The sequence below is a fragment of the Gossypium arboreum genome, chromosome 13 (genome assembly GCF_025698485.1).
Source record: "Gossypium arboreum isolate Shixiya-1 chromosome 13, ASM2569848v2, whole genome shotgun sequence".
NCBI lineage: Eukaryota > Viridiplantae > Streptophyta > Magnoliopsida > Malvales > Malvaceae > Gossypium > Gossypium arboreum.
The window spans coordinates 27,884,973-27,957,061 of NC_069082.1; the positions used below are offsets into that span (position 1 = coordinate 27,884,973).

General features: G+C 36.9%; 1 non-coding gene across 1 annotated transcript; it reads right to left on the reverse strand.

The window, feature by feature from the left end:
- Positions 1–19,918: 19,918 nt before the first annotated feature.
- On the reverse strand, positions 19,919–20,025 carry LOC128287301 (small nucleolar RNA R71). Its single transcript, XR_008278000.1, has one exon. It is a non-coding gene; the product is annotated as a small nucleolar RNA R71 (small nucleolar RNA).
- Positions 20,026–72,089: the final 52,064 nt, after the last annotated feature.

Below are 72,089 nucleotides of genomic sequence, written 5' to 3' on the forward strand. Positions count from 1 at the left end.
TCACGGAATCTCTGACTTCAAAATGCCATTTGCCACAATATCGGCACTCGTCCTCTCTCGTCGATCATTCCCTCTTGGCGATCGAAGTGATTCGATGTGTAGTCACGAAGTCGATCGCGATCTCGTCTAGAAAAGCCCGAAGTGTCTCTAGATCGGCCTAAGCCATCTCTAAGTTTCTTTGATGACTGTTGGAAGGGCTTCCCGAATACCTCTTCTGAAACTCCCTTGCTCCGCTTCGCTTTCCTTTTCTCCATACTAAACTCCTCGGCTTTGCATCGCGCTCGACGAGAGTCACAAACTCTCGGATTTCCAAAATGCCAACATACAGCTTTATCTCATCATTGGTCCATCTTGAGCGTTTACATCACGACCACGAAGAAATGCATTCTCGCAGCGTCTGGCTAAGCCTCACGAATTTTCGTTCATAGTCGAGAACCGACATGGAACCTTGTTTAAGTTAGAAATTCCTTTCGTTTTGGTCCATAAATCTCGGTGATATACTTTTTCCGAAACTTCGGTTTGGAAGAACTCCCAAGTTACTTGTTGGCGGGGCACAACAAGTCGAGTACTCCACCAATAGTAAGCGAATCACGTAGCAAGGAGATGGTACACTTTAGGCATTCATCGGTGTACAAGATAGCTCATCGAGTACGGATCGTGTTGTCCAACCAAAATTGACTTGCTCGGCATCATCACTATCCGTAGCTTTAAATTCAGTAGCCCCATGTTTTGGATTCTATCAAGCTGGGGCTTATTCGACCTTATTTGGTCAATTACCGGAGGCATTGTAGGTCTGGGTGTGTTTGTTGGGAATGGAGGTTGTGGAACAGTAGTATTAGTTCGAATGTATTGGTTGAACCAATCATTCATCACGCTATAAAAGGCTTGTCTAGCCTCGTCATTCGGATTACTAGCAACAGGTTGAGAGTCCATGGCGCTGTCCCTTGTCGGGAGCAGGCGCCACACTCTCCACATCATCAGCTATCTTTCGGTTGGGATCGGGATCCATTACTATAAATAAACACAAGTTCAAGCGTCAAATCACCACACTATCATATAATCACATAAAATGGCATGTATAGCTAGACCCCAAACGCATTACGGTAGTCCTAGAATCGACTAAACCGTAGCTCTGATACCAATAAAATTGTAACACCCCGAACCCGAGACCGTCAGCGGGAGTCGACGCGAGGTGTGAACTTCAACCCACTTATTGACAATTTTCAGACAAGCTGCCAATCTGAGTACTAGTCGCTCCAAAATTCATAACTTGAGTTTTACAACTCGAAAATCAGTTCCGTAAATTTTTCCTGAAACTAGACTCATATGTCCATCTACATATTTTTTCTAGAATTTTGGTCGAGCCAATTAGTACAGTTTATTAGTTAAAGTCTCGCCTGTTGTAGGGATCGACTACACTGACCTTTGTGCGTTACGAATTGGATATCTCCTGTACAGGGCTTCAATACTAATGCCGTTTGTTTCTATAGAAACTAGACTCAGAGAGGAATCTACACATATATGGAATGACTCCTAATTATCTCTGGTTAATTTACAATGATTTTCCAAAGTTGGAACAGGGGATCCAGAAACCGTTCTGGCCCTATTTCACAAGAACTTTAAAATCTGTTAACTTATAACTCATATGACCATTTCGTTTCTTCCATATGAAAGTAGATTCATCAAGGTACACTTACATAATTTATTTGCTATTTAATACCATTCCTACTATTTTTAGTGATTTTTCACATCCACGTCACTGCTGCTGTCAGCATCTGCCTTTAGTAGGCTTTACCTATTTCATACTTTCCATGATTCAATTGGCCTTTTTACATACATAGCACAAAGCGTGATCATGATTAACCATTCCAATGGCTAATCGTTTCAAAATAATTCCATACCTCATAAGGGTCAACATACAAGCGATTATAGTTCTATGCTAAAAGCGTATATAAGCCATTTTAGCATGGCTATCCAAGTTTACACAAACGGAAGGTACATGACCTTCAACAAAGGATGGTCCTATACATGCCATTTCAAAGTTCAACCAAAATTTGTACCAAAATGGGGCTTCGATAGTGTGGATGACTTGACTTCTTTGATCCCGAATCCGATAGCTAACGGCGAAACCTATAAACAGAGAGCCAAAGCAACGGGGTAAGCATTTTAATGCTTAGTAAGTCTCAAGCAATGAAATCAGCTTTGACTAAGGTATTTTATTCACATGGCTAATTAAACCACTTTACTAATTCACATTCCCATACTCATACTTATTTCACATCACCGACCCTTATGTTCATACACAAAAGAACAACTTAGCCCAAGGCCGGTAGCTCGTTTATCAACTTAGCGATACTTACTTGTAAGAATTCAATTAGTACAAGCACATACAAACATACCTCATTGCTGGAATTTTCACAAGTGTATAAGCTGAAATTTTCACAGCAAGATTGCTCACTTCGAATCACATACTTTGGATTTAACGGATATAGCGACTTCATACGATTGCCTTGGTCATAACCCGGTTGGTGACTTGCACAAAGGCCTTGGTCTTAGCCCGGATATATCAACTCGCACGAATGCCTTGGTCTTAGCCGGATATATCAACTCGCATACGAATGCCTTGGTCTTAGCCGGATATATCAACTTCGCACGAATGCCTTGGTCTTAGCCGGATATATTTCAATGTTCACTTACATATATATCAATATTCAAGACACGTCCATAGTTCATTTTAGTTACTAAAGCTCTAACACAAAATATCTATCAACCTTTACTATTTGGCTCAATGGCCACACAAACAAGGAGCATAATTTTGATATAATTCAAGTAGGGTCATCACTCGAAGACTTACCTTGGATGTTGTCGAAGCGATTTCGATGGCTATTCAACTACTTTTTCCTTCCCTTTATCGGATTTAGCTCCCTTTGCTCTTGAGCTAATTTACACAAATTTAACTTATTAAAATCTCATCATGATAGCTTATGGCGAATATGACAAGGAGTGTAAATGGTCATATGGCCATCCTTTAGCTCAAATACACAATGGTCATGCACATTTTACATCACAACAAGCAATTCAATACATTCAAACATCAACGTGAAGTTCAAAGTACTTGGCCCTTATATACATTAGGCATCAAAGTTGTATATGTACGAAATCATAAATCGAACTCAACACATTAGTTAATATTCCTCTTAGCGAATTTTCTAAGCCAAGAATAGGCATCAATATGCTTGCCTCAAACCGAATGCATGCACACTAATTACCCCTCATGTGGCGAATATACACTTAATACCACACAAAAAAAAAAAACAGCATACATTTTACTACTAACACATTACATATCGTAATTCATTGCACATCTCTTATTTACTTCATAATCAACACATCATCACAAGCAAATATACACTTTGAATTAGTATATATGTCATACCAATCCATCATGTGCAAACATATATTCATGTAGGTGCAAGGGCGAATTCTCAAGTGGCTTATATCCAAATATATACACATTTCCAAAGCTTAAATCTTACTTACCATGCAACATGCATGAATTATACTTATGGATATATCATGGCGAATACCACAACACCACACCATTTCAATTTGGTCATGGTGAAACAAAGAACTTAGTATCTCATTCAAAAAATGCTAAAAGAAAATCTAAGAATCTTCAATCCTCCATCACATGTATCACTTTCAAGCTTGTTATTTAACATGCAATGGCATTAACACCACATTCACTTTGGCGAATTTCATTCCCATGACATAACAAGGATTTGAACCATGGGCTAACAAGAACATTAAGCTAGCAACTAAAACATGCATGAACCTCAAACATACCTTAATCTTGATGCAAGTTTAGCCAACCTCTTCCTAATCCTCTTCCAAACCAAGTATGAAGCAAAACTCCTTCCTTAACCTTAGTATTTTGACCAACAAGAGAGTGAAAAGAGATGAACAAAATTTTTCTTTCTTCCTTTAGGACATTCGCCAAGCTATGGAGGAAGATGGACACTTTTTTTTTTTTTGTTTCTCATCTACTAACATTAATTGTTTATTCCATACCCCTTATTTTATTCTTTCCATCATAGCCCATTTACCAAACATGTTTCATGACATGATTTTTGCCCATAAATCCTTGTCATGGCGGCCACTAGCTATGGGGAAATTTGACATGCAAGTCCATTGTTTTGCATGCATCCTTTAATTAGTCATCACACATTTCCCTCATACTTTCAAAGTTTATTACTAGGTCCTTTCTAGTGAAATTCACATCTATAATTCTAAATCAAAGCATAAAAATATCACACATGAGTTAACACACATTATAGGCAATAAAATAAATATTAAATTATTTTTATGCCTTGGTTTTGTGGTCCGAAACCCCATTTCGACTAGGGTCGTTTTAAAGTGTCACAACTCTCCCCACTTTAGAAATTTTCGTCCCGAAAATCTTACCGTAAATAGGTTTGGATATTGCTCTTTCATAGAGTTCTCGGGTTCCCAAGTAGCTTCTTCTATCCCGTGTTTGAGCCATAACACTTTCACTAGCGGAACCTTTTGTTTCGCAACTCTTTCATTTCACGAGCTAGGATACGAATCGGTTCTTCTTCATAACTCATATCGGCTTGAATTTCAACCTCGATGGACTAATTACGTGCGACGGATCGGATCTATAGCGTCGAAGCATTGAAACATGGAAGGCGTTGTGAATCTTTTCAAGTTCGGGGGCAAGATCAAACGATACGAATCGGGCCAACTCGTTCGGAGATTTAAATGCGGCCCAATGAATCTCGGCTCAACTTGCCCTTACGGTAGAATCGAGTATCTTTTTCCACGGCGAAACTTTAAGAAACACTTTATCTCCCACGATACTCAATGTCCTTTCGTTTCAAATCCGCATACGATTTACGACGATCGGAGGCTATCTTGATTTTCACGGATTACTTTTACTTTACATTCAGCATCTTTAATCAAATCCACTCCAAAAATTTTGTTCTCACCGAGCTCGGTCCAAAACAATGGTGTACGGCATTTACGCCCGTACAAAGCCTCGTAAGGCGCCATCTTAATACTTGATTGAAAACTATTGTTGTAAGCGAATTCAATCAAAGGTAGGTACCGTTCCCACGAACCAACGAACTCGAGGATGCAACATCTCAACATATCCTCAAGTATCCAATTATACGCCGGATTGACCATCGGTTTGGGGTGAAAAGCGGTCTTGAAATGCAACTTGGTGCCCAATGCTTCTTGTAATTTCTTCCAAAATCGCGAGGTGAACCTCGGATCTCTATCCGACACAATGTAAATCGGTACCCGTGTAATCTCACAATCGAGAAACGCACAATTCAGCTAGTTTATCCAATGAAAAATCCATACGCACAGGATAAAGTGAGCCGACTTAGTCGATCTATCAATAATAACCCAAATTGCATCCTTCTTACTTGTCGACAACGGCGGTCCGGACACAAAGTCCATTGTGACTCGATCCCATTTCCACTCGGGTATCGTGATCTACAAGTAACCACAGAAGGCACTTGATGCTCCGCTTTCACTTGTTGACATATTAAACATCTTGCAACAAAGTCGGAGATGTCTCGCTTCATACCATGCCACCAAAACCGACGTTTCAACTCATTGTACATCTTCGTACTCCCGGTGGATTGCCATTCGGCTACAATGAGCTTCGTTCGAATTATCGAAATAAGTTCAATTCTTTGGAACACACAAGCGACTTCTCGAACCTCAAACAATCGTCACCATCAATTTGAAACTCCGATTCCTTGTTCGAACACACTCATTGCCCGTTTTGCACGCAACTCCTCATCAACTTTACGAGCTTCACGAATTTGATGAGTCAACAATGGTTTGGTGTTAATTGGCTACTAACACATTGTCGGGTAGGATAGACAAGTGTACATTCATCGTCGTAAAGCAAGCGGTGATTTCGGCTTAAGGCATCCGCAACCACATTAGCCTTTCCGGGTGATAGTCAATGACCAGCTCATAATCCTTTAACACTCGAGCCAACGTCTTTGTCATGATTTAAGTCTCTTTGAGTCATCAAATATTTGAGACTTTTGTGATCCGAATACACATGGCACTTCTCACCAAATAAGTAATGTCGCCATATCTTTAAGGCGAATACGATGGCGCCAATTCGAGATCATGGGTCGGATAATTTTCTCATGTGGCTTTAATTGTCTCGACGATAGGCCACAACTCGACCTTCTTGCATCAATACGCAACCTAACCCAAGTAGGAGGCGTCACTATAGATGACAAACTCTTTGCCGATTCGGGCCGTATTAGTAATCGAGCTTCCGTCAAATGAGTTTTCAATTGGTCAAAACTTTTCGACACTTTTCCGTCCATTCAAACTTGACATCTTTACAAGCGGTTTCGTCATGGGTGTGGCTATCATCGAGAATCCTTTTACAAACCGTCGGTAGTAACCGCAAGTCCCAAAAAGCTCGAACCTCAAGAATATTTCTTGGAGGTTTCCGATTAAGTATGGCTGAAATTTTGCTTGGGTCGACTCGAATACCCGATGCAGATACCACGTGACCCAAGAAGCTAACCTCTCTTAACCAGAACTCACACTTGCTAAACTTAGCATATAACTGCTTATCCCGTAAAATTTGCAACACTAATCTCAGGTGCTCCGCATGTTCGGTCTCATCTCTTGAATAGACCAAGATGTCGTCGATGAACACAACTACGAACCGATCCAAATATGATCTGAAGATCCGATTCATCAAATCCATAAATACCGCAGGGGCATTAGTGAGCCCAAACGGCATCACTAAGAACTCGTAGTGACCATATCTCGCTCAAGGCGGTTTTGGGTATGTCCGAATCTCGGATTCACGAATCGATAATAGCCCGATCTCAAATCTATTTTTGAGAACACCGAGGCTCCTTCAATTGATCGAACAAATCATCGATCGTGGTAGCGGATACTTGTTCTTTATTGTCACTTTATTAAGTCGACGATAGTCGATGCACAACCTCATGGTTCCGTCCTTCTTTTCACAAACAACACGGTGCACCCCAAGGTGAAAAACTCAGGCGAGCAAAACCTCTATCCATCAACTCTTGCAACCGAGCTTTCAACTCCTTTAATTCCGTTGGTGCCATACGATATGGAGCTATCGAAATCGGTGTGGTCCGGTACAAGCTCAATGCCAAACTCTATCTCCGAGCAGTGGCAAACCCGCAATTCTTGGGAAAACGTCCGGTATTCACAAACCAAAGCATGATTTGGGTTCTATTCCTAACTCCTTATCATCAAGTACATACGCAAGGTATGCTTCACACCTTTTCTTACATATTTACGGGCCAACATTGATGATATTACGGTGGCAACCCCTTCAAGTTCGTAGACTCAACTCGGATCATCTCGTTGTTTGCGCATCTCAAATCAATAGTCTTGCTTTTGCAATTCACAACCGCATCATGCACGGTCAACCAATCCAACCCAAGAATAACATCAAATTCATCGAGCGGCAAAAGCATCAAGTCCGCCGAAAAGCAGTACCTCGAATTACTAGGGGCATTTCTTACACACTTTGTCGACCAGCACATAACGACCCAAAGGATTTGACACCAATTACGAACTCAAGAGACTCAATAGGCAAAGTCTTCTTTGGATGCTAAGGTTTCGCATATATAAGAATGAGTAGAACCGGGGTCAATCAAAGCAATCACATTAGTATCAAAGAGAGTGAAAGTACCGTAATAACATCGGCGAGGAGGCATCCTCGCGCGCAGATAGCATAAGTCCTAGTGGAGCGCGAGCCTCGGATCTGGTCGCGACATCTCTAGATCCTCTCGACCACCACTAGCCTTGCCCGTATTTCCAGATGGTCTACCTCGCGGTGGTAGTACCGGCTTCCCACTCCGATCTACATTCTGCTCGGACAACCTCGGGCAATCTTTAATGAAGTGGTCAACTGATCCACACTTGTAACAGAGCGGTCACGGAATCTCTGACTTCCAAAATGCCATTTGCCACAACATCGGCACTCGTCCTCTCTCGTCGATCATTCCCTCTTGGCGATCGAAGTGATTCGTGGTGGTCACGAGGGTCGATCGCGATCTCGTCTAGAAAAGCCCGAAGTGTCTCTAGATCGGCCTAAGCCATCTCTAAGTTTCTTTGATGATTGTTGGAAGGGCTTCCCGAATACCTCTTCTGAAACTCCCTTGCTCCCCGCTTCGCTTTCCTTTTCTCCATACTAAACTCCTCGGCTTTGCGCTCGCTCGACGAGAGTCACAAACTCTCGGATTTCCAAAATGCCAACATACGCTTTATCTCATCATTCAGTCCATCTTGAGCGTTTTTACATCACGCTTCGAAGAAATGCATTCTCGCTGCGTCTGGCTAAGCCTCACGAATTTTCGTTCATAGTCAGAACCCACATGGAACCTTGTTTAAGTTCGAGAAATTCCTTTCGCTTTTGGTCCATAAATCTCGATGATATACTTTTTCCAAACTTCGGTTTGGAAGAACTCCCAAGTTACTTGTTCGCGGGCACAACAAGTCGAGTACTCCACCAATAGTAGGCGTAATCACGTAGCAAGGAGATGGTACACTTTAGGCATTCATCGGGTGTACAAGATAGCTCATCGAGTGCGGATCGTGTTGTCCAACCAAAATTCGCTTGCTCGGCATCATCACTATCCGTAGCTTTAAATTCAGTAGCCCCATGTTTTCGGATTCTATCAACTGGGGCTTATTCGACCTTATTTGGTCAATTAGGAGGCATTGTAGGTCTTGGGTTGTGTTTGTTGGGAATGGAGGTTGTGGAGCAGTAGTATTAGTTCGAATGTATTGGTTGAACCAATCATTCATCACGCTATAAAAGGCTTGTCTAGCCTCGTCATTCGGATTGCTAGCAACAGGTTGAGAGTCATGGCGCTGTCCCTTGTGCGGAGCAGGCGCCACACTCTCCACATCATCGCTATCGCTCGGTTGGGATCGGGATCCATTACTATAAATAAACACAAGTTCAAACGCCGTAAATCACCACACTATCATATAATCACATAAAATGGCATGTATAGCTAGACCCCAAACGCATTACGGTAGTCCTAGAATCGACTAAACCGTAGCTCTGATACTAATAAAATTGTAACACCCGAACCCGAGACCGTCAGCCGAGTCGAACGCGAGGTGTTAATGACTTCAACCCACTTATTGACAATTTTCAGACAAGCTGCCAATCTGAGTACTAGTCGCTCCAAAATTCATAACTTGAGTTTTACAACTCGAAAATCAGTTCCGTAAATTTTCCTGAAACTAGACTCATATGTCCATCTACATATTTTTTCTAGAATTTTTGGTCGAGCCAATTAGTACAGTTTATTAGTTAAAGTCTCGCCTGTTGTAGGGATCGACTACACTGACCTTTGTGCGTTACGAATTGGATATCTCCCTGTACAGGGCTTCAATACTAATGCCGTTTGTTTCTATAGAAACTAGACTCAGAGAGGAATCTACATATATGGAATGACTCCTAATTATCTCTGGTTAATTTACAATGATTTTCCAAAGTTGGAACAGGGATCCAGAAACCGTTCTGGCCCTATTTCACAAGAACTTTAAAATCTGTTAACTTATAACTCATATGACCATTTCGTTTCTTCCATATGAAAGTAGATTCATCAAGGTACACTTACATAATTTATTTGCTATTTAATACCATTCCTACTATTTTTAGTGATTTTCACATCCACGTCACTGCTGCTGTCAGCATCTGCCTTTAGTAGGCTTTACCTATTTCATACTTTCCATGATTCAATTGGCCTTTTTACATACATAGCACAAAGCGTGATCATGATTAACCATTCCAATGGCTAATCGTTTCAAAATAATTCCATACCTCATAAGGGTCAACATACAAACGATTATAGTTCTATGCTAAAACGATATAAGCCATTTTCGCATGGCTATCCAAGTTTACACAAACCGGAAGGTACATGACCTTCAACAAAGGATGGTCCTATACATGCCATTTCAAAGTTCAACCAAAATTTGTACCAAAATGGGGCTTCGATAGTGTGGATGACTTGACTTCTTTGATCCCGAATCCGATAGCTAACGAGCGAAACCTATAAAACAGAGAGCCAAAGCAACGGGTAAGCATTTTAATGCTTAGTAAGTCTCAAGCAATGAAATCAGCTTTGACTAAGGTATTTTATTCACATGGCTAATTAAACCACTTTACTAATTCACATTCCCATACTCATACTTATTTCACATCACCGACCCTTATGTTCATACACAAAAGAACAACTTAGCCCAAGGCCGGTAGCTCGTTTATCAACTTAGCGATACTTACTTGTAAGAATTCAATTAGTACAAGCACATACAAACATACCTCATTGCTGGAATTTTCACAAGTGTATAAGCTGAAATTTTCACAGCAAGATTGCTCACTTCGAATCACATACTTTCGGATTTAACCGGATATAGCGACTTCAAGACGATTGCCTTGGTCATAACCCGATTTGGTGACTTGCACAAAGGCCTTGGTCTTAGCCAGGATATATCAACTTCATACGAATGCCTTGGTCTTAGCCGGATATATCAACTCGCACGAATGCCTTCGGTCTTAGCCCGGATATATCAACTCGCACGAATGCCTTTGGTCTTAGCCCGGATATATTTCCAATGTTCACTTACATATATATCAATATTCAAGACACGTCCATAGTTCATTTTACGTTACTAAAGCTCTAACACAAAATATCTATCAACCTTTACTATTTCGGCTCAATGGCCACACAAACAAGGAGCATAATTTTGATATAATTCAAGTAGGGTCATCACTCAAGACTTACCTTGGATGTTGTCGAGCGATTTCGACGGCTATTCAACTACTTTTTCCTTCCCTTTATCGGATTTAGCTCCCTTTGCTCTTGAGCTAATTTACACAAATTTAACTTATTAAAATCTCATCATGATAGCTTATGGCGAATATGACAAGGAGTGTAAATGGTCATATGGCCATCCTTTAGCTCAAATACACAATGGTCATGCACATTTTACATCACAACAAGCAATTCAATACATTCAAACATCAACGTGAAGTTCAAAGTACTTGGCCCTTATATACATTAGGCATCAAAGTTGTATATGTACGAAATCATAAATCGAACTCAACACATTAGTTAATATTCCTCTTAGCCGAATTTTCTAAGCCAAGAATAGGCATCAATATGCTTGCCTCAAACCGAATGCATGCACACTAATTACCCTCATGTGGCGAATATACACTTAATACCACAAAAAAAAAAACAGCATACATTTTACTACTAACACATTACATATCGTAATTCATTGCACATCTCTTATTTACTTCATAATCAACACATCATCACAAGCAAATATACACTTTGAATTAGTATATATGTCATACCAATCCATCATGTGCAAACATATATTCATGTAGGTGCAAGGGCGAATTCTCAAGTGGCTTATATCCAAATATATACACATTTCCAAAGCTTAAATCTTACTTACCATGCAACATGCATGAATTATACTTATGGATATATCATGGCGAATACCACAACACCACACCATTTCAATTTGGTCATGGTGAAACAAAGAACTTAGTATCTCATTCAAAAAATGCTAAAAGAAAATCTAAGAATCTTCAATCCTCCATCACATGTATCACTTTCAAGCTTGTTATTTAACATGCAATGGCATTAACACCACATTCACTTTGGCGAATTTCATTCCCATGACATAACAAGGATTTGAACCATGGGCTAACAAGAACATTAAGCTAGCAACTAAAAACATGCATGAACCTCAAACATACCTTAATCTTGATGCAAGTTTAGCCAACCTCTTCCTAATCCTCTTCCAAACCAAGTATGAAGCAAAACTCCTTCCTTAACCTTAGTATTTTCGGCCAACAAGAGAGTGAAAAGAGATGAACAAAATTTTTCTTTCTTCCTTTAGGACATTCGCCAAGCTATGGAGGAAGATGGACACTTTTTTTTTTTGTTTCTCATCTACTAACATTAATTGTTTATTCCATACCCTTATTTTATTCTTTCCATCATAGCCCATTTACCAAACATGTTTCATGACATGATTTTTGCCCATAAATCCTTGTCATGGCGGCCACTAGCTATGGGGGAAATTTGACATGCAAGTCCATTGTTTTGCATGCATCCTTTAATTAGTCATCACACATTTCCCCTCATACTTTCAAAGTTTATTACTAGGTCCTTTCTAGTGAAATTCACATCTATAATTCTAAATCAAAGCATAAAAAATATCACACATGAGTTAACACACATTATAGGCAATAAAATAAATATTAAATTATTTTTATGCCTTGGTTTTGTGGTCCCGAAACCACATTTCGACTAGGGTCGTTTTAAGGCTGTCACAGGTTGAACTTTGAAATGGCATGTATAGGACTACCCCTTGTTGGTTTAAAAATGTGGCGATGTATATGTATACGGCCATGCGAAAATGGCTCGTAAAAGGAAGCATGAACTTAGACTATTTGTGGTTTGAATGTATATATATGGTGTCATGATGTGATTGTGGATTGAAATGGGAGTGTTGGTCACATGATCAGCCATTGGTATGGTTAAAATGATCATATGTGAACCTATGTATGGCAAGACTAGTTGGTTGATGGAGACTACAAAAATAGATAAGACCTACCTTAAAACAGATGCTGCCAGCTGCAGTGACGTGAATGTGAAAAATCACCAAAAATTGTAGGAATGGTATTAAATAGTGAATAAGCTATGTAAATGAACCTTGATGAGTCTATTTTCATATGGAAGAAGCGAAATGGTCATAGGAGTTACATGTTAAGAGATATTGAAGCTATTGTGAAACAGGGCCAGAACGGTTTTTGGGTCCCCTGTCGCAACTTTAAAAATTTACTATAAATTATCCAGAAATAATTAGGAGACATAACTTATATGTACAGATTCCATTTTGAGTCTAGTTTCATTAGAAACAAACGGCACCAGCATTAAAGCCCTTTACAGAGATATATTCAAGTTATACCGCGTGAAGGTCAGAGCAGTCGATCCCTGTAACATGGGTGACTTTAACTAATAAACTGTACCAATTGGCCTGACAAAAAATTCTAGAAATAAATCCATGGATGTATATATGAGTCTAAATTCAGGGAAAATTTACGAAACCAGTTTCCGAGTTTTGAAACTCGAGATATGATTTTTAAGGCGACGGTGACGCAGTCTTCCAGCCTGACTGGAAATGTCAAATTGGTGGGCAAAACATGTGAACTTGGCTTGTTAACCCCTCGTGTCCGACACCGGCGATGGTCTCGGGTTCGGGGTGTTACAGGCCTAATGGGCTTGTGGGCCCCACACGGATAAATGTATATGATGTGGTAAGTGTTGCCTGCACTGTGACATTCGCATAGCTGTGGCTGTTTCTAGGCTAAATAGGTCACACGAGTGTGTTGGCCCACTGGGGCTGAGAATAGGCCTTAGGCCCATTTACACTGTTATGTCTATTTAGGTTACATAAGTCGCTTGAGGCGACGGTGAACCATCTGTTGGGTCGTTAAGACCCTGATTTGTAGAATTACTAAAATACCCCTATTTGTAAAATTACCAAAATACCCCCAGTTTGTAAAATTACCAAAATACCCCCAGTTTGTAAAATTACCAAAATACCCTTGTAGTGTAAAATTATCGAAATACCCCTTAGGGTAAATTGACTATTTTGCCCTTGTGGGTAAATGACTGACTTAGACTATGAATTTGGCCGATTTGACTGTGATCGTATGACTGTGTTTTAACTGACTTGATGGTGGTTGTATGACTGCTATGCTCTAATATATGTTTAAATGATTGTTACTAAGCATGGCCATTTTACATACACGTGTGATAATTGAGCATGACATACACGAAATATTGTATGAGATTGGGACATTGATATGGAGGAAGTTCTGATAGGATCGCATGGGTCGCACGAGAGGGCTGTGGATCCAGTATTGATTTGTTAAGGTTGCACGTGTCGCACGAAACAATTGTGGACTGATGGATGACTTAGTGCTACTTAATCTAATTATGGCTCTGTGCCAACCTAAATATGGCTCTATGTTATGTTGATTATGGCTTTGTGCAAATCGTATTTACCAGTGGCTATATGCCTATCATATTTATTGATGACTCTGTGCCGATTATATTACCGTCACTCATGGCTATGTGTCGAATTTATTACAGTTACCGATGGTATTGTGCCAATTATAATACTGCTACTGAAGGCTTAAAGTCGTATATATACTAGCAGCTTTGCTGTGATTTTGGTTAGTACTGCAACCAGTACTAACATTGTAAGTGTAGGGATGATGTGGGTGAGTTATTCCCCACAGGTAGTGCAGGGTTGGACGGAGGCAAGTGTAGGGTTGGATGGGATAGCATGCATCCATGCATTCAAAACATTCTATTTTGTTACTGAGATGAGCTAGGCCTAATTGATTCTGTTATGGGCTGTGGCCCAAATGATATTGTGATGGGCTTTAGCTTACTTATGTTCGAATCGGACTGCATCTTTATCTTGTTATAGGGCTCGCCTGCATCTGTTTCTATTTTTGTATACTGATTGTTACTCTAGTAAGGGGATTACACACTAAGTTTTCGTAAACTCACCCCGTTTATTAACCGTGCAGGTAATCCCTAGAGATAGGTGGATCGGTGCTGGGAGGACTCGGAGGTGGTCACACTACGAACAACTTTAAATTTTCGTTTTACTTTTACATTACTTAAATTACTTTCTCTTTGGGTTTTTAATGTAATAAGGCCTTTCTTTAATTTTCTAGCTTTTAACTTAGGGGGTTTTTAACTATTATGATTTATTTCTGTTAAAGGTAGAGCGCGATTTTCCAAAATGATATATGTTTTCAAAACATCACGTTTCCGTAGCATTGTTCAAATGCTTCCACAACAAACATGTTTCTAAAAGTAAGGCTGGTTTAAAATGGTTAACAAATAATTAAGTTGACTTTAGAATTAAACAAAGGGGCTTTTATCTTTCAAGCGAGATTTCTTAATAAGACAAAGTTTTTAGAAAATTTTTTTTAACGTGACATACTAGATTCGGCCATAACATCTAGGCCAGGTTTAGGGTATTACACCAGGCCACCTTCTTGAAAGGACAAAGGCAAAGCCAAAATCGTTTAAGTTCTCCGTTTCTGGTGAGTGATCAAGTTTCGATATGAGTATGCTAACGGCCAAGTTTTCCAGTTTATTCTAATATGTTTTTAAGAAATATGTTTTCAAAACAAATTTAAAGCTAAGTTTTCTGAAAAGCTCTGTTTTAAGCTATGAAACTCTGTTTTCAAAAGACAATTTTGGGAAGATGATTTTAAAGCATAGTTTTATGTGAGCTCCTTTGCGAGCCTTTGGTTATAAGAATGTTTTGAAAAAATGATTTAAATTATGTTTTTGAAAGGCAGATACGTGTAAGCTTTTTAAAGCAAATGTTTTAGCTCTAGCTCTGCTTTGTGTTAGCTCTTTGTTTAGCTTTGCCTTCATATGAGCTTTCTATTTTATGAGCTCCTTAGTGAGCTTTTAGATTGGTATACCAATAGTGTCAATATTCACTCATGTTAAGTCTCACTCTGTGTGTTCCCTTGAGAACGTGAGCCTTAGTGTGATTGTGATATGTTTCATTCTGCGCACTCTTTGTGAGCTAGCCTGGATATAACTTATTCAATAAGACATGTCTTCTATTTGACGAACTAGTCATGTGACTTAAGGCCGACTCTGCTCATGATTTTTGTTATGTGTGAGTTGGTCTCGTAACTCTGTTATAAACTCAGATTTGGTTTTGTTTTTGAAAAGCAATATGGCCTCGTAGTATTTTAATACGAGTCCCTTTTAAAAGCATTTTTTTAAAAGAAAGGATTTCTAAGCATGGCGTTTTTAAAAAAATAGTTTCACAACATTAAGGTTTTCCGATGTAAACTGGATCTCGCATCTTTACATGCAAACCCAGCTTGCAAAACTTTTTCAAACTAAATTTTTCTACTGTTTTCAAATATTGTTTTTAAGACATAATCTAATGGTTTCTGATTATTCACTGAGTTCTCCTCGAATTCACCCATTTCTCTCTTACTTATCAGGTAAGTAGATTGCGGATAGCATAAGCAAGGTCGATGATCTAACAAGGCACCTAACTAATACATGCAAACCATAAAGATGGGAGATGGGCTTTTGTTATGCTATTTAGAACAATAAATTACATCATTAATTGAATTATTTTAGAATTATTTACTTAGTATAAAAGTACAATATGCTATGTTATTAAGTTTACTTTATTTCTGTGAACATGTTACGGCTTTGACTTCTGTTTTATAAGTAATAACTCCATGTTATTCTAGCACGTTTATTTGTAAATTATTTTTGTACCCTTGTAGTGTTAGTAATATTACATGCGAAACCCTAGAGATATTTACCATATCTGCATGCACACCCTTAGCTTTACAAACCTTTACATGTGTGCAAAGCCATGAATTTATGCGAACCCTGTTCAATTGTGATAGTATTTTGCATGCATGTTTTCCTTATTTGTAAAGCCTGATGTATAAGCAATTTCGATGTAAAGTGAACTATTAGTGTTTTGTGAACTTAAGATTACAAATCACTGTATGCGATATGTTGTGTTTTGTGAACTCATGTTTTGTGCAAGCCTATATTAATCTGCGAACCGATGTTTATGTGTTGGTCTACAATCTCTTGTGTTAAGAAGGAATCAGAGCTATGACTAATTGTAATGCGAACCTATAAACATTTCTAAGTTTATGGACTTATTGTTTCACATGATTAGGTACTCTGATTTATTTTGCATGCGAACCCTTGTGTTTTATGAATGTATGGTTTTCCACTGCTGACCGCCTTTGAACGTACCAATGTCCAAAGTGGAAATCCTACACAAAATATATCAAATAAGCAGTATACACAAGTACATGGGGTCAATTTTTAATATAATTACAACGAAGTAGGTGAGTACTCCGAGGATCTTACCCAAGGGAGGCGAGCACTAAGTTAATCCTAATCTAAGCATTAATAGATCTAATTAGTATTCTAAATAGACTGTATTATGATCAAACAGAAAAAGAGATTTTTATGGTTTTTCTGTAATAACAATAAAACGAAAGATATAAAAGAAATGTTTGAGAAATCAAATAGTGAACTGTATCAAATTTGAGCATAGGTGATTAACTTGTTTTGGTAATCATAACCAACTGTTGCTTTGGACCTCTTGTTTAATCAACTAGTCGATACCCTTGTAGGATGTTACAATCTTCCACTAAAATAATGAATTGGAAAGAACTTTTTATCTCTCGACCTCACAATCTAGACCGGTTCGAGGCTAAGGTGTTGACGGATAGGTGTAAACTGAAAAAAATATATAGGATTTTTCCTATGTAATTTATCACCTTTTTACTAAAATTCGTTGTTATAACTAAGTAATTGTTTAATAAATTAATGAAATATGTCAAAATATGAAATTAGGACATATAAATTATTAAAATGTGATTTTATGCTTTATTATATAGTTTTCATGCACAAAATGGCTTATTTTATATTGATTTGAGCATATTATATTTTTAAGACATAAAATGGGCCACAAATGATTAAATTAAATAATAAAATATAAAATTATATTTAATAATTCATTTTAAAATATTTCATTAACAATTTGGGTTTTAATTAATTATTTAAATTGGTAAAATTTTATTCTTTGGTCCTTTAACTTATTAATTTATTTTGGACAGGTCTGGTAACTTTGTTGGATTACAAAACCGTCCAAATTGAAGACCAAGTCAACCCAAATTCGGCTACACATGGCTTTTTTTTAAGCCACTTTTTGGTTTAATTACACAAGGTCCTTGCATTGTTGAAGAAATTAGAGATTTTCCCCAAGATTTACGATTGACCAAGTCTTAGTCCTGAGTTATTATGGCATTTAATTTGCTTAAAATCAAGAAAAAATCAGCTTAAATTCCACTAATTGTGGCTAGCCATCCAAGGAAAAGATTTGAAGAGACTAAACCTAGCTATTTTTAGCAAACTACCCACCTCTCTTAACCTATAAATATGACCCTTTCATTCCCTCATTCATCATTCTCTCTTCTCTCCAAATTCTCTTAGCCTTTTCCATTCCCCACGCCTAGCATCATCTCTTCATAAAGATTTTAGCAATTAAGCCTCTTAAAGAGCCCTTGGTTGGCCACCTTGGAGAGCCATTAGCAAAGGAGCAAAGCAAAGAAACGAAGGAGCCTAATCAGTCAGAGTCTTGGGTGATAGCCACTTTGATTTGGGCTTAATGTTTCCTTTCTTTAATTTAATCTAAAAATGTTTTCTATGTGTTCTTTGTTCTTGTTTACAAAAATGTTAGCTTAATTTTATTTAAGCTAGGATGATTGCTTTGATTAAATAATATTTATTTGATTCATGCTTATAATGTTTGTGCCTCAATCGATCATGTTTTCAATTGAAATCAAGTCTGTATTTTGTTCATAGGTGATTGAAATGCACCTGAATTAGTTGAGCGATCCTAACAAGACGACGGATAATGGATGCATAATTGAAATGTGCACGCTCAATTTAGATCCTAACCCGATTAAATTGCAGGTTGCATAACAACTCTATCCAAGCTCCATTATCTGCATAGTTTTTAGATTTGTGTGATTAAACTATTTCAAACCTAACACATCCCTGTTACCTCTCACAAATACTAAGAAACCCTTAGTAAATAAGGATCAGTAAAATGCATATTTACTAAGTAAAGGATTCCAAAAGGACCTAATGTGGTTTCCAAACTCATGAAAGATTGAATTGCCATGGAATGTTTTTCCAAATGTTATTAAGCATGTTGATAATAAATTGAGTTTAATTAAAGTAATTGTCCTAGTTTAGTTTTGTTATAATTGCTGCAAATTATGTTTAATTTTGCTAAAATCTATTTCATTCATATAGTTTGCATACTTAGGATAATTTGCACTAGGGATCATTGCATTTAGTTGAATATATTTTAATCATCACTTCTCAGCTATATTGTGTTTTTATTTACCAAATTGTTAATATAATTTTACAAATTAGGTGACTTAGCATAAATACAATCCCTGTGGAGACGATAACTCGATACTTACTATTTGATAATGACTTTGTACACTTGTATAAACCTACGCGTTACAAATTTTTGGCGTCGTTGTCGGGGATTGTTAAATGTTGCCATAGTCATTTTCTTTTGTGAAATTATTTACTTCCAATTAGGTTTATTTCTAACATTACTAACTTATTCTTTTTAGTTTTGTGATTTTATTTTCAGGTGTTTATGAGAATAGATCGTATTATCGATTTACTCCCTGTAGACCTTGAAATTGAGTGAACTTTCAAACAAAGAAGATGTGAATGAACAGCTCAAAGACAAGTCGAGATGGACCTTGGAAATCAGAATCAAGACTAAGGTAATGAAGCTGATCATGTACGAAATCCTATCCTCGTTGCCGATGGTAGAGATCAGTGCATCAGACAATATGCTATGCCACTTTTCAACGAGTTAGATCCAAAAATTAGAAGGCCAGATATTGAGGCAACCCAATTTGAATTGAAACCAATGATGTTTCAAATGCTCCAAATAGTGGGCCAATTTAGTGGTATGCCCACGGAAGATCCACATCTCCACCTTCAATTATTTTTGGAGGTGAGTGATTTAATCAAGATAGCGGTGTAGCTGAAGACGCGCTGAGGTTGATGTTGTTTCCATACTCGTTGTGAGATTGAGCACGAGCATGGCTCAATTCATTGCCACCAAGTTCCATATCTATATGGAAAGAATCAGCAGAGAGATTTTTGGTTAAATATTTCCACCTAGCAAAAATGCTAAGTTGAGGAATGAGATCACAACTTTCCAACAATTGGATGACGAGTCTTTGTATGAGGCTTGGGAGCTATTCAAGGAGTTACTTCATAAGTGTCCTCATCATGGGATTCCTCATTGTATCCAGTTGGAGACATTCTATAATTGTCTCAATGCACATACAAGATTGATGGTAGATGCTTCTGCGAATGGTGCAATTTTGTCTAAGTCTTATAATGAGGCTTATGAGATCATTGAGAGGATCGCAAGTAATAACTATCAATGGCCAATAAATTGAATAGCTTCAGGAAGACGTGTACTCAGAGTTCATAAGTTGACACCTTCACTTCGTTATCAGCTCAGGTATCGTCTATTTCCTCTATGTTAAAATAGTTTACCGCTAATAGTGCTAATAATTTTGAAGCTCACCCACCAAGTCCCGTTTGAAGTAGTTTCCTGTATGTACTATGGGGAAGGTCATTCTTTTGAGAATTGTCCATCAAATCCCGATTCAATGTACTATGTGGGGAACAAATATCAAAATAGGAGTGGACAAGGACCCCACTCCAACTTCTACAATCCTTCATGGTGCAATCATCCTAACTCTTCTTGGAGCAACTAAGGAAATGGATCGAACAACAACTTCTTACAGCATAGACCCAACCAATCTCAAGGGTTTAATCAGCAAGCTCTAAAACCACCTCAAGCTGAGGCATCAAGCAGCTTAGAGAACTTGTTAAAAGCATACATGGCAAAGAATGACACTTTGATCCAAAGCCAAGTAGCGGCATTGAAAAATTTGGAAAACCAAATGGGTCAGTTAGTTACGGAGCTTCGTAATAGACAGCAAGGAACCTTACTGAGTGATACTGAGCATCTATTAAATTTGGGTAAAGAACATATCAAGGCAGTGACATTGCGAAGTGGTAAAACTCTGGAACCCTAATTGATTGATGTCGAAGATAAGCCTGTTGAGAAGAATCAACCAGTTGTTGATATTCCTACACCAAAAGAGTCAGAATCTACAAAGACTGACAAGGTAAATCTTAACTTAGTGAATTCATATACTTTAACATCTTCTTTGGACTACTCAGAAGAGTTATTCGGTTCCATCACCTTCATATCCGCAAATATTGCAGCAACACAAGTAGAAACATGAGGTGCAATTCAAGAAGTTTTTGGATGTTTTGAAGCAGTTACACATCAATATTCTATTGGTGGAGGCCTTAGAAAAAATGCCAAATTATGTGAAGTTTATGCAGGATATACTGTCGAAGAAGAAATGACTGAGTGAGTATAAGACTGTTTCCTGGACAAAGGAGTGCAGAGCGTTCTAGTAGAACAAACTGCCATCGAAATTGAAAGACCTAGGAAGCTTTACTATACCCTGTAACAATGGTGAATCTTATTATGGTAAAGCTTTGTGTGACTTAAGAGCGAGTATCAACTTGATGCCTAAGTCTATTTTCAAGATGCTAGGGATAAGTGAAGTAAGACCTACAACTGTGACACTTCAGATAGCAAATTGATCTTTAGCATACCTCGAAGGAAAGATCGAGGATGTTTTGGCAAGAGTCGATAAATTTATTTTTCCTTCTGATTTCATTGTCTTAGATTTTGAAGTTAATAAGGAAGTGTCAATTATCCTTGGGAGACCTTTCTTAGCCATGAGAAGATCGTTAATTGATGTGCAGAAAAGTGAACTCACCATGTGAGTTCAAGATGACCAGGTAACCTTTAACATTCTTAAAGCAATGATATTTCCCTATCTGACATAAGAGTGTTCAGTTATGGAAGAGATAGAAACCTTGGTTTCTAGGAAAAGTAATTTTGAAGAAGATCCATTGGAGAAAGCTTTAGATTTTGACCCTTTGGAGGATGAAGAAGGTGAAGAAAACATAGCTTTGATGGAAGCCAATCCGAGAAATTTTATTCAATCCACACGGTTTGAATCGTTAGAGTTAGAAGTTAGAGAATTTGTGCAACCCAAGTTGTCAATTGAAGAACCACCTAAACTCAAACTAAAGGTACTTCCTTCCCATTTGAAATATGTTTATTTAGGTGACTGTTCCACTTTGCCTGTGATTATATCAGTAGAACTGACGTAAGATCAAGAGGAGCAACTAGTTGTTGTTCTAAACAAATTTAAGAAAGCAATTGGTTGGACCATAGCTGATATTCGAGGTATAAGTCCTTCCTTTTGCATGCATAAACTTATTTTAGAAGAAGGTGAAAGAGCTCGAAGTGATGGGAAAAGGAGGCTCAATCCTATTATGAAAGAAGTTGTGAGAAAGTAAGTGATCAAATGGTTAGATGCAAGAATCATCTATCCTATTTTAGATAGTTTGTGGGTAAGTTCAGTATGTGTGCCAAAGAAAGGTCGAATCACAATAGTTGAAAATGAGCATAATGAGTTGATTCCAACGAGAATTGTTATTGGTTGGAGAATTTGTGTTGATTACAGAAATTTGAATAAAGCAACTCGGAAGGACCATTTTCTATTGCCTTTTATGGATTAGATGTTAGATCGACTGGCAGGTAACAGATTCTATTATTTGTTAGATGGCTATTCGGGATATAACCAAATAGTTGTAGCTCCGGAAGACCAACATAAAACAACTTTTACTTGTCCATACGGTATGCTTACTTTTAGGCGAATGCCTTTTGGTTTATGCAATGCACCTGCAACATTTCAACAATGCATGATGAAAGTATTCACTTATATGGTTGAAAATATTGTTGAGGTTTTCATGGATAGCTTTGCTATTTTTGGTAACACTTATGATATTTGTTTGAGTAATTTGGCTAAGGTACTGAATAGATGCGAAGAGATGAATCTTGTCCTTATCTGGGAAAAATGCCATTTTATGGTTAAGGAAGGAATTGTCTTAGGCCACAAAATCTTAAAGAGAGAAATTGAAGTCAATAAAGCAAAGGTGAACGTAATTAAAAGATTACCGGCCTCAATTAATGTGAAAGGAGTCAGAAGTTTCTTAGGCCATGCTAGTTTTTACCGAAGGTTTATCAAAGATTTATCAAAAAGTTCTAAACTGTTGTGTTTGCTGTTAAAGAAAGATACAGTGTTTGATTTCAACAAAGCATGTTTGGAAGCTTTTGAAGATCTAAAAAAAACGGTTAATCTCAGCCCCAATAATTGTTACACGTGATTAGAGCTCACCTTTTGAGTTCATATGCGATGCAAGTGATTATGCCATTGGAGCTGTGATGGGTCAAAGAAGAAACAAAGTGTTTCACCCTATTTACTATACAAGTAGAACTTTGACGAGAGCCCAAATCAATTATACTATAATTGAAAAAGAATTCTTTGCCACATTTTTTGCTTTTGACAAGTTCCACTCATATCTTATAGGTACCAAAATTACAGTATTTACTAACCATGTGGCCATTAAATACTTGCTCACGAAGAAAGATGCAAAACCAAGGCTAATTCGTTGGATACTGTTAGTCCAAGAATTTGACCTTGAGATCCAAGACATAAAAGGTGTCGAGAATAAAAAATTTGATCATCTGTCGAGGTTGGAACAAGATGAGGTAACTCGATCATATGTGCCTATCAACGAGAATTTCCCAAATGGACACTTATTTGAGGTAAGTCCTATTCATGAAACACCATGGTTTGCTGATTTTGCCAATTATCTTGCATGTGGAATAATTCCTCGAGAAATGGCATGCCAACAAAGGAAAAAATTCCTTCATGATAGTTAGTATTATTTTTGGGAGGGTCCGTTTTAGTTTAAATAGTGTGCAGGTAATATAATCCGAAAGTGTGTAGCTGAAAGTGGGATTGCTGAGATCTTGTGTCATTGCCATTCATCTCCAAGTGGGGGATACTTTGGTGGTTCACAAATTCCAGCAAAGATTTTGCAAGCATGTAACAGCTCGTTTTTGAGTTAAATTAGAACATTGGTTTCGAGACCACAAATCTGAAGTCAAAACAATTATTTTATTATTTTATTAAAGTTTACAGCATGATAGAATTATTGTGTGAAAGTTTCGTAAAGAAATTTTACTCTTGAAATGCTTAATTCAGTAAAAAAGACTAAATCACATAAAATGCAAAAGTTGTATTCTACTTGTTAAAGGTGTCAAATAGCTTTGGTTTTTAAATATGGTGGCCTTAAATGGTAATTAAACCATTTAAAAGGTTAGTGGACATTTATGTCCATAGTTTATGTGAAATAATAATGTTTTATTAAAAGTTATTAAGGTGATTGTTAAATAAAGATTAGTTAAATAAAATAAAAACAAATTAAAGGCTTCCATTATCATCATCTAACCGAAATTAAAGAAAAAAAAGAAGAAAAATAGGTTTCTTCATTCAACAATCTTAAATTCTTCAATTAGGTATGTATTTTGACTCGGCTTTTAATGATTTCTATGTTTTTGTGATCGTTGCTTCGTATTTTAGCTAGCCCGTACCTTAGATTTTGAAACTGTTAAAGATTTAACATGTTGTCATTGTTGAATGTCTGATTAATTTGATGATTGATGATAGATTTGGAAGGTTTAATATTAGATTAATAGTTTTTGTAAAGTGATTTTTGATAAAAATGTTAAAAAGGGGTTAAATTGAGAAAATATGAGTGTGAATAAATGAAAATTATGGGCTGTTAGGGGCACTTTGGTAATTCGGCTAGCATGGTTAGTCTTGAATTTCATTAATTTGTGATTTTGTGAAATTAAGGACTAAATTGTGAAAAATATGAAATCTGTGGGGTGAAAGTGTAAATGTGTTTTAAAGTGTATTTTGGACTAAATTGAATGAATAGACGATGGAATAAGTTAATTTTGAATATAATTTGATCAAGAAAAGTGAAATATGGACTTGGATCGGGGAAAAGATAAAGTTATCGACTAATCGACTCGATTCGGTATTTTAGCATCAGAGGTAAATTCGTATGATTAAGCATTGTAATAATTATGCTTTAATGCTTCGATATTGCATAAATTGTATATACGGGGCTACATATATGATCGATGACAAATCGGTTATTTGTGGCACTTAGTGTGCGATACGACATAACTTTGGCTATATATGGCACTTAGTGTGTGATTCGACATAACTTCGGCTATATATGGCACTTAGTGTGTGATTTGAGAAAGCTTCTGCTATGTACGACACTTAGTGTGCGAGATATCTAGTATGGCACTTAGTGTGCGAGACATTGAGTAATCAACGGCATTCTGTGTATGTATGAACTTGTTGTGGATTGGTACAGGTATGTACATGTATATTATGAGCTTAAAAGAAGAAGTTACAAAGTTTGTATACAAGCTTATGAATAAGCAGATGAAAGGTTTGTTAGTAATCATAAAGTACATGATAATATGTTTAGGTTGATGAATGTTGTATTTGTGATCAGTTAAGTTTATATCATATGAGCTTACTAAGTTATGAAGCTTACTTTGTGTTATTTTTCTATGCTTTGTAGCGAATCAACGCTACCTATCACACTATCAAACATCTAAGTTGGTACTTTTAGATTCTACATTTTTGGTATATGGCATGTATAGGCTAGATGTGGTATTTTGGTTGTGATTACAGCCATGAGATTTGGCATGTAAATTGTATTTATTTTGGTTTGTATATATAGCCATGATTGACGACTTATTTTGGTATGTTTGGTATGAATGTGGCTACGGTTTTATAGTTGCTCAAATGGTTAATTGATTTGTGGAGTATAAAATGCTTGAGAAATGCCTTGATGAGGTGTGATTTTAGATGTTGTGTGGTTATTTATAAGGAAGTTATGTGAGTGTGAATTATGGTAAATGAACTATATAGATTGATATTGTTTTGGCATGTATTTGGCTAAGTAAATGGTAGTGATTTGATACTTGGAATAGATGAAATTATAATGGCATGAATTGTGCATTTGGTTGATGATTTTGGCTGCCTAATTGTATGATGAAATGGTACCATTTTGGTTGTTTAGGTGAGCATGAATAAGGGTGGCAAATTGACCTTGCAAATGGCCTATTTTTGTCCACACGGGTAGAGACACGAGCGTGTGTCTCAGTCATGTGTGACACACGGTCATGTTACACGGCTGTGTGTCCCTTGGTGATGAAATTGAATTGAAGTGAGTATGCTTCACACGGTCTCACATACGAGCGTGTGACTAGCCGTGTGGTACAAGTCAGTATACTCCCTAATTGGCACATGGCCTAGCACACGGGCGTGTGACTTGGCCGTGTTGCATAAGTCAGTATACCCTACAGTTTTGGTATGGCCTAGTACACGGCCTGGCACACAGGCGTGTGTCATCACTTTGAAGGGCACACGCGTATGGTTGGCCGTGCGACCCAAGTTAGTATGTATGCCCTGTTTCCATACGGCCTGAGACACAGGCGTGTCTAGAGCTGTGTGAGGCACACGGCCTGTTCACATGGGCGTGTGACCCTTATAAGGTTGAAAATTTTTCTAAGTCTCCAAAATTTTCATTTGTTATCAGTTTACTCCCGAACCACTTCTAAAGCATGTTTAAGGCCCCATAGGCCCTTATAAGGGACAATGTGATTGTGTTGAATGATTTATGAGAATGAATGTTTTATGTTTGATAAATGTATGCTATATGTTGTGAATTTATTTGTAATACCTCGTAACCCTACTCCGCCGACGAATATTGGTTAGGGGTGTTACAAAGTAGGTTTCTTTTGGCCTACACTATTTAAATATACTTATGCTTATGTGAAGAATTGTGATAAATGCAAAAGGATAGGAAATATATCAAGGAGGAATGAGATTCCCTTGACAAAGATTTTGGAGATTGAATTATTCGACGTATGGGGCATTGACTTCCTAGGCCTGTTTCTTTCTTCGTATGGGAACAAATACATCTTAGTTGTTGTGTACTATGTATCCAAGTGGGTTGAACCTGAAGCATACCCTACAAATGATGCTAAGGTAGTCGTGTGATTCCTACAAAAGCATGTGCTTACACGATTTGGGACACCAAGAGCTATTATTAATGATGAAGGTTCTCACTTTGTGAACAAATGGCTTATGTGGTTGCTTTACAAATATGATGTGAAGCACAAGATTGCTATTGCCTATCACCCCCAGTCTAATGGGCAAGTTGAAAGAGTGAACTGTGAAAACAAAGGTATCCTTGAAAGGGTAGTACGCCCTAGTAGAAAAGATTGGTCTTGAAGGCTCGATGATGGATTATGGGCCTATCAAACAGCATTTAAGACACCGTTAGGAATGACTCCTTATCGGTTAGTCTTTGGAAAGGCATGTCATTTGCCATTATAGTTGGAAAATAGAGCTCGCTGGGCTTTGAAGCAGTTGAACCTTGATCTTAAGCAAGTCAGTGAGAGAAAGATGTTACAACTTGATGAGTTGGAAGAGCTGAGGTTTTTTTCCTATAAGAATGCCAAAATGTGTAAAGAAAGATCAAAGAGATGGCATGATAGTCATATACAACCTCGTGAGTTTAAAGAAGGTCAGAAGGTTTTGTTGTTTAATTGAAAGTTGAAGTTATTTCCTGGAAAGCTTAAATCCCGATGAAAAAGGACCCTATACCATATACGAGTTTATTCTTATGGAGCTATTGAATTATAAGACAATTATGGAGGTACATTTAAAGTTAATGGTCAACGTCTCAAACACTACTAGGATGGTGAGGTTGAGAGAGTTGAATCTTCGTTCAAGTTAACAGACCCTTGATCTTTCATGAACTCATTTTGTAAATAAATAAATAACTATAACTTATTTTCATAACTTAGTAGATTTAATTAATTCTCTCTAAAGAGATTAAAACTAAAGTAGGACCACTGTGACACTTCCAACCTTCCCTGGGAATTAATTTAATGTAATTTGTTAAGAAGAAATTTTCTAATTAAGATTTAAAATTTTTAAGTTTCATTTGTTTTGTTTAAATTTTAAGTTCTTATGTTAATAAAGGGGGTTAAATTTGGCCCAAATACTAACCAAATTTTTTTGAGTAAGTTCATAATATAGTCTGAGTTTGAGGCCCAAGACAGTAAAAAGGAGGAAAAAAATCCACACTTTGCCCCCACTTGTATTACTAGCCGCCCAAGTAACCCTAATGTAGCTAAATTTTTGCTACATGTTGCCCTAATTTTTCCCTATATAAACCCCTCTCAATTCTACTAATTTTTATATCCCTCAAAGCAATTTGCTTAAACACTAAAAAATACCTATATCTCCCTTTTGTGCTGTCAACCTCAAATCTCGAAAGAAACCTTAGTTCTCTTCCCTTTTTGTTGAAATCACCTATTGTCGCCGCAAGAAGATTGTTGTAACACCCCAAACCCGAGACCATCGCCGGTGTCGGACACGAGGGGTTAACAGGCCAAGTCCACATATTTTGCCCACCAATTTGACATTTCCAGTCAGGCTGGAAAACTGCGTCACCGTCGCCTTAAAAATCATATCTCGAGTTTCAAAACTCGGAAACTGGTTTCGTAAATTTTCCCTGAATTTAGACTCATATATCCATCCATGGACTTATTTCTAGAATTTTTGGTCGGGCCAATTGGTACAGTTTATTAGTTAAAGTCACCCATGTTACAGGGATCGACTGCTCTGACCTTCGCGTGTTACAACTTGAATATCTCTCTGTACAGGGCTTTAATTCTGGTGCCGTTTGTTTCTAATGAAACTAAACTCAATATGGAATCTGTACATATAAGGCACGACTCCTAATTATTTCTGGATAATTTATAGTAAATGTTTAAAGTTGCAACAGGGGACCCAGAAACCGTTCTGGCCCTGTCTCACAATAGCTTTAATATCTCTTAACAAGTAACTCCTATGACCGTTTCGTTTCTTCCATATGAAAATAGACTCATCAAGGTTCATTCACATAGCTTATTCACTATTTAATACCATTTCTACAAATTTTGGTGATTTTTCACATTCACGTCACTGCAGCTGGCAGCATCTGTTTTTAAGGTAGGTATTACCTAGTTTGTAGTCTCCATGAACCAACTAGTCTTGCCATACATAGGTTCACATATGATCATTTTAACCATACCAATGGCTGATCATGTGACCAACATTCCCATTTCCAATCCATAATCACATCATGACACCATATATATATATATATACAAACCGCAAATAGTCTAAGTTCGTACTTCACTTTTACGAGCCATTTTCGCATGGCCGTACACATATACATCACAACATATTTAAACCAGCAAGGGGTAGTCCTATACATGCCATTTCAAAGTTCAACCAAAAATTTATACCAAAATGGAGGCTTTGATAGTGTGGATGACTTCGACTTTAATGATCCCGAATCCGATTGCTATCGAGCACAATCTATAAAACAGAGAGCCAAAGCAACGGGGTAAGCATTTTTTATGCTTAGTAAGTCTCAAGGAATAAAATCAGCTTTAAATAAAGCAATACATTCACATGGCCAAATGCATCATTTCATTAATACACATTCACATAATCATTCTTACTTCACACTTCATCATTATATACTTTCACAAGGTATCAACCAATTCAATAGCTGAAATTCGTTAGTCGATCGAGCGAATGTTGCTCAAACATGTCGACTTTCCAATGCACGTATAAACATACCTTATTCTTTGGGCTTTTCGAGCGTACCAATTGAATTCATTACAGCAACCAACACTCACCTCCAGCCCAAGCTTCTTGAATACAACCGGATATAACCACACGCACGAATGCCTTGGTCTTAGCCGGATAGAACGACTCGACGAATGCCTTGGTCTTAGCCGGATGTAGCCGCTAGCACAATTACCTTGGTCTTAACCGGATATAATTTCCAGCAATAACGTCTTGGGACTTAGCCGGATATCATTCAATTGCTCATGCACACATGCATCAATAATCATTAGACATTCATATTTCATTTTCGTTACTAAGGCTCAAACACAAATAAAATCACTAGCATAATCGCCTTCGGGACTTAGCCCGGGTGTCATTCAAATACTCATACACACATAAATCAATAATCAATACACATCCATATTTCATTTCACATAATTCAAGTAGGGTCACTTCTTGAGGACTTACCTCGGATGTTGTCGAACGGCTTTTACGGTTATTCGATCACTTTTTCCTTCCCCTTGTCCAATTGTGGCCCTCTAAGCTCTTGAGCTAATTCAAACAAATTTAATTTATTAATACCTCATTATGCTAGCTTATGGCCGAATATGACAAGGAGTTTAAATGGTCATATGGCCACCCTTTAGCTTGAGTACACAATGGTCATGCACATTTTATACTACATCAAGCAATTCAATACAATCCATTCAAGCATCAAGGAAAAGCTAAGGCCATCAATCGGCTACTTAAGGCCGAACATACATGTCCAATTTGAGGCCAATTATACACTTAACACCACACAAAAACAGCATGCATTTTACTAGTTAATGCTTTACATATTGTGGCTCCATACTTATAATACATCATCAAGCACTCATATGGCCGATTATACTTAGTCATACTTGCACCAAATCAACAATAAATTCCAAGATTTCCACATCATAGGTATTCTAGGCGAATGTACTTGCAATTTCACAAACATTCTTCACCATTTTCTTCTTTAAACAAACATATTCATCACTTACTTCATAACCAAAACATCATGTGCAAACATATATATACATATATGTGCATGGCAATTTCAAGGTGTCCATAGCCATCCAAAACACAAATTTTAACTAACATGCAAGAAGCATGAACCATGCTCATGAATGCATCATGGCGAATACATCACAATCATGCCCTTTCAACTTCAATCATGGTTAAACAAAAGAAAACTCAAAGTCTTACTCAAGATGGCTACAAAGAAATTTCAAGAGTAGACAATCCATCATTGCATGCATCATCATCAAGCTTCACACTTAGCATGCAATGGCTTTATCACAATATCAACTTTGACCAAATACCACTTCCATGGCATAACAAGGATTTGAACCATGGCTAACATGAACATCAAGTTGGCAACTAAAACATGCATGAATCTCATGACACAACCTCATACATACCTTAATCTTGGTGCAAGTTTAGCCAAATCTCCTTCTAGATCTCTTCTAAACAAATAAAATGAAGCAAAATCTCTTCTTCCCCTTAGTTTTGGCTCAAAGAAAGGATGAACAAATTTTTTCTTTCTTCCTTTACAACTCACGGCAATGGGGAGATACCACACTCACACACACATTTTTTTCATTCTTTTCTTACCCATGCTTATTTGTTTATTATTTCTCCATAATGCCCAACAAAACATGTTTCATGACATGTTTAGCCCATATTTCTTGGTCATGGCGCCACCACCTATAAAAGGGAATTTGACATGCAAGTCCATTGTTTTGCATGCATGCTTTAATTAGTCATCACACATTTCCCTATCGTACTTTCAAAGTTCACTACTAAGTCCTTTCTAGTGAAATTCACCTTTATAACACTAAATCAATCATCAAAAAATGTCATACATGAGCATACACATATTATAGGCATCAAAATAAATTTTAAATTAGTTTTATGCCTCGGTTTTGTGGTCCCGAAACCACATTCCGACTAGGGTCAATTTTGGGCTGTCACAATTGTCGAAGCACTAACTTTGCTGCCGCACATTGTTGTTGTCACCACCGCACACTGCTGTTGTTGTTGTATGCTTTCATTACCGCCACACCATCCTTACCATCACATGATTTTTGCCATAGCAAGTCTTTACCACTTTGCCGATTTCTTTCTTTTTCCTTTTGTGTAGAAACTTTGTCAATTTTCCAGAAAAAGATACCATGTCTCACAAAAGAACTAGATCTTCAAAGACTACTCCTGAAAACCCAATTTTAATCTATGAAGAAGTGAAATAGAGATTTGATTCAATCTTCAAGCATCAACCAATGTTTTCAGAAAAAGTTTTTGACTTGAAGAGTAATGATTTGATGGTTTTTCTTATACCGATTAGAAAAGAAATCAATGCTTTCAAGTGGGAACGATTTTGTGATGCTCGTTCACTTTTCAATGATGAACTAGTTCAAGAATTCTATGCTAGTTTGACTATGCAAGATGTTACTGAAGTCATCGTTCGAAATAAAAAGGTATCTCTTACTTCTAAGTCCATCAATGATTTGTTTAACTTACCTGATGTTGAAGAAGATGAGTACTACCCTATGATGAACAATATCAATTGGGATTTTCTTCAACAAGTGCTTGATGTTGTGACAAATCCAGAATCCCAATGGATTATAAGAAAGTATGGGAGCCATTTTTGTTGAAGGGAATACCTAAAACAATTACCACAGGTATGGTTTTATTTTGTTCGCTACAGTTTTATGCCTATCTTACATAGTTCCCCCATCTCGATGGAACGAATGCTTTTGTGATATGCAATCTTGACAGAAAAATCCATTAATGTTGGGAAAATCATTCCCAAGGAGATTCATGATTGTGCTAAAAACAAGGCAGGAAGTGCTTATTTCCCATCATTAATCACTTCACTTTGCTTAAGGGCCCGTGTTAAAGCACAAGAAAATCTGAAAAGGCGATATGTTCAAGGATGCATTACAAATTATATCATGAAAGATTAGTAGAGAGGGTGCATGAGCTGAATCAAGGAGAGCAAGAAGAGCCAAATAAGCCAGATACCGAGGAGTCAACAGATGGAACTGAGACTGAAGCTAATTCAGTTACAGACACTAAAGAGGAAGAATCAGATAAGGAACCGAATAGTCCTAAACCAATTGAAGGATCTGAAAACCTTGAACCAAGGGTTGAGCCAGAAGAAGAACCAGTCAAGCTAAGTGTTGAACCTAAACCCACAACTCCTATGCCGACTTCTGCAAGTGCTTCGAAGAAATTGGAGTTGTCAATTTTGATGGATATGTGTGCAAAAATTAGAGATGAATCAACTCGAAATTATTTTAAGAATATCTCTAATACCTTTTTTCCTGAGTTCCCAGATGCTATCTTTGAGACATGGACAGAAGATATTGATGATGTAAGCGAAGATGGAGCTAAAGAAGACAAGAGGAATGAGTCAGAAAAATAAAAGGGGGGATTCTTATCTTGTTATTTATTTAATTATTTTTAGGTCTTAGGAATTTATTTCTTTCATAATTAAGATTTAATTTCAACTGAATAAAACATAGCAAGCATGAATAAACTTAACACTTCGTTAGAAAAGAAAAAGACTAAGTGATGTGGTAATGGGAATGAACATGTCTAGGATTGGGTTATTAGGAAAGACTTGGTTTTTAAGCAGTCTTAATGACTCACCTCTCTTTCTTTAGAACCCTACCTAGTGTTGAGTTTTCATTCATTACTTTGTTCTTGCAATGAGAACATTGCTTCTTTTTAAAGGGGTAAGGCAAATAAATTGCTCAAATTTTTAAATTTTCAAGTATGTTTCAATCATTTCTTTCATAAGTATGTTTTAATAAATGAATGTTTAGAGACTTTTTTTGTTAATGAGATGGTTTATATGCAAGAATGAATGATGATTTTATGTGAGTGAAGGTATGTTATCATGAAGAATGGAATGCTTGTATAATCTTAGCCTTAGTAATGTTTGCCATGAAAACTTAGTTTCTTTTGGGATTAGACATTGATGAAGGTTTATATCTTTAGAATTGACTTAATAACTTTCTTGAGGCAAAATCCTAAGGGACATAAAAATCTAAAATGATATAGGCACTATTTCTTTGGATCGTTTGAGCCTTTTCAAGCCAACCCTATGATATTAGACCCTTGAAACTGTAATTTTGAGCTCAAAGGCATGTTTATTGCAATGAGCCTACATTATAAGAAAATTACCATTTTTTTTTAAGTTATCCTAATCATTTGCACCCATCTTAATTAAAGTTGTCTTGGTAATCAACAATTGAGGAAATTTTCAGAAAGATGTATGTGCTCATGCTAAAAAAAAAAATTGTTCAGTCTCCAAAAAGGAAAAATGTATGAGCTTGAGTTCAAAATAAGTTTGGGGTGTTCCAAAGGTTCACTTAAAGAAAAAAGTTGTATTTCGAGAAAACCAAGACAAAGTAAAAGGTTAAGATTTTTAAAACCGAAATGTCCCATCTCTTAAAATCTCGACCTTTAACCTAGCCCCATTACAACCTTATAAAAGACCTATTGATTTGATGATTATGTCACCTACATTAATGGAGAGGAAGTCCTATGTTAAACATATGAAGATCATAAATAAGCCTTATGATTGTTTGCTTGATTGATAAGAAATTATGTTGAATGAATAATGTTATCTATGGCTGTGCCATACATGCAAACTATGATTTATGCTGGCATATTTTGAAGCTTAGTATAATCTTAAGGAATGTTTGCATATGAATTATCTGTTAATAAAGAAGATCAATGAGCATGAAGTTATTAATGCATGATTATGGGACAAAGATTGATGCTGCTTACACAATTAGCAATTTTGCCATAGCAAAACCTTTTGCTGTACATAAACATTACTCGGGATGAACAATGGTTTAAGTTTGGGGGTGTGTAAAGTGAAAAATATATAAGGTTTTTCTTACGTAATTTATCACCTTTTTACTTAAATTCGTTGTTAAAACTAAATAATTGTTTAATAAATAATGAAATATGTGAAAATATGAACTTAGGACATAGAAATTATTAAAATGTGATTTTATGCTTTATTATATAGTTTTCATGCACAAAATGGCTTATTTTATATTGATTTGAGCATATTATATTTTTAAGACATAAAATGGGCCACAAATGATTAAATTAAATAATAAAATATAAAATTATATTTAATAATTCATTTTACAATATTTCATTAATAATTTGGGTTTTAATTAATTATTTAAATTGGTTATATTTTATTCTCTCGTCCTTTAACTTATTAATTTATTTTGGACAGGTCTAATAGCTTTGTTGGATTACAAAACCATCCAAATTGAAGACCAAGTCAACCCAAATTCGGCTACACATGGATGTTCTTTTAAGCCACTTTTTGGTTTAATTACACAAGGTCCTTGCATTGTTGAAGAAAATTATAGATTTGCCCGAAGATTTATGATTGACCGAGTCTCAATCTTGAGTTATTATGGCATTTAATTTTCTTAAAAATCAAGAAAAAATCAGCCCAAATTCCACTAATTGTGGTCGGCCATCCAAGGAAGATATTTAAAGAGACTAAACCTAGCTATTTTTAGCAAACTACCCACCTCTCTTCACCTATAGATATGACCCCTTCTTTTCCTCATTCATCATCCCTCATCATTCATCATTCTCTCTTCTCTCCAAATTCTCTTAGCCTTTTCCATTTTCATGCCTAGCATCATCTCTCCATAGAGATTTTAGAATTAAGCCTCTTAAAGAGCCCTTGGTTGGCCACCTTGGAGAGCCATTAGCAAAGGAGCAAAGCAAAGAAGCGAAGGAGCCTAGTCAGTCAGAGTCTTAGGTGACAGCCACTTTGATTTGGGTTTAATCTTTCCTTTCTTTAATTTAATCTAAAAATGTTTGCTATGTTTTCTTTGTTCTTGTTTACAACAATGTTAGCTTAATTTTATTTAAGCTAGGATGATTGCTTTGATTAAATAATATTTATTTGATTCATGCTTATAATGTTTGTGCCTCAATTGATCTTGTTTTCAATTAAAACCAAGTCTAGATTTTGTTCATACGTGATTGAAATGCACTTGAATTAGCTGAGCGATCCTAACCAAACGACGACTAATGGACACATAATTGAAATGTTCATGCTCAATTTAGATCCTAACCCTATTAAATTGCAGGTTGCATAACAACTTTAACCAAGCTCTGTTATCTGCATAGTTTTTAGATTTATGTGATTAAACTCTTTCAAACCTAGCACGTCCCTATTACCTCACATGAATACTAAGAAACCTTTAATAAATAAGGATCAGTAAAATGCGTATTTACTAAGTAAAGGATTCCAAAAGGACCTAAAGTGGTTTCCAAACTCATGAAAGATCCAGTTGCCATAGGATGTTTTTTCGAATGTTAATAAGCATGTTGATAATAAATTGAGTTTAGTTAAAGTAATTGTCCTAGTTTATTTACGTTATAATTGTTGCAAATTGTGTTTAATTTTGCTAAAATTTATTTCATTCATATAGTTTGCATACTTGGGATAATTTTCGTTAAGAATCATTGCATTTAGTTTAATATATTTTAAGCATCATTTCTCAACTATATTATGTTTTTATTTACCAAATTGTTAATATAATTTTACAAATTAGGTGACTTAGCACAAATACAATCCCTGTGGAGACGATAACTCGATACTTACTTATTACTTTATAACGACTTGTACACTTGCACAAACATACGCGTTACAATAGGCCATACCAATTTTGGGTTAATTCTCACCTAGATTACTTCCTAGGGTCGTCAAGCCTAGGGTTTAAGTTCTTCCTCTCCAAAACAGTTGATCCACTAAGAAATCCTTACAAAATAATTAATTAATCATACCTCCACATTCCCCATAATAGGATTAGTTCCTCATGAATCTCATAATCAGAATAAACCTGATATAAAAGATAAACATTAATAACGAATCAAGTGAATAAAGTATAGGAAAAGCCTAAATTGTATTGAATATAATTATGAACCCACACAAAGTTGATAAAGTTCCACAAACCATATCTCCCACAAAAGCAAAGAATGAAACTAAAAATAACCTAAAGCCTAAGAATAGGGAAAAACTAAAAAGTGAAACTATAAAGAAAATTATACAATATGAAAAGCTCCCCCTAACAAGTGTTAAATGAGCCTATCTATAGAGTTAGGGTTGTCGTAGTCCATAGCCCTAGGTTAGCTAACGCTCTTGTAACACTCCTTAGCCGTATCCAACGTCGAAACAGGGTACGAGGCATTATCGAACAAAAACTCATGTAATCATGCAAAACCAAGACATGAATTTCCGTCCTAATTTAAAACTATTCATCAGCATGCATATTGTCCCTTATATGGGCCTATGAGGTCCCAAACATACTTTGGAAGCAGTTCGGGACTAAACCAAGAACTTTGACAATATTTTGAAAACTTAGAAAATTTTCTTGTTTTGGAGAGTCACACACCCGTGTGTCCCGGGACACACCCGTGTCCTCAGCCCATGTAACTCTCTGATTATGACATCATTAACAAAATAGCGTCACACGGCCAAGTCACATGCCCGTGTGCTAGGCCGTGTGGTGAATTAAATTTTAAAAATCAGGTGCAGACCTCACACGGCTTGGGCACACGCCAATGTCCTAAGGCCATATCCTTCACACAGATGAGACACACGGTCGTGTCTCTGCCCGTGTGTTTACTACAAGGCATTTTGTTTTGCATTAATTAGGGTGTAGGGGACACACGGCGGAACCACACACCCATGAGGCAGACAGTGTGTCACACACAGCCTAGACACACGCTCGTGTGTCTACCCATGTGGACAACTTTGAGGCTATTTTACAAACCTTTTGCCACCCTCAATAACACATGCACACATACACATCTCCATGGCCTCCAACATGGAAAAAATGAGCACTTACAAATTCATAACATGATTCATGCATGGAAATTCCTTATCAATTTATACTTCTATTTTACTCATTCAAGCCTTAGTTTTTATTATGCCATTCACTCATAATTCCACCATCAAACATCCATGATCATATCCACAATTTAGATATGCCAAATACATGTAACCACATCATGAGTAACCTTAGCTCATGCATGCATATATGAATAGGATTTACATCCCCATAATCAATATGAGCCATATCTCATGGCCATATATAAAATAAATCATCAAATCTTTAAAACCTGACACACTTGGCTAAACTAATATGACATATAACAAAACAACCAAGTCCCTATACATGCCATACTCAAAATGTTGAAACTAACTATACCCAAAAGATCCAATTGATAGTGTGAACGTGCCTCCAACGTCATTTGATCCTCGAGCTAGCTTGGCGATGCTATAAGAAAATGTAAAAGAGAGGGAGTAAGCATAAAGCTCAGTAAGCTTGCATGTAATTAATAAGAAATAAGAGTATGCACTTTCATACACATACACAACATAACTTAAATTATCTCATTCTTAATAATCATCATAGCCATATCCTATCTCATTCGATTTACATAATGTACAATAGAACTTAATATCATAATTCCTTCATTCTCATCTTACGGAAGTCTTACCATTTCGTAATCTCAATAACTACGAGCTTGGCATACATACCTATACCCTTTCAGCATGGTCATACCTCGTCATTTTTTTGACAAATCCTTGGACTATCCATTGAACCACTTAGAAAACTAAGGATACTCAGGATTACTATACACACAATAAGATGCCAATACCATGTCCAGATGTGGTCTTACATGGGATCTCACATTGATGCCATATCCCAGATATGGTCTTATACAAAATCTCATTTCGATGTCATGTCCTAGACGTGGTCTTACACGAAATCTCATATCAACGCCATATCCTAGATATGGTCTTACATGATAACCCATACCGATGTTGATATCATATCCCAGATATGGTCTTACATGATAACACATACCAATGCCAATGCCATATCCCAGAATGGTTTTATACACATCAATAATATTCACACAAACAATTATACAATTCATGCAACATTAAATGCTAAATACATAATAAAATTTTGTATCAATTACATTACAAACTTACCTTGGTACAAAAATATGGTCAATTAATTCGATTTAGTCCAAGATCTTACTCTTTCCCTGGTCTAGACCCGGGCTCTGCTTTCCTTGATCTATAATAGCAAATTTCACTTATTTAATTACCACATTATTCAAAACAGCCCATAAATCATATTTTGGCAAAATTATAGTTTTGCCCCTAAACTTTCACATAATTACAATTTAGCCTTTAGGCTCGTAAAATGAAATTTATGCAGTTTCCTCCCTTTACAAGCCTAGCCTAACCTTATATAGACTTATAGCAACTCATACATTTCACAATTTCATGCATTTAACTTATCAATTTTACATTTTTCCATCTAGCCCCTATTTGATAATTTCATCAAAAGTCCCTTAACAAAAGTTGCTTATTACTCAACAAGGTTTCGTTTTTCTTTCATTAAACTTCACAAATAACTATCATGCTATCATGGCAAATCCCTAGCTTTTCAATCATATTGCAAATTAGTCCCCTATTTAGCTAGCTTAAGCTTTAAGGGTTCCAAAAACATAAAAATCCACAAAAACTAACACTAAAATGACTTACATGTGTAACACCCTTAACCTGTATCCATCGCCGGAAAGGAGTTACAAAGTATTACCAGACGAAACATAACTTCGAATAATCATATGCATAATTTTATTGAAACTCTTAAAACAATAATTATTAATATAAATAAAACTAATTAATCTCTTTCCAAATCATATTCTTACATAGAACTAATTCCAAACATTATCCAAAATTTTCATATCACATTAAGAACAATACAACTATGTAATTGCAATGTAACAAACTTCATATTCAACACCAATTCAACAAATACATATTCATTAAGCACATACAATTATATATAAATCAACCCATCATTTCATATACTTAGATGTAAATATATATAAATACCAAATCGTGATTAATTTACCAACATAATTCTTATCCATTTCTTCACTTAATGAAAGAATTTTAATAAGCTAACACATCCATTATATATAAATGTTGTGTCTTAAACATATATCTCTTACGCGGCAATAATTATTAATAAGCTAACATAATTTGAAAACAAACAACAAAGCATCCAAATTTACTATTCAAATGGTCAAAACCCAAATACAATATCTGAATATAAACAAGTTAAATTCATATTGTAACACCCCGTACCCGAGACCGTCGCCGGAGTCGGACACGAGGGGTTAACGGGCTTAATCCACTTATTTGCACAGTTCATTTTAAAATTTTCCAGACAGCTGGCTAACTGTGTCACTGTCACCTTAAAAATCATATCTTGAGTTCCACAACTCGAAAATCAGTTTCGTAATTTTTCCCTGAAACTAGACTCATATATGCATCTAAAAATTTTTTTCTAGAATTTTTGGTCAGGCAAATTAGTACAGTTTATTAGTTAAAATCTCCCGTGTTACAGGGATCGACTACACTGACCTTTGCGCATTACGACTTGGATATCTCACTGTACAAGGCTTCAATACTGATGCCGTTTGTTTCTACAGAAACTAGACTCAAAAAGGAATCTGTACATATATGGCATGACTTCTAATTATCTCTGGTCAATTTATAATGAATTTCCAAAGTCGAAACAGGGACTCCAGAAGTCGTTCTGGCCCTGTCTCACGAAAACTTAAATATCTCTTAACATACTGTTCATATGATCGTTTCGTTACTTTCCAATGAAAATAGACTCGTCAAGGTTCGTTTACATAATTTATTCACTATTTAATTCCATTCCTACTATTTTTAGTGATTTTTCACATCCACGTCACTACAGCTGTCAGCATCTGTCTTTAAGGTAGGCTTTACCTATTTCATAGTTTCCATGATTCAACTAGCCCATTTAACATAAATAGCACAAAATATGATCATGATTAACCATCCCAATGGCTAATCGTTTCCAAACATTTCCATACCTCTTAATGAACAACATACAATGATTATAATACCATGCCCAAAGTATACTTAAGCCATTTTCGCATGGCTATCCAAATTTACACAAAACCGAAAGGTACATGACCTACAACAAAAGGGTAGTCCTATACATGCCATTTCAAAGTCCAACCAAAAATATACCGAAAGGAGCTTTGATAGTGTGGGCGACTTCGACTTCAAAATCCCGAGTCCGATAGCTGAAGAACCAAAATCTATAAAATAGAGAATCAAAGAAAACGGAGTAAGCATTTAATGCTTAGTAAGTTTGAGCCATGAATTTAAACACAACCAAAGTATAGCATTCATGTAGCTAACAGATAATTTCATATGCACAAATTCTCAATATCATACTTACTTCACATTACCAACCATTATATTCATACACAAAGATCAACTTAGCCAAAGGCCGGTAGCTCATTTATCAACTGAGCAAATACTTATTTGTAAGAGCTCAACTAATTCAAGCACATACGAAACATGCCTCATTGTTGGGATTTCACAAGCGTATTAACTGAAATTTTTACAGCAAGTTCATTCATTCCCGAATCACGTACCTTCGGAGTTTAACCGGATATAGCTACTCGTTCAAATACCTTGGGACATAGCCCGATTATAGTAGCTCGCACAAATGCCTTCGGACTTAACCCGGATTTAGTAACTCGCACAAATGCCTTTGGATCTTAGTCCGGATTTAGTAACTCGCACAAATGCCTTCGGATCTTAGTCCGGATTTAGTAACTCGCACAAATGCCTTCGGATCTTAGTCCGGATTAGTAACTCGCACAAATGCCTTCGGATCTTAGTCCGGATATAGTCACTTAGCACAAAGCCTTCGGGACTTAGCCCGGACATCATTCGAAGAACCATGCACACATATATCAATAAATCATGACACATCCATATTTCATTTTCATTACCAAAGCTCAACACAAGACACTTATCATATTTACAATTTCGGCTCAATAGCCGCATACAAAGAACATGATTTTGATTTACTTAAGACATAATCTAATCGAATCATAATTTAAGTTCCATTACTCGAAAACTTACCTCGGATGTTGTCGAAGCGATTCGATGGCTATTCGACCACTTTTTCCTTCCTTTATCGGATTTAGTTCCTCTTTGCTCTTGAGCTTAATTTAACAAATAAATTGATTTAATCATTTGAGCATCGAAAAGAGGAACTCAAGGTACTTAGCCCATATATATTCATTAGACATTAAAGTCACATATGTACGAAATCGTGAATCAAACTCAACACATTAGTTAATATTCTCCTTAGCCGAATTTTCTAAGTCAAGAATAAGCCTTCAATATGCTTACCTATGGCCGAACAAACACATCAACCTATGTACTCATTCATGTGGCCGAATATGCATGTCTATGTTGAGGCCAATTATATACTCAATACCACACACAAATGGCATACATTTTACTAACTAATGCATTACATATTATAACTCAATACGCATCCATCATTTACTCCATAACCGAAACACCATTATATACCTTGATATATTGTATATGTCATACCAATACATCATGTGCAAACATATATATATATATATATATATATGTGCAAGGGCCGAATCACTAAGTTGATTATAACCAAACATAAACATAAATCCAAAACACAAATCTTACCTACCATGCAATAAGCATAAATCATACTTATGAATATACCATGGCCGAATACATCACAACACCATACCATTTCAATTTTGGTCATGGTTAAACAAAGAACTTAATGTCTCACTCAAAAATGCTAAAAAGAAAATCCAAGAGTCGTCAATCCACCATCACATGTATCATTAACAAGCTTCACATTTAGCATGCAATGGCATTAACACAAAATCCACCTTGGCCGAATATCATCCCCATGACATAGCAAAGATTTGAACCATGGGCTAATTAGAACTCAAGCTAGCAACTAAAGACATGTATGAATCTCATGACACAACATCAAACATACCTTAATCTAGATACATGTATGGCCAAACCTCCTCCTAATTCTCTTCCAAACCAAACATGAAGCAAGAACTCCTCCCCTCTTCCTTAGAATTTTAGGCCAAAAGAAATGAAAAAGGATGAACAAATTTTTTTTTTCTCTTTCCTTCACTCACGGCAATAGGGGGGGAGAAACACTCACACACATTCTTTCCTTTTTTTTTTCCATTTCTTTATTACCCATACTTCTTATTTTATTTTTCCTACCATACATCACTGACATAACATGTTTGTGACATGTTTCCACTCATAGCATGGCCGGCCACTACTAATTAGGGGGGGAAATTTCACATGCATGTCCCCCCTTTTTATTACATGCACTATTAGATCCTTATAGGTTACCCTATCACATTTCGAAAGTATCACACATAAGTCCTACTAACTGAATTCACATGCAATCGACTAAATCGAAGCTTGAAACTTTCACACATTCATATTTACATATTCTAGACAATAATTATCACATTCAAATATTTTGGTGCCTCGGTTTAGCGGTCCCGAAACCACTTTCCGACTAGGGTCACTTTAGGGCTGTCACAACTCTCCCCCACTTAAGAAATTTTCGTCCCCGAAAATCTTACCGGTAAATAGGCTTGGGTATCGTTCTTTCATAGAGTTCTCGGTCTCCCAAGTGACTTCTTCCATTCCGTGTTTGAGCCATAACACTTTCACTAGCGGAACCCTTTTGTTTCGCAACTCTTTCACTTCACGTGCTAGGATACGAATCGGTTCTTCTTCATAACTCATATTGGCTTGAATTTCAATCTCTGATGGACTAATTATGTGCGATGGATCAGATCTATAACGTTGAAGCATCGAAACATGAAAGACATCGTGAATCTTTTCAAGTTCAGGGGGCAAAATCAATCGGTACGCAACTGGACCAACTCGTTCGGATATTTCATATGGCCTGATGAATCTCGGACTCAATTTGCCCTTACGGCCAAATCTGGGTATCTTTTTCCAAGGCGATACCCTAAGGAACACTTTGTCTCCCACCTGATACTCAATATCTCTTCGTTTTGAATCCGCGTACGACTTCTGACGATCTGATGCTACCTTCAGACTCTCACGAATTATTTTTACTTTCTGTTCAGCATCTTTAATCAAGTCCACTCCGAAAATTTTACTTTCACCGAGTTTGGTCCAAAACAATGGCATACGGCATTTACGCCCGTATAAAGCCTCGTAAGGTGCCATCTTAATACTTGATTGAAAACTATTGTTGTAAGCGAATTCAATCAAAGGTAAATACCGTTCCCATGAACCACTAAACTCAAGGATGCAACATCTCAACATATCCTCAAGTATCTGGAATTATCGCTCCGGATTGACCATCAGTTTGTGGATGAAAAGCGGTGCTAAAATGCAGCTTGGTGCCCAAAGCTTCTTGCAATTTCTTCCAAAATCGCGAGGTGAATCTCGGATCTCTATCCGACACAATAGAAATCGGTACCCCGTGTAATCTCACAATCTGAGAAACATACAATTCAGCTAGTTTTTCCAATGAAAAATCCATGTGTACGGGGATAAAGTGAGCCGACTTAGTCAATCTATCAACAACGACCCAAATCGCATCTTTCTTACTTGCCGACACTGGCAACCCAGATACAAAATCCATCGTTACTCGATCCCATTTTCATTCAGGTATCATGATTGGTTGGAGCAAACCCGTAGGCACTTGATGTTCCGCTTTCACTTGCTGACATATTAAACACTTCGAAACAAAATCGGAAATGTCTCGTTTCATACCATGCCACCAAAACTGACGTCTCAGATCGTTGTACATTTTCGTACTCCCCGGGTGAATTGACATTCGGCTACAATGAGCTTCATTCAGAATTATCGAAATAAGTTCTGAATTTCTTGGAACACACCACCGGCTTCCGAACCTCAAACAATCGTCGTCATCCATTTGAAACTCTGATTCCATATTTGAAACACATTCAGCTCGTTTTGCAACCAATTCATCATCGACTTTCTGGGCTTCACGAATTTGATGAGTCAATAATGGTTTGGCCTTTAATTCCGCTACTAACACATTGTCGGGTAGAACAGACAAGTGTACATTCATCGTCAGAAGCAAACAAAGTGATTTTCGCTTAAGGCGTCCGCAACCACATTAGCCTTTCCCGGGTGATAATCAATGACCAGCTCATAATCTTTCAACAACTCGAGCCAATGCCTTTGTCGCAGATTCAAGTCTCTTTGAGTCATCAAATATTTGAGACTTTTGTGATCCGAAAATACATGGCACTTCTCACCAAATAAGTAATGTTGCCATATTTTCAAGGCGAATACGATGGCAGCTAATTCGAGATCATGGGTCGGATAATTTTTCTCATGTGGCTTTAATTTTCTAGACGCATAGGCCACAACTCGACCTTCTTGCATCAATACGCAACCTAACCCAAGTAGGGAGGCGCCACTATAGATGACAAACTCTTTGCCCGATTCGGGCCGCACTAAAATTGAGCTTCATCAAATAAGTTTTCATTGATCAAAACTTTTCGACATTTTTCCGTCCATTCGAACTTAACATCTTTTGAAGTAGCCGTTATTGGTGTGGCTATCATCGAGAAACCTTTTACAAACCGTCGGTAGTAAACTAAGCAAGTCCCAAAAAGCTCGAACCTCATTAATATTTCTGAGGCTTCCAGTTAAGTATGGCTGAAATTTTGCTCGGGTCCACTCGAATACCCGATGCGGATACCACATGACCCAAGAAGCTAACCTCTCTTAACCAGAACTCACACTTACTGAACTTAGCATATAACTGCTTATCTCGTAAAATTTGCAACATTAATCTCAGGTGCTCGGCATGTTCGGTCTCATCTCTTGAATAGACCAAGATGTCATCAATAAACACAATTACGAACCGGTCCAAATACTGTCTGAAGATCCGATTCATCAAATCCATAAATACCGCAGGGGCATTAGTGAGCCCAAACGGCATCACTAAGAACTCCTAGTGGCCGTATCTCATTCTGAAAGCAGTTTTGGGTATATCCGAATCTCGAATTCATGAATCGGTAATACCCGATCTCAAATCTATCTTTGAAAACACTGAGGCTCCCTTTAGTTGATCAAACAAATCATCAATACGCGGTAACGGATATTTATTCTTTATCGTCACTTTATTCAGCTGACGATAGTCAACGCACATCCTCATGGTTCCGTCCTTCTTTTTCACAAACAATACTGGTGCACCCCAAGGTGAGAAACTTGGTCGAGCGAAACCTCTATCCATCAACTCTTGCAACTGAGCTTTCAATTCTTTTAACTCGGTTGGTGCCATATGTGACAGCCTTAAAACGACCCTAGTCGAAATGTGGTTTCGGGACCACAAAACCAAGGCATAAAAATAATTTAATATTTATTTTATTGCCTATAATGTGTGTTAACTCATGTGTGATATTTTTTATGCTTTGATTTAGAATTATAGATGTGAATTTCACTAGAAAGGACCTAGTAATAAACTTTGAAAGTATGAGGGAAATGTGTGATGACTAATTAAAGGATGCATGCAAAACAATGGACTTGCATGTCAAATTTCCCCCATAGCTAGTGGCGGCCATGACAAGGATTTATGGGCAAAAATCATGTCATGAAACATGTTTGGTAAATGGGTTATGATGGAAAGAATAAAATAAGGGTATGGAATAAACAATTAATGTTAGTAGATGAGAAACAAAAAAAAAAAAAGTGTCCATCTTCCTCCATAGCTTGGCGAATGTCCTAAAGGAAGAAAGAAAAATTTTGTTCATCTCTTTTCACTCTCTTGTTGGCCGAAAATACTAAGGTTAAGGAAGGAGTTTTGCTTCATACTTGGTTTGGAAGAGGATTAGGAAGAGGTTGGCTAAACTTGCATCAAGATTAAGGTATGTTTGAGGTTCATGCATGTTTTAGTTGCTAGCTTAATGTTCTTGTTAGCCCATGGTTCAAATCCTTGTTATGTCATGGGAATGAAATTCGCCAAAGTGAATGTGGTGTTAATGCCATTGCATGTTAAATGACAAGCTTGAAAGTGATACATGTGATGGAGGATTGAAGATTCTTAGATTTTCTTTTAGCATTTTTTTGAATGAGATACTAAGTTCTTTGTTTCACCATGACCAAATTGAAATGGTGTGGTGTTGTGGTATTCGCCATGATATATCCATAAGTATAATTCATGCATGTTGCATGGTAAGTAAGATTTAAGCTTTGGAAATGTGTATATATTTGGATATAAGCCATTTGAGAATTCGCCCTTGCACCTACATGAATATATGTTTGCACATGATGGATTGGTATGACATATATACTAATTCAAAGTGCATATTTGCTTGTGATGATGTGTTGATTATGAAGTAAATAAGAGATGTGCAATGAATTACGATATGTAATGTGTTAGTAGTAAAATGTATGCTGTTTTTTTTTGTGTGGTATTAAGTGTATATTCGGCCACATGAGGGTAATTAGTGTGCATGCATTCGGTTTGAGGCAAGCATATTGATGCCTATTCTTGGCTTAGAAAATTCGCTAAGAGGAATATTAACTAATGTGTTGAGTTCGATTTATGATTTCGTACATATGCAACTTTGATGCCTAATGTATATAAGGGCCAAGTACTTTGAACTTCACGTTGATGTTTGAATGTATTGAATTGCTTGTTGTGATGTAAAATGTGCATGACCATTGTGTATTTGAGCTAAAGGATGGCCATATGACCATTTACACTCCTTGTCATATTCGCCATAAGCTATCATGATGAGATTTTAATAAGTTAAATTTGTGTGAATTAACTCAAGAGCAAAGGGAGCTAAATCCGATAAAGGGAAGGAAAAAGTAGTTGAATAGCCGTCGAAATCGCTCGACAACATCCAAGGTAAGTCTTCGAGTGATGACCCTACTTGAATTATATCAAAATTATGCTCCTTGTTTGTGTGGCCATTGAGCCGAAATAGTAAAGGTTGATAAATATTTTGTGTTAGAGCTTTAGTGTGAAAATGAACTATGGACGTGTCTTGAATATTGATATATGTGTAAGTGAACATTGAAAATATATCCGGGCTAAGACCCGAAGGCATTCGTGCGAGTTGATATATCCGGGCTAAGACCCGAAGGCATTCGTGCGAGTTGATATATCCGGGCTAAGACCCGAAGGCATTCGTGCGAGTTGATATATCCGGCTAAGACCAAGGCCTTTGTGCAAGTCACCAAATCCGGGTTATGACCAAGGCAATCGTCTTGAGTCGCTATATCCGGTTAAATCCCGAAAGTATGTGATTCGGAAGTGAGCAATCTTGCTGTGAAAATTTCAGCTTATACACTTGTGAAAATTCCAGCAATGAGGTATGTTTGTATGTACTTGTACTAATTGAATTCTTACAAGTAAGTATGCGCTAAGTTGATAAACGAGCTACCGGCCTTGGGCTAAGTTGTTCTTTTGTGTATGAACATAAGGGTCGGTGATGTGAAATAAGTATGAGTATGGGAATGTGAATTAGTAAAGTGGTTTAATTAGCCATGTGAATAAAATACCTTAGTCAAAGCTGATTTCATTGCTTGAGACTTACTAAGCATTAAAATGCTTACCCGTTGCTTTGGCTCTCTGTTTTATAGGTTTCGCTCGTTAGCTATCGGATTCGGGATCAAAGAAGTCGAAGTCATCCACACTATCGAAGCCCCATTTTGGTACAAATTTTGGTTGAACTTTGAAATGGCATGTATAGGACCATCCTTTGTTGAAGGTCATGTACCTTCCGGTTTGTGTAAACTTGGATAGCCATGCGAAAATGGCTTATATCGTTTATAGCATAGAACTATAATCGTTTGTATGTTGACCCTTATGAGGTATGGAATTATTTTGAAACGATTAGCCATTGGAATGGTTAATCATGATCACGCTTTGTGCTATGTATGTAAAAAGGGCCAATTGAATCATGGAAAGTATGAAATAGGTAAAGCCTACTAAAGGCAGATGCTGACAGCAGCAGTGACGTGGATGTGAAAATCACTAAAAATAGTAGGAATGGTATTAAATAGCAAATAAATTATGTAAGTGTACCTTGATGAATCTACCTTCATATGGAAGAAACGAAATGGTCATATGAGTTATAAGTTAACAGATTTTAAAGTTCTTGTGAAATAGGGCCAGAACGGTTTCTGGATCCCTGTTCCAACTTTGGAAAATCATTGTAAATTAACCAGAGATAATTAGGAGTCATCCCATATATGTGTAGATTCCTCTCTGAGTCTAGTTTCTATAGAAACAAACGGCATTAGTATTGAAGCCCTGTACAGGAGATATCCAATTCGTAACGCACAAAGGTCAGTGTAGTCGATCCCTACAACAGGCGAGACTTTAACTAATAAACTGTACTAATTGGCTCGACCAAAATTCTAGAAAAAATATGTAGATGGACATATGAGTCTAGTTTCAGGAAAAATTTACGGAACTGATTTTCGAGTTGTAAAACTCAAGTTATGAATTTTGGAGCGACTAGTACTCAGATTGGCAGCTTGTCTGAAAATTGTCAATAAGTGGGTTGAAGTTCATTAACACCTCGCGTTCGACTCGTGACGGTCTCGGTTCGGGTGTTACAATTTTATTGGTATCGAGCTACGGTTTAGTCGATTCTAGGACTACCGTAATGCGTTTGGGTCTAGCTATACATGCCATTTTATGTGATTATATGATAGTGTGGTGATTTCGACGTTTGAACTTGTGTTTATTTATAGTAATGGATCCCGATCCCAACCGAGCGATATAGCGATGATGTGGAGAGTGTGGCGCTGCTCCGCACAAGGGACAGCGCCGGCGGACTCTCAACCTGTTGCTAGCAATCCGAATGACGAGGCTAGACAAGCCTTTTATAGCGTGATGAATGATTGGTTCAACCAATACATTCGAACTAATACTACTGTTCCACAACCTCCATTCCCAACAAACACACCCCGCACCTACAATGCCTCCGGTAATTGACCAAATAAGGTCGAATAAGCCCCAGTTGATAGAATCCGAAAACATGGGGCTACTGAATTTAAAGCTACGGATAGTGATGATGCCGAGCAAGCGAATTTTGGTTGGACAACACGATCCGGTACTCGATGAGCTATCTTGTACACCCGATGAATGCCTAAAGTGTACCATCTCCTTGCTACGTGATTACGCCTACTATTGGTGGAGTACTCGACTTGTTGTGCCCCGCTTGAACAAGTAACTTGGGAGTTCTTCCAAACCAAGTTTCGGAAAAAGTATATCATCGAGATTTATGGACCAAAAACGAAAGGAATTTCTCGAACTTAAACAAGGTTCCATGTCGGTTCGACTATGAGCGAAAATTCGTGAGGCTTAGCGATGCAGCGAGAATGCATTTCTTGAAGTCGTGATGTGTAAACGCTCAAGATGGACTGAATGATGAGATAAAGCTGTATGTTGGCATTTTGGAAATCAGAGTTTGTGACTCTCGTCGAGCGGCGATGCAAAGCCGAGGAGTTTAGTATGGAGAAAAGGAAAGCGGAGCGGGAGCAAGGGAGTTTCAGTAAGAGGTATTCGGGAAGCCCTTCCAACATCATCAAAGAAACTTAGAGATGGCTTAGGCCGATCTAGAGACACCGGGCTTTTCTAGACGAGATCGCGATCGACCCCTGTGACCACACGAATCACTTGATCGCCGAGTGGGAATGATCGACGAGAGAGGACGGAGTGCCAGTATTGTGGCAAATGGCATTTTGGAAGCTGTAGATTCCGTGACCGCTCCTGTTACAAGTGTGGATCAGTTGACCACTTCATTAAAGATTGCCCGAGGTTGTCTGAACAGAATGTAGATCGGAGTGGGAAACCGGGTACTACCACTGCTCGAGGTAGACCATCTGGAAATACGGGCAAGGCTAGTGGTGGTCAGAGAGGATCTAGAGATGCTGCGACCAGATCCGAGGCTCGCGCTCCAGCTAGGACTTATGCTATCTGGCATGCGAGGATGCCTCCTCGCCGGATGTTATTACGGGTACTTTCACTCTCTTTGATACTAATGTGATTGCTTTGATTGACCCTGGTTCTACTCATTCTTATATATGCGAAACCTTAGCATCCAGTAAGACTTTGCCTATTGAGTCTACTGAGTTCGTAATTCGGGTGTCAAATCCTTTGGGTCGTTATGTGCTGGTCGACAAAGTGTGTAAGAAATGCCCCTAGTAATTGAGGTACTTTTTCAGCGGACTTGATGCTTTTGCCGTTCGATGAATTTGATGTTATTCTTGGGTTGGATTGGTTGACCGTGCATGATGCGGTTGTGAATTGCAAAAGCAAGACTATTGATTTGAGATCGCAAACAACGAGATGATCCGAGTTGAGTCTACGAACTTGAAGGGTTGCGGTTGTAATATCATCAATGTTGGCCCGAAATATGTAAGAAAAGGGTGTGAAGCATACCTTGCGTATGTACTTGATGATAAGGAGTTAGGAATAGAACCCAAATGCATGCGGTGGTTTGTGAATACCGGACGTTTTCCGAAGAATTGCGGGTTTGCCACTGTTCGGAGATAGAGTTTGGCATTGAGCTTGTACAGGACCACACCGATTTCGATAGCTCCATATCGTATGGCACCAACGGAATTAAAGGAGTTGAAAGCTCGATCGCAAGAGTTGATGGATAGAGGTTTTGCTCGCTTGAGTTTTTCACCTTGGGGTGCACCGGTGTTGTTTGTGAAAAGAAGGACGGAACCATGAGGTTGTGCATCGACTATCGTCGACAATAAAGTGACAATAAAGAACAAGTATCCGTTACCACGTATCGATGATTTGTTCGATCAAGCTGAAGGAGCCTCGGTGTTCTCAAAATAGATTTGAGATCGGGCTATTATCGATTCTTGAATCCGAGATCGGACATACCCAAAACCGCCTTGAGCGAGATATGGTCACTACGAGTTCTTAGTGATGCCGTTTGGGCTCACTAATGCCCTACGGTATTTATGGATTTGATGAATCGGATCTTGGATCATATTTGGATCGGTTCGTAGTTGTGTTCATCGGCGACATCTTGGTCTATTCAAGAGATGAGACCGAACATGCGAGCACCGAGATTAGTGTTGCAAATTTTACGGGATAGCGGTTATATGCTAAGTTTAGCAAGTGTGAGTTCGGTTAAGAGAGGTTAGCTTCTTGGGTCACGTGGTATCTGCATCGGGTATTCGAGTCGACCCAAGCAAAATTTCAGCCATACTTAGCTGAAACCTCCAAGAAATATTCTCGAGGTTCGAGCTTTTTGGGACTTGCGGTTACTACCGACGGTTTGTAAAAGGATTCTCGATGATAGCCACACCCATGACGAAACCGCTTTGAAAGATGTCAAGTTTGAATGGACGGAAAAGTGTCGAAAAGTTTTGACCAATTGAAAACTCATTTGACGGAAGCTCCGATTATTAGTACGGCCGAATCGGCAAAGAGTTTGTCATCTATAGTGACGCCTCCCTACTTGGGTTAGGTTGCGTATTGATGCAAGAAGGTCGAGTTGTGGCCTATGCGTCGAGACAATTAAAGCCACATGAGAAAAATTATCCGACCCATGATCTCGAATTGGCGCCATCGTATTCGCTTTAAAGATATGGCGACATTACTTATTTGGTGAGAAGTGCCATGTGTATTCGGATCACAAAAGTCTCAAATATTTGATGACTCAAAGAGACTTAAATCTGCGACAAAGACGTTGGCTCGAGTGTTAAAGGATTATGAGTGGTCATTGACTATCACGGGAAAGGCTAATGTGGTTGCGGATGCCTTAAGCGGAAATCACTTTTTGTTTTCTGAGCGATGAATGTACACTTGTCTATCCTACCCGACAATGTGTTAGTAGCGAATTAAAGGCCAAACCATTGTTGACTCATCAAATTCGTGAAGCTCGAAAGTTGATGAGGAGTTGCGTGCAAAACGGGTGAGTGTGTTCGAACAAGGAATCGAGTTTCAAATTGATGATGACGATTGTTTGAGGTTGAAGTCGTTTGTGTGTTCCAAAGAATTGAGCTTATTTCGATAATTCGAACGAAGCTCATTGTAGCCGAATGGCAATCCACCCGGGAGTACGAAGATGTACAATGAGTTGAAACGTCGGTTTTGGTGGCATGGTATGAAGCGAGACATCTCCGACTTTGTTGCAAGATGTTTAATATGTCAACAAGTGAAAGCGGAGCATCAAGTGCCTTGTGGTTACTTCACCGATCACGATACCCGAGTGGAAATGGGATCGAGTCACAATGGACTTTGTGTCCGGATGCCGTTGTCGACAAGTAAGAAGGATGCAATTTGGGTTATTATTGATAGACTAACTAAGTCGGCTCACTTTATCCCTGTGCGTATGGATTTTCATTGGATAAACTATTTGAATGTATGCGTTTCTCAGTTGTGAGATTACACGGGTACCGATTTACATTGTGTCGGATAGAGATCCGAGGTTCACCTCGCGATTTTGGAAGAAATTACAAGAAGCATTGGGCACCAAGTTGCATTTCAGACCGCCTTTCACCCCCAAACCGATGGTCAATCCGGCGTATAATTCGGATACTTGAGGATATGTTGAGATGTTGCATCCTCGAGTTCGATTGGTTCGTGGGAGCGGTACCTACCTTTGATTGAATTCGCACAACAATAGTTTTCAATCAAGTATTAAGATGGCGCCTTACGAGGCTTTGTGCAGGCGTAAATGCCGTACACCATTGTTTTGGACCGAGCTCGGTGAGAACAAAATTTTTGGAGTGGATTTGATTAAAGATCTTTGAGCAGAAAGTAAAAGTAATCCGTGAAAATCAAGATAGCCTCCGATCGTCGAAATCGTATGCGGATTTGAAGCGAAAGGACATTGAGTATCGTGGGAGATAAAGTGTTTCTTAAAGTTTCGCCGTGGAAAAGATACTCAGATTCGGCCGTAAGGGCAAGTTGAGCCGAGATTCATTGGGCCGTCTGAAATCTCCGAACGAGTTGGCCCGATTAGCGTATCGTTTGATCTTGCCCCCTGAACTTGAAAAGATTCACAACGTCTTCCATGTTTCAATGCTTCGACGCTATAGATCTGATCCGTCGCACGTAATTAGTCCATCAGAGGTTGAAATTCAAGCCGATATGAGTTATGAAGAAGAACCGATTCGTATCCTAGCTCGTGAAATGAAAGAGTTGCGAAACAAAAGGGTTCCGCTAGTGAAAGTGTTATGGCTCAAACACGGGATAGAAGAAGCTACTTGGGAACCCGAGAACTCTATGAAAGAGCAATATCCAAACCTATTTACGGTAAGATTTTGGGGACGAAAATTTCTAAAGTGGGGAGAGTTGTGATGCCTTAAAACGACCCTAGTCGAAATGTGGTTTCGGGACCACAAAACCAAGGCATAAAAATAATTTAATATTTATTTTATTGCCTATAATGTGTGTTAACTCATGTGTGATATTTTTATGCTTTGATTTAGAATTATAGATGTGAATTTCACTAGAAAGGACCTAGTAATAAACTTTGAAAGTATGAGGGAAATGTGTGATGACTAATTAAAGGATGCATGCAAAACAATGGACTTGCATGTCAAATTTCCCCATAGCTAGTGGCCGCCATGACAAGGATTTATGGGCAAAAATCATGTCATGAAACATGTTTGGTAAATGGGTTATGATGGAAAGAATAAAATAAGGGTATGGAATAAACAATTAATGTTAGTAGATGAGAAACAAAAAAAAAAAAAGTGTCCATCTTCCTCCATAGCTTGGCCGAATGTCCTAAAGGAAGAAAGAAAAATTTTGTTCATCTCTTTTCACTCTCTTGTTGGCGAAAATACTAAGGTTAAGGAAGGAGTTTTGCTTCATACTTGGTTTGGAAGAGGATTAGGAAGAGGTTGGCTAAACTTGCATCAAGATTAAGGTATGTTTGAGGTTCATGCATGTTTTTAGTTGCTAGCTTAATGTTCTTGTTAGCCCATGGTTCAAATCCTTGTTATGTCATGGGAATGAAATTCGCCAAAGTGAATGTGGTGTTAATGCCATTGCATGTTAAATGACAAGCTTGAAAGTGATACATGTGATGGAGGATTGAAGATTCTTAGATTTTCTTTTAGCATTTTTTGAATGAGATACTAAGTTCTTTGTTTCACCATGACCAAATTGAAATGGTGTGGTGTTGTGGTATTCGCCATGATATATCCATAAGTATAATTCATGCATGTTGCATGGTAAGTAAGATTTAAGCTTTGGAAATGTGTATATATTTGGATATAAGCCATTTGAGAATTCGCCCTTGCACCTACATGAATATATGTTTGCACATGATGGATTGGTATGACATATATACTAATTCAAAGTGCATATTTGCTTGTGATGATGTGTTGATTATGAAGTAAATAAGAGATGTGCAATGAATTACGATATGTAATGTGTTAGTAGTAAAATGTATGCTGTTTTTTTTTTGTGTGGTATTAAGTGTATATTCGCCACATGAGGGGTAATTAGTGTGCATGCATTCGGTTTGAGGCAAGCATATTGATGCCTATTCTTGGCTTAGAAAATTGGCTAAGAGGAATATTAACTAATGTGTTGAGTTCGATTTATGATTTCGTACATATGCAACTTTGATGCCTAATGTATATAAGGGCCAAGTACTTTGAACTTCACGTTGATGTTTGAATGTATTGAATTGCTTGTTGTGATGTAAAATGTGCATGACCATTGTGTATTTGAGCTAAAGGATGGCCATATGACCATTTACACTCCTTGTCATATTCGCCATAAGCTATCATGATGAGATTTTAATAAGTTAAATTTGTGTGAATTAACTCAAGAGCAAAGGGAGCTAAATCCGATAAAGGGAAGGAAAAAGTAGTTGAATAGCCGTCGAAATCGCTCGACAACATCCAAGGTAAGTCTTGAGTGATGACCCTACTTGAATTATATCAAAATTATGCTCCTTGTTTGTGTGGCCATTGAGCCGAAATAGTAAAGGTTGATAAATATTTTGTGTTAGAGCTTTAGTAACGAAAATGAACTATGGACGTGTCTTGAATATTGATATATGTGTAAGTGAACATTGAAAATATATCCGGCTAAGACCAAGGCATTCGTATGCGAGTTGATATATCCGGCTAAGACGAAGGCATTCGTGCGAGTTGATATATCCGGCTAAGACCGAAGGCATTCGTGCGAAGTTGATATATCCGGCTAAGACCAAGGCCTTTGTGCAAGTCACCAAATCCGGGTTATGACCAAGGCAATCGTATGAGTCGCTATATCCGGTTAAATCCGAAAGTATGTGATTCGAAGTGAGCAATCTTGCTGTGAAAATTTCAGCTTATACACTTGTGAAAATTCCAGCAATGAGGTATGTTTGTATGTACTTGTACTAATTGAATTCTTACAAGTAAGTATCGCTAAGTTGATAAACGAGCTACCGGCCTTGGGCTAAGTTGTTCTTTTGTGTATGAACATAAGGGTCGGTGATGTGAAATAAGTATGAGTATGGGAATGTGAATTAGTAAAGTGGTTTAATTAGCCATGTGAATAAAATACCTTAGTCAAAGCTGATTTCATTGCTTGAGACTTACTAAGCATTAAAATGCTTACCCGTTGCTTTGGCTCTCTGTTTTATAGGTTTCGCTCGTTAGCTATCGGATTCGGGATCAAAGAAGTGAAGTCATCCACACTATCGAAGCCCCATTTTGGTACAAATTTTGGTTGAACTTTGAAATGGCATGTATAGGACCATCCTTTGTTGAAGGTCATGTACCTTCCGGTTTGTGTAAACTTGGATAGCCATGCGAAAATGGCTTATATACGTTTATAGCATAGAACTATAATCGTTTGTATGTTGACCCTTATGAGGTATGGAATTATTTTGAAACGATTAGCCATTGGAATGGTTAATCATGATCACGCTTTGTGCTATGTATGTAAAAGGGCCAATTGAATCATGGAAAGTATGAAATAGGTAAAGCCTACTAAAGGCAGATGCTGACAGCAGCAGTGACGTGGATGTGAAAAATCACTAAAAATAGTAGGAATGGTATTAAATAGCAAATAAATTATGTAAGTGTACCTTGATGAATCTACCTTCATATGGAAGAAACGAAATGGTCATATGAGTTATAAGTTAACAGATTTTAAAGTTCTTGTGAAATAGGGCCAGAACGGTTTCTGGATCCCCTGTTCCAACTTTGGAAAATCATTGTAAATTAACCAGAGATAATTAGGAGTCATCCCATATATGTGTAGATTCCTCTCTGAGTCTAGTTTCTATAGAAACAAACGGCATTAGTATTGAAGCCCTGTACAGGGAGATATCCAATTCGTAACGCACAAAGGTCAGTGTAGTCGATCCCTACAACAGGCGAGACTTTAACTAATAAACTGTACTAATTGGCTCGACCAAAATTCTAGAAAAAATATGTAGATGGACATATGAGTCTAGTTTCAGGAAAAATTTACGGAACTGATTTTCGAGTTGTAAAACTCAAGTTATGAATTTTGGAGCGACTAGTACTCAGATTGGCAGCTTGTCTGAAAATTGTCAATAAGTGGGTTGAAGTCTGTTAACACCTCGCGTTCGACTCCGGCGACGGTCTCGGGTTCGGGGTGTTACACCATACGATACGGAGCTATTGAAATTGGCGTAGTCCCAGGTACAAGCTCAATACCAAACTCTACTTCCCGAACAGGTGGTAAACCCGGTAATTCTTCGGGAAAAACATCCGGGTATTCACAAACCACCGGCACAGATTCGGGTTTCTTTTCCAATTACGCAAGGTATGCTTCACACCCCTTTCTTACATATTTCTGGGCCAACATTGCTGATATTACAGCTGGCAACCCCTTTAAGTCCGTAGACTCAACTCGGATTATCTCGTTATTTGCGCACCTCAAATCAATAGTCTTGCTTTTGCAATTCACAACCGCATCATGCACGGTCAACCAATCCAAACCAAGAATAACATCAAATTCATCGAACGGCAAAAGCATCAAGTCCGCCGGAAAGCAGGAACCTCGAATTACTAGGGGGCATTTCTTACACACTTTGTCAACAAGCACGTAACGACCCAAGGGATTTGACACCCGAATTACGAACTCAGTAGACTCAATAGGTAAAGTCTTACTGGATGCTAAGGTTTCACATATATAAGAATGAGTAGAACCAGGGTCAATCAAAGCAATCACATTAGTATCAAAGAGAGTAAAGGTACCGGTAATAACATCTGGCGAGGAAGCATCCTCGCGTGCGCTGAATAGCATAAGCCCTAGCAGAGCACGAGCCTCGGATCTGGTCGCAAAGATCTCTAGATCCTCTCTGACCGCCGCTAGCATTGCCCGTATTCCTAGATGGTCTACCCCGAGCAGTGGTAGCACCCGGTTTCCCACTCTGATTTACATTCTGTTTAGACAATCTCGGGCAATCTTTGATAAAGTGGTCGGCTGACCCGCACTTGTAACAGGAGCGGTCATGGAACCTACAACTCCCCGAATGCCATTTACCACAATACTGGCATTCCGCTTTGTCTCGACGGTCATTTCCAACACTGGCGATTGAAGTGACTCGTGTGCTAAAAGGGGGTCGATCGCGATCTCGTCTAGAAAAGCCCGAAGTGTCCCTAGACCGGCCCAAGCCATCTCTAAATTTCTTTGATGACTGTGGGAAGGGCTTCCCCGAAGACCTTTTACGAAACTCCCTTGCTCCCACCTTAGCTTTTCTTTTCTCCATACTGAGCTCCTCGGCCTTGCAAGCTCGCTCAACAAGTACTACAAATTCTCGGATTTCCAAGATGCCAACATACAGCTTTATATCATCATTTAGTCCATCCTCGAAACGTTTACACATTACGGCTTCTGAGGAAATGCATTCTCGTGCGTACCGTCTAAGCCTCACAAATTTTCATTCATAGTCGGTAACCGACATGGAACCTTGTTTGAGTTCAAGAAATTCCTTCCGTTTTTGGTCAATGAATCTCTGATTGATATACTTCTTTCGAAACTCGGTTTGGAAGAACTCCCAAGTTACTTGCTCTCTAGGCATAACAGAAGTCAACGTATTCCACCAATAGTAGGCAGAATCACGTAGCAAGGAGATAGTACACTTTAGGCACTCATCGGGTGTGCAAGATAGTTCATCGAGTACCCGAATAGTGTTGTCCAACCAAAATTCAGCTTGCTCGGCATCATCACTATCCGTAGCCTTAAATTCAGAGCCCGTGTTTTGATTCTATCAATCTGGGGCTTATTTGACCTTATTTGGTCGCACGGAGGCATTGTAGGTGCGGGGGTTGTGTTTGTTGGGAATGGAGGTTGTGGAACAGCTGTATTAGTTCGAATGTATTGGTTGAACCAATCATTCATCACGCTATAGAAAGCTTGTCTAGCTTCATCATTTGGATTACTAGCATTAGGTTGAGAGTCCGCCGGTGCTGTCCCTTGTGCGGGAGCAGGCGCTACACTCTCAAGATCATCAGCTACCGCTCGATCGGGATCGGGATCCATTACTGTAAATAAACACATTTGCAAATGTCAGAAATCACCACACTATCAAATAATCACATAAAATGGCATGTATAGCTAGACCCAAACGCATTACGGTAGTCCTAGAATCGACTAAACCGTAGCTCTGATACCAATAAAACTGTAACACCTCGTACCCGAGACCGTCGCCGGAGTCGGACACGAGGGGTTAACGGGCTTAATCCACTTATTTGCACAGTTCATTTTAAAATTTTCCAGACAGCTGGCTAACTGTGTCACTGTCACCTTAAAAATCATATCTTGAGTTCCACAACTCAAAAATCAGTTTTGTAATTTTTCCCTGAAACTAGACTCATATATGCATCTAAAAATTTTTTTCTAGAATTTTTTGTCAGGCAAATTAGTACAGTTTATTAGTTAAAGTCTCCCGTGTTACAGAGATCGACTACACTGACCTTTGCGCATTACGACTTGGATATCTCCCTGTACAGGGCTTCAATACTGATGCCGTTTGTTTCTACAAAAACTAGACTCGGAAAGGAATCTGTACATATATGGCATGACTTCTAATTATCTCTGGTAAATTTATAAAGAATTTCCAAAGTCGGAACAGGGACTCCAGAAGCCGTTCTGGCTCTGTCTCACGAAAACTTAAATATCTCTTAACATACTATTCATATGATTGTTTCGTTACTTTCCTATGAAGATAGACTCGTCAAGGTTCGTTTACATAATTTATTCACTATTTAATTCCATTCCTACTATTTTTAGTGATTTTTCACATCCACGTCACTGCAGCTGTCAGCATCTGTCTTTAAGGTAGGCTTTACCTATTTCATAGTTTCCATGATTCAACTAGCCCATTTAACATAAATAGCACAAAATATGATCATGATTAACCATCCCAATGGCTAATCGTTTCCAAACATTTCCATACCTCTTAATGAACAACATACAATGATTATAATACCATGCCCAAAGTATACTTAAGCCATTTTCGCATGGCTATCCAAATTTACACAAAACCGAAAGGTACATGACCTACAACAAAAGGGTAGTCCTATACATACCATTTCAAAGTCCAACCAAAATATACCGAAAGGAGCTTTGATAGTGTGGGCGACTTCGACTTCAAAATCCCGAGTCCGATAGCTGAAGAACCAAAATCTATAAAACAGAGAATCAAAGAAAACGGAGTAAGCATTTAATGCTTAGTAAGTTTGAGCCATGAATTTAAACACAACCAAAGTATAGCATTCATGTAGCTAACGAGATAATTTCATATGCACAAATTCTCAATATCATACTTACTTCACATTACCAACCCTTATATTCATACACAAAGATCAACTTAGCCAAAGGCGGTAGCTCATTTATCAACCGGCGAATACTTATTTGTAAGAGCTCAACTAATTCAAGCACATACTGAAACATGCCTCATTGTTGGGATTTCACAAGCGTATTAACTGAAATTTTTACAGCAAGTTCATTCATTCCCGAATCACGTACCTTGAGTTTAACCGGATATAGCTACTCGTTCAAATACCTTGGGACATAGCCGGTTATAGTAGCTCGCACAAATGCCTTCGGACTTAACCCGGATTTAGTAACTCGCACAAATGCCTTCGGATCTTAGTCCGGATTTAGTAACTCGCACAAATGCCTTGGATCTTAGTCCGGATATAGTCACTTAGCACAAAGCCTTGGGACTTAGCCGGACATCATTCAAGAACCATGCACACATATATCAATAAATCATGACACATCCATATTTCATTTTCATTACCAAAGCTCAACACAAGACACTTATCATATTTACAATTTCGGCTCAATAGCCACATACAAAGAGCATGATTTTGATTTACTTAAGACATAATCTAATCGAATCATAATTTAAGTTCCATTACTCGAAAACTTACCTCGGATGTTGTCGAACGATTCCGATGGCTATTCAACCACTTTTTCCTTCCCTTTATCGGATTTAGTTCCTCTTTGCTCTTGAGCTTAATTTAACAAATAAATTGATTTAATCATTTGAGCATCGAAAAGAGGAACTCAAGGTACTTAGCCCATATATATTCATTAGACATTAAAGTCACATATGTACGGAATCGTGAATCAAACTCAACACATTAGTTAATATTCTCCTTAGTCAATTTTCTAAGTTAAGAATAAGCCTTCAATATGCTTACCTATGGCGAACAAACACATCAACCTATGTACTCATTCATGTGGCGAATATGCATGTCTATGTTGAGGCCAATTATATACTCAATACCACACACAAATGGCATACATTTTACTAACTAATGCATTACATATTATAACTCAATACGCATCCATCATTTACTCCATAACCGAAACACCATTATATACCTTGATATATTGTATATGTCATACCAATACATCATGTGCAAACATATATATATATATATATATGTGCAAGGGCCGAATCACTAAGTTGATTATAACCAAACATAAACATAAATCCAAAACACAAATCTTACCTACCATGCAATAAGCATAAATCATACTTATGAATATACCATGGCCGAATACATCACAACACCATACCATTTCAATTTTGGTCATGGTTAAACAAAGAACTTAATGTCTCACTCAAAAATGCTAAAAAGAAAATCCAAGAGTCGTCAATCCACCATCACATGTATCATTAACAAGCTTCACATTTAGCATGCAATGGCATTAACACAAAATCCACCTTGGCGAATATCATCCCCATGACATAGCAAAGATTTGAACCATGGGCTAATTAGAACTCAAGCTAGCAACTAAAGACATGTATGAATCTCATGACACAACATCAAACATACCTTAATCTAGATACAAGTATGGCGAACCTCCTCCTAATTCTCTTCCAAACCAAACATGAAGCAAGAACTCCTCCCTCTTCCTTAGAATTTTCGGCCAAAAGAAATGAAAAAGGATGAACAAATTTTTTTTCTCTTTCCTTCACTCACAGCAATAGGGGGGGGGGAGAAACACTCACACACATTCTTTCCTTTTTTTTTCCATTTCTTTATTACCCATACTTCTTATTTTATTTTTCCTACCATACATCACTAACATAACATGTTTGTGACATGTTTCCACTCATAGCATGGCCGGCCACTACTAATTGGGGGGGAAGTTTCACATGCAAGTCCCCCCTTTTTATTACATGCACTATTAGTTCCTTATAGGTTACCCTATCACATTTCGAAAGTATCACACATAAGTCCTACTAACTGAATTCACATGCAATTGACTAAATCGAAGCTTGAAACTTTCACACATTCATATTTACATATTCTAGACAATAATTATCACATTCAAATATTTTGGTGCCTCGGTTTAGCGGTCCCGAAACCACTTTCCGACTAGGGTCACTTTAGGGCTGTCACACATATGCTTTAAAATACATATAGGAATTATAATTTTTCCAAATCACAAGATCATATTAAGTCATTTTATATTCGGCTATTCAATGAAAGTACGCTATGAATCAAATTTTATACCTATCATTATAAAACCAAAGTTTTACCCATATATGCTCAAAATCCCATTTCTCAATAAAACCAAATACAAGACATATTTGAATCAATAAAATCATGAGTAAAATATCAAACATAACCATACTTATATATACCAAAACCAAATCAACCAAAACCACAACCAAACATAATCATCAAGCCAAAGCATAAGTTCCAAGATTAACAAAATGAACAAGCCATTTTTGCATGGCTTATACATATATACAACTTCAACTATATTCGAAAAGTAGTATAGCCTATACATGCCATAGGATTCTAATTCAACTTTTAAAAGCAGTCGAGAGTGCGATAGACTTCGCTGATGATCCCCGAGCCTGCAACTAGTCTCCAAAATCTATACATAAAAGTAAAAATATACACACACAGTAAGCTATCTTAGCTTAGTAAGTCATAAGCAAATATTAACTCAATAACAATAATAATTTAATAAGACATAAGCAAACCATACTTGTAAATTCAAATATCCACATATAACTAAACATGAATTAAGTTTTGTCCAAACATGCATTCGTTCTTTATCCAAAATCATCTTTCACACTCAATATCAATAAAAATTTCACTTGACCGAATACATACTATCATAATACATTTATACAATTCACATTTCCTTAGTCATAATTTCACATTCAATTACCATATAGAAAAATGCACATATAAACTTTGGCATAAGTATGAAATTCACATTTCAATAGCATACATATATAAATACCGTTAAACCGAATATGACCAATCATATACTTAAACATATGGTTTCATTCACTTTATCCATATCTCAATTCTTAATTCAAATATTATCTCAATGGCATTGATAATTTATTAAGGCATAACCAAACCATACTTATGAAATTTAATTACCAAACATTTATCTATACATAAATTATAACATTTCCAGACACACATTGATACATTAACATGTTAATATCACATAGACATTATTGTGCCGAATATATATACTTCCCATTAAAAACGTTCAAGGTTCATATTTCAAATATTTACTAATCAAATGCACATAAATCCTTTAATATCAATATGAATTTCACATTTCAATTTATTCCTCATGTAACATTAGGATGAATATAAGTTGAAAAATAAAACATTAATATCACATACTTATACATTAATCCACATATAGATTTTCATATACACAGTCACTACCATTAACGTTGTAACACCCCGAACCCGAGCCCGTTGCCGGTGTCGGACACGAGGGGTTAACAAGTCAAACCCACTTATAGCACCGACCAATTTGACATTTCCAGGCAAGCTGGAAAACTGCGTCACTGTCGCCTTAAAAGGCATATCTCGAGTTACAAAACTCGGAAACTGATTCCGTAAATTTTCCCTGAATTTAGACTTATATATACATCCCTGGATTTATTTTTAGAATTTTTGGTTGGGCCAATTGGTACAGTTTATTAGTTAAAGTCACCCATGTTACAGGGGTCGACTACAATGACCTTCACGCGTTACAACTGGAATATCTCCCTGTACAAGGCTTCAATGCTGATGCCGTTTGTTTCTAATGAAACTAGACTCAAAAGGAATCTGTACATATAAGGCATGACTTCTAATTCCTTCTGGATAATTTTTGGTAAATTTTCAAAGTCAAGACAGGAGATCCAGAAACCGTTCTGGCCCTGTCTCACGAGAACTTTAATATCTCTTAGTAAACTGATCATATGATCGTTTCGTTACTTTCATATGAAAATAGATCCATCAAGGTTCGTTTACATAATTTATTCACTATTTAATACCATTCCTACTATTTTAGTGATTTTTCACATTCACGTCACTGCAGCTGGCAGCATCTGTTTTAAGGTAGGCCTTACCTAAATTGTAGTCTCTATGGACCAACTATAGTCTTGTCATACATAGGTCCACTTATGATCATATTTAGCCATTCCAATGGCTGATCATGTGACTAACACCCCATTCCAATCCATAATCACATCATGAAACCATATATAATTACAAACCACAAATTGAATGGTCTAATGCCATACTCCACCTTTACGAGCCATTTTCGCATGGCCGTACACATATACATCACAAAGATACTTGAAAACAACCAAGGGTAGTCCTATACATGCCATATCCAAAATTCAACTAAAGGAGTACCAAAGGGCTTTGATAGTGTGGTTGACTTCAACTTCGATGATCCCGAATCCGATCGCTAACGAGCAAAATCTATAAAACAGAGAGCCAAAGCAACGGGTAAGCATTTTTATGCTTAGTAAGTCTCAAGTAATGAAATCGGCTTTGACTAAAGCATTACATTCACATAGCCAAATGAATCACTTTATTAATACACATTCACATAATCGCATACCTACTTCACACTTCATCAATATATACATTCACAAGATATCAACCCATTTCAAGAGCTGAAAATTCGTTAGTCGATTGAGCGAATATTATTTCAAACGTGTCGACTTTTCCATTGCACATGTAAACATACCTTATCCTTTGGGCTTTTCGAGCGTACTAATTGGATTTATTACAGCAACCAACGCTCACCTTCAACCCAAGCTTCTTGAATACAACCGGATATAACCACACGCACGAATGCCCTCGGGTCTTAGCCGGATATAACGACTTGCACAAATGCCTTGGGTATTAGCCGGATATAACAACTTGCACAAATGCCTTCGGTATTAGCCGGATATAACAACTTGCACAAATGCCTTGGTATTAGCCTGGATATAGTCACTAGCACAATTGCCTTGAGTCTTAACCGGATATAATTACTAGCATAAATGTCTTGGGACTTAGCCGGGTATCATTCAATTGCTCATGCACACATAAATCAATAACCATTACACATCCATATTTCATTTTCGTTACTAAGGCTCGAACACAAACATATCACTAGCATAATTGCCTTGGGACTTAGCCCGGTACCATTCAAATACTCATACACACATATGTCAATAATCATTACACATCCATATTTCATTTCACATAATTCAAGTAGGGTCATTACTCAAGACTTACCTCGGATGTTGTCGAACGGCTTCAACGGCTATTCGATCACTTTTTCCTTTCCTTTATCCAATTGTGGCCCTCTAAGCTCTTGAGCTAATTCAAACAATTTCAACTTATTAAAGTCTCACTTGCTAGCCTTGGCGAATACACATATCATTGACCCAACATCACATAACTAAGCACTTTAGTCAATTTTCTTTAATTTCGCACACATTCGGCCTTAGCTCACATCAAGGTAGCCGATTACCTAATTCAAGAATAGGCATCATTATGCTTGCCTCTAACCGAATGCATGCACAACAATTCCCCTATTGTGGCGAATATGCATGTCCATGTTAGCCAATTTTATACTTCAAAACCGAAACATCATCACATATAAACATATATCAAAACACAAATTTTACCTATCATGCAACAAGCAAAATCGCACTTATGAGCATAACATGGCGAATACATCACACACCATCCCCTTTCAATTTTCGGTCATGGTTAAACATAGAACTCCATGTCTTACTCAAGAATGCTAAGAGAAAATTCAAGAGTAGTCAATCCATCATTACATGCATCATCAACAAGCTTCATATTTAGCATGCAATGGCTTTAACACAATATCAACCTTGGCCAAATACCGTTTCCATGGCATAACAAGGATTTGAACCATGGCTAACATGAACATCAAGTTAGCAACTAAAACATGCATGAATCTCATGACACAACCTCATACATACCTTAATCTCGATGCAAGTATAGCCAAATCTCCTTCTAGATCTCTTCTAAACCAAAATGGAGCAAAAATCCTCCTTTTTCACTTAGTATTTTCAGCCAAAGAATTGAGAATGGATGAACAAATTTTCTCCTTTCTTTTCCTCTACTCATGGCAACAAGGGGCATCTATCCATTTTTTTTGTCAACCTTTTCTTTAATGCTAACACATTATTTAATTGCTCCCAACATGCCTCACTAACCCAACATGTTGGAAACATGTTTTCCTTTGCCCATCACATCCATCTTGGCCGCCACTATAGAATAATTTGGGCAATTTTGACATGCAAGTCCCCTTTGTGTCAACATGCACAAATAAGCCATTACAAATTAGCCTATCATTTTTTTACCATGTTTCACCTTGATCCCTATTTAATAATTTCTCATACATTTGGTAAAATTAGAGAATGAAACTTCCACATATTCATGCACACACATAGTAAGCATAAAATATAACAATTAATTATTTTTATGCCTCGATTTTGTGGTCCCAAAACCACATTTCGACTAGGGTCGTTTTAGGGCTGTCACAAACGTCATTTATATCTTGTATCACATATCAAATAATCAACTTACCTTGTTTCTGAAAAGGTAATAAATTGTCACATACCTGTTCACTTTAACTTGTTTCTACATTCATTCATAACTTATTCTTGCCCGTTGAACCATTCAAAATTAAAAAGGATACTCGGATTATAACACATATTGTACAATGCCAACGTCCCAGACGTGGTCTTACATGTAATCACATGTTAATGCCACTGTCTCAGACAGGGTCTTACACAAATCACAATTACGATGCCGATGTCCCAGACATGGTCTTACTCAAAATCACATATCGATGCCAACGTCCCAACGTGGTCTTACATAAGAACACATATCGGAAATCCTATGTCATGACATATGCATCCTAGATATTCCTAAGGTTCGTACGTGGCTTTTAGGACGTCAAATTTTGGTCAAATCGAATCTTAAACATAGTTCCTAAGTGTACACATATTTGGCTATCATTTATACGTTCTCCAATATATCAATTCAGCACATGTAACTTATTTTTATTAAAAAAAATAACTATGTTTATTTGCTTATAAACTTACCTCAGACAAGGTAATCGGAACGAGACAATTAATCGACGATTTTAGTTTTCCTCCGATCCAAATCCAATTTCTCTGGTTCTTGATCTAAATGCATTCAAAATAAACTAATTCAATATAATTTCATTCAATTTAGTCCAAAAACACATAAATGGGAAAATTACCATTTTACCTCTAACATTTACAGTTTTTACAATTTAGTCCCTATTGCACAAAACACAAAATGCACAAAATTTCAGCATAGCCGTGTTGAGCCAAATTGTACCCACTCTAAAACAAATCCATATATTTCATTTATTTCACATTTTAGTCCTTCAAATTATTATTTTTGCAATTTAGTCCTAATTACTCAAAATCATCAAAAACTCCAATACAAAATGTGTTAATCTAAAACATATCTTTCATATTTCATCATCAATCTAAAACATATATTTCATATTTCATCATCAAACAACAAAAATCACAAGCTTTCAACAATGGCATAACTCAATATATTCACAAAAATAAAAAAATTCAAGCATGGGTCTTGTTGATAACTTAGCAATGATCTAAAAAACGTAAAAAATATCAGAAACTGAGCTAGTTACATACCTTGATTGAGCTTAGCAATGGCCGAACATGAGAAAACCTTTTTCTTTCTCTTTTATTTTGACATTCAGTGGTGAAGAAATAAAAGACAAATCCTTGTTTAATTTTATTATAACATATATTATTATAATAACATTTTATTATTTATTTACTAATATAACCTTAATGATTTAAGATAACAACTTCATAATGCATGTCATTACCGTCCATTCATTTATTCAATGGCATAATTACAACATAAATACTTCAAATTATAAAGACACATTCAATTTGGTCCTTACACATTAAACCATAAAAATTTCATTTTACGCGATTAAGTCCTTTTATTTAATCGGGCACTCTAATGACCAAATGAAATCACAAAAATTTCACACATATAAATTCACACCTAATAAGCACTGAAAATAATTTTTAAATATTTTCTGATTAGGATTCGTGGTCTCAAAACCACCATTTCGAATAGGGTCTAAATCGGGCTGTTACAACTCTCCCCCTTTAGGGATTTTCATCCCCGAAAATCTTACTAGAAAGTAGACTAAGGATTTTCTTCCACACAGTACATTTCAAAATTTTACATAGCTTCGGATTTCAAATCTCTTTAATCTCACAAGTAAGATTTTGATCTGTCTTCTACTATACGTCATATCAAGCTAAAACTGCTTGTAACTATATTGAATTACTTTCATTTTCTGCTCAATTCCTCTAATGAAATTAATTTCATGATCATCTTCTCACAAAGTTTGATCTCGAAACAATAGAGTTCGGTAATTGGAACCATACATTAGTCTTTCTTTATTGCTTTCAAACTCTTAAACACAATGTCGAATAAATATTTCGAGAATTTGAATTGCGGTTCCCGATTTCAATTCAATCTCATACTCAGATTACTATAATTTCTTTCTGAATCACAATATGAGTTTCAGATCTCAATCCAAAACAATGATGACTGGCACCAGGTGCAGACTTATCAACACAGGAACAGATCACTCAACTGTTTTATCAAAAGAGAAAATTCATACGTATAGAGAGATTTCTTCAGGAAATTAATAATAATTTAGGTCACTCTATCATTTTCAATGATAAGAATATAATTATATTTATTGCTAGTTAGATATCAACTCATGCTAAAATAATCCCGGACGAACAGACAAATTATCACTGCGAGATTACCTATAGTAGTTGTTGTACAATCTCAGAACTTCTCAGTAACCAATCATTGATCTGAAATTCTGAATCAGAAGCCCATTTATGTTGAATCCCTTAACTTACAAACTCAAATTTTTTCGACAATTCGAACTGTTTTTTCTGTGCTAAGTTCAGATCTCACTCTACAATATCAAATATTAACTCAAGGTCTTTTAAAAGTTCAGGCCATTTTTACTATTCGCAAATTCGGATCTTTCTCTGACATTAAACATTTTAAATTCTTATAATCATCGAATATGTCACATAACCCTTTCCATATAGCTTTAACTATATATAATCACAAGATATTTCTGCATACTCTTTTATTAGAACACACTTCAAACCTTTCATTAACGTATGACTGAAAATCATAAACTCTTTATTCAACTCAGACTGAATTAGATTTGACATTTCAGTTGATACTGTCTTCGTACAAAAGAAAACTTCAACAATTGAATTATCTTTAATTTACCATAACATTTCTCAGATAGAATGGTCCCGATAGATATAATTCTGTATCAAATCTTTAGAAACACAAATTCTTCTTCTAGACTATCCCTCAAATCACACATGTACTTTCAGAGTTTATCTCCAATCCGATGAATAAATTCAAAGACATATAACCTAATCATCCTTTCAATCAATTAATTCAAATCAGACTAAACCACTGAATCAATCATTTCAAAGAAATCTTTTCTTCTTGTTAGAAGGTTAACTTCAAACATATCATTATATAGATTTGATCTTGATCTTCTATCATTTTCACTTTTACTGATGTCGAATCTTTCACAAGAACTAGAAAAGAGTTTATAATAAAGCTATCTCATATATTAATCATCGAAGCTCTGAATTATGCTGAAGTTATCTTAATCAAATAAAAATCATTGAGCCTTAATAAGAACGATATCTCAACTCTATAAACAAATATTATCCCAGCTGTTAATGAAGCATTTGAACATAGAAGAGAATCAAATATGGTTTAAACAGCAACCAATGCAGAAACACAACTTCTATAACTCTGATAACGGTATTGCTGTACTCCACATTAGAATAGAAACTATAATTATAATAGATATAGTCATCTCTGTCAAATAGAGATCTCTTGTAGATAATCACATAGAATCATAAGAAAACTAGGATAGCGAAATTTCAACGCCTGAAGCTACATAGAATATCTGAGGACCACAATCTATATAGAATAATATCAATTCTGATGATATCCCAGAAAATGTTCAGAAAGAACAATGTCACTCATAAACACTGAAATCCACAATATCAAAAGCAATATAATCTTCACGTATATTCAACAGAACAATAGCCAGCAGAAATAAATTATTAATATCATACAGATTTTACCGTCAACTTACATATTCACACAGGGAATAATATACCATAGAATGACATAACAATGTCAAACATAACCCAAACAGACCAGTGATGCTTTCATTTATTAGTATCTTTAGCTAATGTTCTCATACGATAAGAATTCCTTTCATAATTAAACAGTCACCATTACTTTTTGAGAATAAATACACACATAGAATACCCAGAAAAAGTCATAATAACTATCTGATTATCACTACTGCACTTAGCCATCAATACAATTCAAACACTATTCAACTGTCTAATTCTGTCATCAGAAATTTTCACATTATCTCTTCACTAACCGAAATCAATTCAGAAAAGCTTTCAGTTCATACTTTCTTTAGAGAACATACCTAAATGATGATTTAATCAAAGTTAACTTCTTCTGTAACAATGACTTTGCATAATCTGAATAGTCTTCAAAACTATTCAATATATCTTTTAATACTGCCTTCATTTGATGATTCATTCACTTTTCTGACCACGTTATTAATCTTCCGAACACGGACTTCTGTAACTCTACACTCAAGAGTTTATTTAACTCAAATTTTACAGATTCCATTATAACCTTTCACTAATAAGGGGGTGAGGTAGTAAAGCCTCCAATTTAGCTTGCACATAAATGCACATAACACATACTTTCACAAATAACAATTCATTTCTAATTTCACATTCTCAAAACATTTAATAAATATTTGCTTTTAATCATTTTTGTTCTTAACACATAATCCATATGCCAACTCAAATCACTAATTCACAAGTGAAATTTTCATATAGCATCATAACTCAAATGTCATAACTAATATACTAATATAATTATAACATTTATCAGTAATCAAAATGTCATATACTTTAACCCATACCTTTACGAGTGTCCACTCATCACATATATATATTTTCATTCAAACATTTGAATACACATTCTATACTATTAGAATCAACTCGGTTGGAAGACATATATGTCTCATCAAAACAATTTTTTCATCAGAGTCGTGAGATATCACACAATCGCAGGTTAAATATGGCATGTATAGCTAGACTCACATACACTATGGTAGTCCTAGAACCGACTAAATCTTAACTCTAATACCAACAAAATGTAACACCCCAAACCCGTATCGTCGCCGGAAAGGAGTTACGAGGTATTACCAGACGAAACATAACTTTCGAATAATCATATGCATAATTTTATTGAAACTCTTAAAATAATAATTATTAATATAAATAAAACTAAATTAATCTCTTTGCAAATCATATTCTTACATAGAACTAATTCCAAACATTATCCCAAATTTTCATATCACATTAAGAACAATACAACTATGTATTTGCAATGTAACAAACTTCATATTCAACACCAATTCAACAAATACATATTCAACTAAGCACATACAATTATATATAAATCAACCCATCACTTCATATACTTATATGTAAATATATATATATATAAATACCAAATCGTGATTACTTTACCAACATAATTCTTATCCATTTCTTTACTTAATGAAAGAATTTTAATAAGCTAACACATTCATTATATATAAATTTCATGTCTTAAACATATATCTCTTATGCGCAATAAATATTA